Genomic DNA, 72,089 nt, shown 5'->3' on the forward strand with positions numbered 1-72,089 from the left:
GGGGTGGGGGTGGCAAACCAGGAATAGTGAAGTAACCCTTATTGCAGCTGGAGAGTGTATGAGTAAAATAAATCTTGGCATTTTCATATGGGTTATTTCAGAGAAAGTCCAATTTTTAAGGCAACATGTATTGCAACATGGGCAACACCCTACACCAACAAAACACCAACAAAAACACAATCAGTGGTACTTGCTATACATAATTGGTGCATGGTGCAGAAAAATACTATTACCACCAGTTATCTCAGTGCTCCAGTCTGTTTTCCAAAAGTTTCTTTTCTCTATATTCAGACACGATAGTTAAAGGAGGCTGTAGTTGGCACTCCAATGGGACACTTTCCCAGACAGTAGTGTCACTGTTCATCAGATTGAAAAATGAACTATGGTTCTTGATGAATTCATTAGTCCCCTCTAAATTTTTCCATACTTGAGCACCTCAGACTTAATGAAGACACTAAAACGTTTTTCTGGAAGATGGATGGAACCTTGATAGTCCATGTACTGACTGCTGGAGTGGGCAAAAAGGGCAGGGCTCCTTGATGTAAATAGTTTCTGTGAACCTACTGTTCACAGTTTCTGTGAACCTACTGTTAATGCTGGCAACAACTGATGGCAAAAGAAGAAGGGGGCGGCAGAGGATGAGGTGGCTACATGGAGTCACTGAAGCAGTTGGTGTGAGCTTAGGTGGACTCTGGGGGATGGTGCAGGACAGGAGGGCCTGGAGGAGTGTTGTCCATGGGGTCGTGATGGGTTGGACACGACTTCCCGACTAACAACAACATCAACATGGTTTTCCCAGTTGCAATGTATGGCTGTGAAAGCTGGACCATAAGGAAGGCTGAGCGTAAATGGATTGAGACCTTTGAATTGTGGTGCTGGAGGAGACTCCTGCGAGTCCCTTGGACTGCAAGGCGATCAAACCAGTCAGTCCTAGAGGAGATCAACCCTGACTGCTCTTTGGAAGGCCAGATCCTGAAGATGAAACTCAAATACTTTGGCCACCTAATGAGAAGGAAGGACTCCCTGGAGAAGAGCCTAATGCTGGGAACAATAGATGGCAAAAGAAGAAGGGGACAGCAGAGGATGAGGTGGCTAGATGGAGTCACTGAAGCAGTTGGTGTGAGCTTGAGTGGACTCCAGGGGATGGTGGAGGACAGGAGGGAATGTTGTCCATGGGGTCACGATGGGTTGAACATGACTTCGCGACTAACAACAGCAACTTTTAAGACTGCAGGTCTAGCAATCTGACCCAGCATGATGCTTCTGATGTTCTTAAGTAAGAGTACATGGATCAGGTATGCCCCAAATTATAGTCTGAAGATAAATTTAAGTTTACATGAACTTCTTCAATATTATTTTAATTTAATTATTTGTGCTTGTTAAATTGAAATCATGATTCTCTGAAAAGCCTAGTTATTCCTCCAAATCTACTGTCACCGATTCTTCCATCTCAACATGTTGCATAGTATAAACAAATGAATATGGTATAAATATATGAATCACATAAGAATACTTCAGCTTTTGTTATAATATAAACAGTTCTGACGAGTGAAACCAATGCTCTTGTTTTCATATATTCTTATATGATATAGTATCACTGTAGTAACTTTTTAAGATTTGTATTTCCCCTTTCCTCCAAGAAACTCAAGGTGCAGTTCATCCTCCCCCTATTATCCACTTCATGATTGCATCAGCAAGACAGGCTAGGCCCAAAGTCATATGGGTACTAGAACCCTAGTCTCCTGAGACCCAGTCCAACATGGTAATTACTACGGTGCACTGTGATGACAATCACCAATAGATGACAATGTAATTCTATTACATAGAAGCCATATCCCAGGTGGAAATCTTCCTGTAGATTGTGACATCTCTACTACACCAGGAGCTCCTGATGTTTATTAACACAGTCTTTATTGCACTCTATTCAGGCTACTTATTTGTTGGTACAACTACCACAAATTTCAGGGCTTGTTAACAGTATATTTAGAATGTATATGTTGCTTTATTAAGTCTTTGTTATAAAATGTTCCATAAAATTGCAAGATAACAGTGACTTGTGTAGCTTGTTTTTCTTTTCCCTTTTATATTACACACTTACGCAAAATATTTTATTTGTCCTGATAAATTCTTACAGCTTTGCTTCTGCTCTTTTTCTTGAAAGTTAAAAGTGAACATTTAATGCTTCTATTAACACTTGCCTCTGAGTAACTGCCGGTGCCAACACTTGAGATAAGAAAAACTTTTTTTAAACCCACTTTCCTGGGAACTTAGGGAATTGTAGCATTATGTAGCAGAAGGCAAGCTATTTTTTATGTATACATGTTCTTGAATTAAGGTACAAAGAGAATAATATGTATCAATACTTCTGAACTACTTTAAAGCATGAACATATTTAAAGCTGATCTTGGTTTGTTTTTTTTAAGTTAATGTATCAGTCATAGTACTTATGCAAGGTATTCTGAAACAAATTTGTTGTTTATTGTATGCTTTCACTCTTTCAAACATGCACACACATACAAAATTAAGAGCCATATTTTCCCTTAATGGGTAGTCCCATACACCCATATGTCCTACAACTTCCAGCCTTCACCAGACAGCTAAGCTGGGATTTGCGAGGCTTCTTTCTAAACATGCAAAGGAGTATATCCCAAATTTCATTTCATTGAAGGAACTTGTTCTGTGATACCATGTGGGGTTGCTCCAAAGGACTGGTTTTCTCTGCTTTCTAGAATGAAAAAAGTAAAAAGAAAAGTGTGTATGGCAGTCCTATAAAATATATATATCTTGCTTTCTAAATCAAAGTCAGATACAAGATAGTGTATAGAATATAAAACATAATAAGAAAATTGGGTTTACCAAAACTTTACCAAAAATTGTAGCAAGACATCTACACCAGCAATAACAAATACAGTGAAACCTGTCTTTCATGAGGGGTTCTCATGTAATAAATGCCTGTCAAATAAAACAAATGTAAGATCCTACTAAAAAGATGGACCAGAACTTAGTTGTCAAAGCCAAAAAGGCCCTGCCTCCCTGAGCCACACCTCAGCTAGCAGCGATAACAGCCTTGGTCATTGAAAGATCTCAAGCAGGTCCTTAAATGAAGAGGGGATTCCACAGATAAGCTGGTTATGGGCCATTTTAGTCTTAACGTCCAAGGCCAAAGCCTGTACCTTCAGCTGAGCACATAGCTAGTGGAGTAAACACCTTTCCCAGGATGGCTGTGCAGGGAACTCTGTGGGGCTTATTCCCCACTGTATTTGCATAGAATTGCAGGACAAATGTGCATCCTTTTTTTTTTTTTTTGCATGTATTTATTTATGCATGCCCTCAGGTTCTCTTCACTGCTATAGCATGGCAAGTGTATGAAGAAGGGCATGGGTTATTAGGACCTGACTGTGGTGAGCAGAAGCACATGGAGGGCCATGGCCTTTGTTTGACTGAATGCCTGCATGGAAACAAAAGGTGCCCAACTGTGTACACACAGGGCTCCCTTGAATGTGACCGATGACCCCAGAACACATGACCATAAGGCACTGACTGCCAATGGCTCAGAGGCTCAGGCAGCGCTCTTTCGTAATACTGGCTCTACCAAGAGTACATGCTGAATTTATTTTATTTTATTTTTTATTTTTCGATTTATATCCTGCCTTTTCCTACAAAGGGCTCAAGGCAGCTTACCTCATTCTCCTCCTCCATCTTATCCCCACAGCAACAACCCTGTGAGGTAGGTTGGGCTGAGAGTCTGTGACTGGCCCAAAGTCACCCAGTTGGCTCCATGGCTGAGCGGGGACTAGAACCCAGATCGTCTGAGTCCCAGTCCCATGCTCTTAACCACACCACCACACTGGCTCTGAGTGTGTGAGACTGACTGAATGAGACTGAGTCTTGCACATGTGCAGAGTGGAAGCTGTTCCGCTGAGCCTTGCCATGGGTATACATGCAGGCATGTACATTTGCAGGCTAGGATGGGGCCCTCCCACCTCCTGCTCAGGCTATTAGAAGAGCACCAACTTGCTGTTAAAATTATCACTGAGTATCTTGCACACCAGGCAAGATCTGCAGCTTTAGCGGCGAAAATGGATGGGAGTTGCAGTCCAAAACATCTGGAGAGACACAAATTTTACCCCCGCCTTTCCCCAACCTGGTGCCTCCCAGATGTTTTCAATAGCAACTGCCAGCATGCCAGAGCAACGGGCCATGGTGCCAAGGTGCATCGGAGCTTTGCACAGGACTGCCAGGCTGCGTGTTGCGCAATTCACGGCCTGGTGGCCCTTCTGTGCCCTTCCCAACTCCTTCGCCCCCGCATGTGCTTCCGTGCCCGCCTAGGAGAGCAGCGCATCATGTCTGCACCCGACGAGGCGGCCTCTTCTCCATGACTTCTTGCGCGCAGTCCATCTCAAGGCGGTGCCACAGGAGGCGCGGCGGCGCTGGCTGCGGGCGCCGGCTACACGGCTCGGCCCCCCGCGGGAAGTGCTTGGGCTTCGTCCGTCCCTCCGCTCCGGAGCCAGGCTTCCCAGCTCGCGCCGGGGCTCGCCGTCTCTCTTCCCTCCCTTCCTCCTTCCCTCCCTCCCTGTGTTGTTATCACATGGCAGGGGGCGGGCTCGGCTGGTCCAGGCAGGCGCTGGAAGGCGGCAGAAAGTTTGGCGAAGCGTCTGGAGTTGGCTGTGCAGCCGGCGAGGAGCGCTCGCCCGCGGATTTCGCGGCGGAGGGGGCATGAAGGGGAGCCGACAGGCGCCTTGAGAGTGGCGGAGGCTCGGCGCAGCCTTCAGCTCGCCCCTCGCTGGCCCGAAGGCTCCGGGCGCCGAGCGCACGGTCAGCTCTGGCGATGGGCACCTTCGCGCACTCGCTGCTGCTGCTGCTGCCGCTGCCGCTGCTCCTTCGCTGCAGCCTGTGCGTGGCGCGGCCGGCCGAGGAGTGCCCCGCTGCGTGCCGCTGCCCGGACGAGCAACTCTTGGACTGCAGTCGCCTCAAGCTGAGCCGGCTGCCCGAGCCGCTCCCGAGCTGGATCGTGCAGCTGTGAGTATACGCGCTGGTCTACCGTCGCCGGCGGGGAACGAGGAGACGGGTCCTGCCCGAGGTGGCAAGCTCGGGACGCTGTTGCGTGTCTTCGGCGCTAGGGGTGCCCCGCACCTCAACGCCTGGCCGCCTCTCTTGCAGTGCTTAGGAGGAAGGATCGTGCTGCTGTCGGTGCGTGTGTGCTTTAGTGCTTGAGCCAGAAGGTGGGGAACCTCCTCAGCTCAAATTCGAGGGCATCTCGGCGGCATTCCTTGGTGGGACCCTCATCTTCCATCTCCCCTCCCTCTCATAGCGCCACTTCCAGCATCCTAGACCAACCTCTGGATGGCCTGGATGGAGAGCACAGCTCAGCTTTTGGAAGTTCCAATCGGTGCAGTGAGGCCTCCACACTAGTTTCTACACCACCACCAGGTGTTCCTGACCACAAGCTCCAGAATTCCTTGCCATTCATCCTGCCAGCTGTGGCTGATGAAAGTTGAGGTCCAAAACATCAAGAGAACACAGCTTTGGGAAATATGCTCTATGTGGTCTCCTGTTCCCTCTGGTCACAGTCTCTGCCTTCTGCTGGGCCACCAAGAGGGTGTGGACTAGTGGAGGTGGACCCAGTTCTCACTGCTGCACCACCCAGAAGGAGAAAAGATGCCCCCCCCCCCTTTTGCCACTGCTGCTTATTTGCTTGCATCCCCTCTTTCTGGCTCAAGGGAGAGGTGGAGATGAGGAAGTGTTTGCTAAAGGAGAAAGAACTTCCAAGGAACTTTTGCTTTTCTGAGATGGTGTGTGAGTGTCAGCAACCAGCTACAGGTCTTGAAATACATGAGAAATGAAATGGGAAAACGTTTTCTGAAGTGGGAAAAACATGCAAATATGTCTGGCCAGTTATACTTGGGGGAGGGCAAGTGGCTTTCTCACCTCTCTCTAGGCACCATGTTGGGATTGGCTCCCGGGGATCCCAGGCCTCCTGTACACACAGTATCTGCCCCTAACCTTGCAAAGATGAGCCTGTTCTCTCTCCATTCCATTTCCCCCCTGGGCACACCATTATAAAGCCACTTAATACATTACAAATTACACAAAAATGGAAGGCATTTCCACATTATATCATGCACTTGTGTTTACATGGTTGTTAATTATTCTGTATATTTACTTTGAGAAGCCAGCTGCACTTGCCAGCCTGGGTACAAGAACTGTTTTGCACATGCAGACTTACCATACATCCTGAACTTCAGGTGTAATGTGTGCTTGCTGTGTAGGAATTTTAGTAATGTGAAGTGACTTATGATTTGGCTTGGAAGCTGTAGGAGGACAGGCATTCTTAACAAACTTTTGGACAGGGATTACCATCATTTGAAAAGTGAGATGAAAATGAGAGTTAGAAAATGTATGTGTACCCAGAGAGTGATTAACAGCAGTAAAAATACTTATATTGAAATGCCATTCTGCTAATAGGCAAGAGAATAAACATATATGGTCACCAACTTTCTGTCAGTTCAATGGATGTGGAGTGTATTGTTTTTGACGAGTGGAGAGACACCTATGGACTACAGCTCCCCTAATCCCTGGCCACTGGTCATGCTGTCTGGGACTAATCCAGTTGAAGTCCAGCAACATCTGGGAATCTCATGTTTCTCACCTTTGTCTCACTGCATGTGTATAACTTTGAGTCCTGCATTGAGCAGAGGGTTGAACTTGGCTTTATTGGCCAGTTCTATTCTAGAATTCTATAAATTGTTATCTGTGTTGCTGCTATCTTACACTTAAACTTCACTTACTTTTTCTTTAAAAGCTGGCATTTTGCAAGTTGTACTTTGACAAGAGTAGTGGCTGATAGTTGCTTAAGCAGACATGCCTAAGCAACTATCTAGACTAGTATAGAATATATACTAGTTCTAGACTAGTACAGAAGTTTTGGAAAAGTGAATGACTCTTGTTTTTTGTATAGATGGTAGTACTTATTCATAATAAAGTAGTTACTGTAATGTGGCAGGCATTCATTCCTTGTGATTTGAGTTTCACTCTCCTAACTTCATTTGGGGCACAATCCTATGCATGTTTAGAGATTTTAAACCATCATACCATTCCCAGCATTCCTCAGCAAACATATCTGAGGAATGCTGGGAATTATAGGACCCTTTTTTGTGTAAGCATGCATAGGATTGTACACTTAATGGACAGTGGAACAAATCGGTATTTCTTTACCTGCAAAAGAGATGGTATTGAGCTGGCTTTTTAATTTCTTCCATCTTTCTAGAGCAAAGTTGTAAGGGATTGGAAGTTTTCTTAAATCAGAAAGTTGTTTAATATACTCTAGAACAATATGTTTGTTCTTTCTATTTTGCCATTTTAATAATCTCTAGATAGGTTTATTAATTTTATGTTGCACATCAAATTGAGATAAGAACTTTAAAATAAACAGGAAGTATTTCAATTAGTTGTGACTAATTCTCTTCAATTGCCTCTCTGGAGGTCATGAGGAGAACTGTCTGGTGTATTCATAACATATGGGTTGGATTCTCTGGTTAATTTAGGGAACTGAATAATTTCAAGCCTCTGAAAAATGTAAAATTGGGCCACATTTTTATTTGGGTAGAAACAGTTGGCAAAAATATACATTGGAATTGCTTATTTTACTCTATTATACATGAGCTTCTTTGTTAAAGTAGGTTTTTAAAAAATCCTTGGCATTGTTATATCCGATGTTTAAACAAGAGTTTCTTAAATTTGCAATCTTATATCTGCACTTACAACCCTGAGCATACTGAAACTTGCTTCTGAGTAGACATGTCTAGAATTGTGCTGCAAATATGCTCTGCAGTTTTCATGGTCGTCCTTATGGGTGCAAAAGGGCAAATTTAACCATGCAGAAAATCTGGAGAAATGTGGGAGATCCTGGCTTGAAACTCACAGAAATGCTAATTGGGAATTCCAACTGATTCTTAAAAGTTTTCCTTTAAGATGGATGTTGGCTCAACAGAAGTAATAACAAGATATCTCAGTGACATTTAATTTAGTGGCCACTAAAACAAACAGATCGTTTGTTGTTGTTGCTAGCACAGTGGAAGCTTTCTAATTGGATTTCCCCTAGAGACGTAAATTGTCCATATGTACATTTACATTCCTTGAAAAGAAGTGTGAAAAATGGGCTCCACTTGTATAAATAAGCACTTGGCCTTTTGTAAGGAACCCCACTGTGATCACTCATTTGGGCAGCTGTGTCACTTGCTCTTAAACTCACAGGGTTACATCTTTGTAGGTGTCACCAAACCATGTGGTCCAGTGAATTTTGTCACATGTTGCTTTTGTTTGAGTTAAATGACTTCAGAAGTTCCTGTTCATTACTTGCTTTTCATCCCTTTAAACAAGCATGCAGGCAGACATGTGGCTTTTTCTTGTTGTAGTTCTAATACTGTTTGGAACCCTGGCTTGCTAAGATACAATAACGAAACAAAATACTTTATTGTTTTTTTGTGTAATTCATTGTTGCTGCAGATAATTTGTCTTAGCATAATGTCAGCTATGCACATATTTGCTGGAAGAGACACTGGAAGCCCATATGATATGAAAATAAAAGGCATTTACCTTGTTTTAAAAATCCTAACCCTCTGACTCTTCAACCCTGAATACATTTCCTTGGAAAAAGGTCTTACTAATTTTTGTGGAACTTAGAGTGCTTAGGGAGTCAACCAAAGACTGCATTCCTTTGAACATTTGGGAGTAAACCCCATTGACCTCTGTGGAATTTACTTTTGAGTAAACATATTTAGGATTAGGCTACATGGAAAATAATAGCATAGAATATTAAATTTATTTATTTATTTATTTTTCGATTTATATCCTCCCTTTTTCCTACAAAGGGCTCAACGCAGCTTACAACATTCTCCTCCTGCGTCTTATCCCCACAACAACAACCCTGTGAGGTAGGTTGGGCTGAGAGTCAGTGACTGGCCCAAAGTCACCCAGTTGGCTCCATGGCTGAGCAGGGACTCAAACCCGGATCGTCTGAGTCCCAGTCCCATGCTCTTAACCACACCACCACACTGGCTCTCAACCCCTATTAAATCTAATAGGAGTTTCCATAGGCTGCTGTTTTAAACAGTGCAACTTGGTTCAGAGTAATTGACTTCAGCCAGTGCTTTATATACATTTTAGTTGACCAAAGGCTTACCCTGTCAGATTTATTCTTTCTGGCCATCCAACCCAGACAACCAACCCAAATTTTCCATAAGTAGACATCTTGGTGGAATCCGCTTCTGTAGGAATCCTTTCTTCTTTTCATGGTCACACTTTTCAATATAATAATTGGAACTGTAGATGCTTATTTGGAGCACTTGCTGTAACCACAAATACTGACATTATTTTTGAGCTGGCTATTGGAAGGCTAGAGTTAACCTGATTTGCATGACATGAGAACCTAACATGTGCAGCTAGCCATAATGGGTTGCTGTCTTGGGCAAACCAAGATCACTTTCTGTAGGGCACTTTAATTTTTTGTGAACAAGCTAGCCTTTTCTAAGGGCTGTTTGTATTCTGATGGTTGTTGGGTCATCTCAGTAGAGAAGAGCAGCTTCATAATGGGTTGCCAGAATCAGCTACGGGGCCAATCAGCAACAGCGATGAAAACTGCTGCTGTTCTTTACAATCTTCTCTGTGCTGCCACCAGTGACTGGACACTAGAGGAGGGGCAATGACACTTGGGAATTATCGTCACTTCTTCTTTTGAACCATGAGGATCGTGCAAATGTGCTCACAGTTTTTTTACATTATAATTTTTGCCAGTCTTTCACAGTCTTTCATTTAAAATTGCAGCTGTCTGATGGGTGTAGCTGTCTTTCATGTTGTTTCAACTGTCAAAGAGAGCATCTAAGTAGGATAGGGAAGGTCAAGAAAATGGGCATGACAAGACTGCAAATAGGGTAATTTGTGCACAATTAACAAGAACAGGGCAGGGGATAATGCTGTGGGAGATGAAGGTAGCCTTTTACACCATGGAAAAACACCAAAAATCGGGGAGGAAAACAACAACTAGGTGCACCAGCAGCTGAAGGACAATATCTCCCATTTTAAGTGTCTAACTGACAGTGCTCAGAGTTCTGCAGAACACATGCTTTCCACATCTCCTTTTGAGATCATTTGTTGCTGCATTTAGTGCAGTTCCTGCAGTTTATTAAGATAAATAAATAAATGATCCCAAAGAAGTAGCTGGAAAGATCTGCTGGTGCTGGCTCCCCATTCTCACCATGCCATTCTGCTACCTCTAAGGATCTTGTTAGAACACTTTTGCACAATCTTTCTGTCTGGGAAATGTACACAAATTTAATGGCTGGTAAGTAAAGGGGGAATGTGGGAAAATGAAAGGCCTGGGAAGTAAACCCAAGGGAAAGGTGCAAACTTCCATTAGATTCTTTGTCTGTCAGCTAACAACCCGTGCTATGCAGCTTGTTTGCAGGGGTGGTTTAGTGTTGTGTGTAAACTCATCCATTATCTTTGCGCTTCAGAGTTGTTTTTACTCAGGTAATCACAATTGACATAGCACATGTTTCGAGCAGTGGAAAGTTGTTAATTGCAGCTTTTAGTAAAGAAGTATCCATATGCTTAAATGAAACCAAAACTGATTAGAAATAGTAAATGTTTATAGTAGTTAAATCAACAAATATTTTTACAGTTTGGCTTACCTGCAGGATAAGATACTCAGACCTCAGATAATCTCCATTTTATGAATTTAGTCTTTGATAATTTAAAAGTTTAACAGACAGAATAGGAGAAGAAGAAAAAATATGAGCAGTTGCCAGACATCTTTGCTGTTTTTCAATTCTCTTTGGAATTCTAGATTATTTTACCAGGGTTTGTCTAGGAATGCTAAAGCTGTCACTGAGACAGAGGGGAAAATCTAAAGGATAGTTTCTGCTAATGTTTGTATTACATCTCAGTATTTACATTTTCTAAACCCTTCAGTTCTTACCAGAGCTGCCAGAGAAAAAAAAAGTTTGGATAGTTTTCACAGCTGTTCTTCAATATTTTCCAGACTAAAATCTGAACATAGCATGCTGATTTATGAGTCACTTTGGATCTGTGTCTTAAAACAGCTACAGCCTGACTCTTTGTTTTTTAGCTTTCCCTCTTTTTGCTGAATTAGCAGCTCTGAAGGGCCCAATGAGGATTGATTAAGAAGCTGTTGTTAGATTTGCATATTAAAATTTGACTTGTGTTTTGGGCATTTCCAAGAACAATGACACTGACTGTACCTAAATGATGAACACTGAGCTAGATTTAGTCCTTCACACTTCCGTAGAACTTAGGTTTATTGATGCCGGTGATTGTGAGTGACCCTGCTGCTTCGTCCAGCCTGATGATTCCCACTGATCTGGTTAGCACAATTGTGGTGTGGTTAGATGACCCCCCTGAATTACATCAGCAAAGGCAATTAGGTAAATCCCATTGGGCCACTTGGCAGAGGAAATAACCCAACCCACCGTAATCAGGAATGACTAAACAATTCAGTAAGTTCACTCTTCATGTGAACCAGGGTTCCAGTTCTGGCTTATTTGAGAAAGACTAATTAGAATTCCTAGTTCTCATGGCGCAGCAAACAAGCCAGGGCTGAAGCATACCTGCCAGTCGTTTGCTAGTTCCCAACAACAAAAACCCTGGGATGTTGGTATGTGCAAACCAGGTCTATAGCTATGCCTGGAATTGGACTGTTAGTACCTAAATCTTAGCCTTTCCAACCTGCCACCTTACAGATGGTTTGGACCCCAATATCCCACTTTCCTTCCCATTTGCCATGCTGGCTGTGATTGATGGAATCTGAAGATTGCACCATCTGGAGGTCACCATGTTGTGGGAGGTTGACCTGAATACGTAGGTATACAGTGTGTAAAGTTAGGTTTCTTTACCCTTTTGCTGTGCTCAGGTTTGAGTTAGTTGTGCACCATATTAACACCTCCCTTTGGCGAGAAAAGCTTTAGGCAAGTACAGTGCTTATGCAAGTAAAACAACTGCTCCTGGAACTCTTTGTTATCAAAATCTAAGGCCTGTAAAAGATAGAACTTGGTAAAGGCAGATCTTCTCCGTTCCTTCGGCATCTACAGATTACTTCTATCAATTCATGGTTACTGCTGAAAGGCCTTCTTGCTGTAAGCTGAGAATGATGTCTGTTAGGGGGTATATTCCATTTTTGAAAGGGAGCAGTTAAAATGTTTGGTTTTCAGACTCAGCATCTGACACACTGAACTGGAATTCAGATTCATGTTTGTGTGCCTCAGGCTTTTGAACTCCATATCACCTCTTCTTCCCAGTGCAGTTGTGAGAAGATTGGAAACTTTTACTTCCATTTTTAATTAACCATTGTTTGTTGTTATGTCTGAACATACATAAACTGTAGTTACTTTATGTGTTAGCACTCTTATATCCTATTTTCTGTCAAAGAACTGCAGGTGGTTTTCATGATCCTTTGTCCTCCCAACAACCCTGTGAGCTACGAGTAGCTTAGGCTGAGAGTTCATGACTAGCTCAAAGTCACCCTGTGAGATTCAGGGCCAAGAACCCAGATCTCCTGTGCCCTAATTCCACACTCTAGCCACTACAATGTAGTTAGTGTCAAGCTGGTCATAAGTATGATTTAGGTCTAAGTAAGCAAACGCCTGGGTGCTCTCTAACTGATTCGGACTATAATTTATATTAGTCCCATCCACCATAGCCCAGTGGTCAGGCATGGGAGCTGTCGTCTAAAACATCTACTTGGTACAGGGTTGACTTTCTCTGATTTAGGGGGTTCAAGATAGTCTTGAACCCTTGATTTCTTTGCTGTTTAACCATGGTTAAGACTAACCACAATTCCAGATTTACATGTGATAGCAAACCATGTTTTGTTGATATGGAAGCTGACACTTTGAATCTCCTCTTTGCTACCGCACTGATGGGAAGATGGGGAAGAAACTGCAAGCTTGATGATTTTAAAAGTAACATAGGGCGACTTCTTTCTGTCCATTGTGGTAGTTTCCAAACAATCTTGATACCTCCTGCATGAGTCTCACGTGTCTTTAGATACATAGTCATGTGATGCCATTCAGATCACAAATGAATACACACACACACACACACACACACACATTTATGAAGTTAAATTCTGCATTTAAGCTAAAGCATGGAGTGATTAAAATGTGAAGCAACATACACCTCCTTTTTATAGAACATACAGAACAATTCCAAATGGTGTAGAAGACGAAATACACTGTAGAGCCAATGTAGCATCCCAGATCTTGCGAGCAGACAAGGCATTGCGGGAGACTATCTTCCTGCCAGTTTTTGTTCTAGTGGTTCTCCCTTTTTAAAAAATGGGAAAACACCTACATCACTTTGTATCTCATGTGGATAAAAGGCCTGCTCTTGGCTCCTGACAGGGGAACGTAGAATCTCCACCCACTAGGAGACCATGCAAGCTTCCTTCACCCAGTATGAGGCCTTTTTTGGTGCGTGCTGTTTCCTTACCACCAGTGGACACACTGGTGGTGGGAGATGTTATAGAGATTTGTGCCTCCCTTTCTGCAGGCATAGCTGGGATCTCCGAAGTGCCCGGGGGATCACTGCAGTTAAAGCACAGCCACATCAGAAGTTTCTTGAAGCTTATACCTCAAAGAGGCCACTGCATAGCATCTAAGGTGGTTTAGTGTAAAGCTAGTGGCATCTCAGCATCTTGGTGTGTGGCATCTCAGAAGCTGCAAATAGGCACCAACAGCCAGGTATTTCCAGATGTGTTGCAATTTGAAAGTCAAGCTTATTCTTCAAATGTCCAAGTCCAGCCCTCCTTAGCAGTTTAATGTTTCATAACTTGAAAAGTGCTACTAGTGAGCCTAAACCACTGCAGAGATTTTTCTTTCCATGTGCTGTGGTTTAAGGGAAGGAAAAAGAGGGAGGAGGCAATTGGGAGTGGAAAATGTGTCTCTGCCACTTCAGCAATGCCAGCTCTTACTTCTAAATAATAAGGAAAGATTTGTTCATATTATTTGCTACTAGTATAAGAAATTCGAATGGCTTCTTTTGTCCTTGTAAAGACATTTACATGTGCATTTTAAAACATATTTGAAAAACTGTTTCAAAGTGGTTGTCAGAAGGATTACATGTATTTTAGCTGTCAGCCTATTCCTTGAAGTTTTGCAGGAACGTCCATCCCCCTGGAAAGAGTAATTTTTTCCCTCCTTTCTGCTTCTAGAAACTGTAAAATTAGATGTAAATGGCAGACCTATTAAAGAACTGGTAATAGTTGTTTGATTTGGGCTGCTGAGCAATAAAGACACATTATAAAAATTCTGGATAGGACATTGGAGTCATAATTTTCTGAATCTGAGTTAAGAAAACCAGTGTGGGCTTTTCAGGGATATTTGTGTCTTAAAAAGAAAAAAAAGCACAGTACATGGAAAATCTGTGGATATCGGCGGTGTCAGAAAACGCAAATTTAGTCTGAAACATAATGCAAGCTACGCTTACGCTCGCCTTGATAGACTCCAGATGGATGGTGAGCTGGAGCTCTGAGTGAAAGTGTCTGGCTCCAGTTTGGTGATCATGCACAGCAGTGGTTGCAATTGCAGGATTTTTATAGTTTAAAGGCTCTGCCAGATCGTTTCCCCCCCCCCCCCCCGCAATTGCTGTAACTCCAGCAGAACAAATCCACTCACGTTTTTTACCGTCTGGTAGGTCCTAAGGCAAGTGTGTTTTAAATAAATCTTTGTACGGTGTTTCCAAACCCCCACTCCCCTTAAACTTTTACTTTTAGGTGAAATTAAGAAAGGCGGGAGGGGAGTTGCAATAGAATTTTGAGAGCTCTTTGTTGAAATAATTGCTGATCCCTGATTCTTGTCTAATGTAGGATGAAGGGTAAGGCATTAGACTTTAACAGGCATGACTTCATAGCATTTTGGCTATGTGTTTGCATAGTTCTTCTAATCCCTATGAGTTAAAACCAAATATTGGGTTGGGTTCAAGGCAGGAAAAAGATCTTTTTTGTTGTTGTTGTTTAAAGTGAGCTTAATGCGGATCACCATCTCAGTCTTTTAAATTTCATGGACCACATTTCTTCAGTCATATCCGTGACTTAAGATAATAACCTATGGGCTGAATCCAGACTTAGTTATAGTTTGAACAGATCCATTGAAATCAATGCAACCTAAGTTAGTTATAGCTGAGTATAAGTAAATATGGATTGCAACCTATTCCTCAGTCCATCAAGAGAGATCAATACATATGTGGAAACAGACTTATGCTCTTTCAGTTTCATTCAACTGAATAGAAAATGTTGATGCCTTAAGGCTGGAGTATTTATTCAGGCCTGGTTTTTGCTACTGGCATATGGTTCATGTTAAAATTTTTATGTGTGAGAATTAATGGTGCAGAGACACATGAATGCAAAAGAAGAGAGGTTTCTGTACCACCCAGCCATCAATACACCTAGACTTTGCAAATTTAAGATTACCAGGTGAAAACTATAAATTGAGCAACAGCTTTCTGTTGGATTTGCCAGATGTGTTTAGACTGTAACAACAATTCCTCCACCCCCCGTCTGACTTGAAGGTGGGAAAAATGGCTTGACTCCTAGATGGGACACAACTGATGCGCTGTTAGACTTAGAAAATGGGTTGTTTTATTAATCCAGGCTAAGCTGTTGTATAAATAGCTTTTAAGTTGCATATATCTGATGCAGCTTTCATATACCATGTGTTAGATAATTTATATAAAGTTTATCATATGACCTGCTGAACACACAGGTGGGGAATGGACATGATGGAATCAAAGTATATTTGATGCATTACATTATAATAGTTAATACGGTTTTCTACTACAAACTTCATTTTTATATATATCCTGTTTTCACAATTCTTTTTTTTTTTTTGGTAACATTTTAGAGATCTAAACCACAATAGATTGTCTTCAATCAAGCCTAATGCTTTGAGTCACCTTTGTAAGCTGCGAGAAATGTAAGTGCTTGTGTTGGTTGCTAGTTCTTCTTTTTGTCCATCTATATTATATCTTCTTTTTTAGTTTGAATAGTGGTATTCATAGCTATGCATGGGTATAAAAGTGTGCAGGGGTTGTGAATGCACAGAATGATGAAGTTGTTTGTTTGTTTTGGAGTGTGCCAAGTTATTACGTTGGAGTTCAATGGCCAAGAAGCAATCAGAAGATAATCAGTTTCTACTTGTTTCTGTATCACCTGATCTATCTTTATGTTTTTGACAGAAAACTGAACAATAACGAATTTGAAGCCATTCCAAATCTGGGTCCTGTCTCAACAAACATTACTTTCCTTTCTTTGTAAGTTGATTTTTTACATGCTTTTAGTTGTATGTATAAAAACTATATCTGCATATTCTGTGAGTGGAGGTATCTTTGTAAATGAACCAAAACTGAGATTTAGAATAATGAGAGCAAAATGTGGCCCGTGTGATGCCAACATGGAACTTTCTGGCTTGTGCTGCTATAGTTTTTGATCACTAATATACAGGCATTTGTATAGAATTTGCAGCTGTCTCGGAGTTTTTCAGCTCAGAGCCTTAGTAACATATGGTTTATTTTCTGTTTCACCCCTCTCTCTCTTTGAATAAATAAGCACATTTTTGGCTGCTGTAGTTCTGGAAGTCTGGCCTGGTTTGCATGTAACACTAACCCATGGTTTATTTATACCATGGATAACCCATAGCCTTTTCCCTGTTCATGTTTGTTTGGCACATGATCAAGCAAACTTATTTTTTTCTCAACCCCAATGTTGTTTGTTTTCATCCTCTTCTCTCACTACCTCCATTTATTCTCAATTGCTTTTGGCTGCTGTAGAGTTTAAAACAAACATTTTTTTTGTTTTAAACTCTCTTGTCTATCACCTTTGTAGCCTGGTGAAACAACCCATAAATAACCCATGGTTCTGAGTTGACACAGCAGCACATGGTTTAAACTCAAAGCTCACAACCTAATGACAAACTGTTTTATTTCCTGGGTTGTTCATGGTTAACAAACAATAGTTTCTTAGCACACCTTAATTTGCATCACAACCCAGAATTCAACAACTCATAGTTTGTTTATAATATGGGTTAGCATTATGTACAGATCAGGTCTATGTTTAAGAATGTGTGCATGCATGGTTACACTACAACACTGAGTTGTGGATATGATGGGCTATAGCTCAGTGGCAAGCACATGTTTTGCCTGCAAAACCTCTTGGCTTTAATCCATGGCATCTCTAAGTTGGACTGGGAAAACACCTATCTAAAACTTGAGAATGCTGTTATCAGCCGCTGTGATCAGTACTGAACTGGATCGGCTGATAGTCTAAGGCTGCTTTCTAGTTTTTTGCATGGAGTTGATTACTGGACTTGACTGAGTGGCTGTTTGCAAAAATATGTCACAGATACTATAGAAAACCTGGTGTACTCTAATCCACATAGCCTATGTGTACTCTAATCCACAATGGACCTATGAAGGGATTTTTAAGAGGCTAAAATCCCGCCGAGTGACAGAAGGGACTGAATACATACTACCTTTCAGGATTTTAACTTTTGAAAACTCATAAGTTCGCAGCACTGGCTGAACAGAATTACTGTATGTGTGCAACATGTCCCTGTTCACGAACATTTCAAGCCAACTAGGAACAAGCCCACTGAAGCTTGCTTCCATGTATATACAGACCCATGTGGGATCAGGGTGAGGCTTTATGTCAGGGGTGGTCAGACTTGCTCAGTGGAAGAGCCACATACGGTAAATGTTAGATGTTTGAGAGCTACAATACATGAACAAATATTTACTTAATTTGCTATTATTATTTATTTATTCTGACCAAATAGCCATTGCAACAATTATCATAGAGGTCTGGTAAGTCTCCATCTTGGCTGTGAGTTGTTGACAATCCGGCTGATACATTGTCAAGCCGTACAAATTAGCTCTGCTGGCATTCGATGGCTCAGCTGCTGGTTGTGCCTTGATTGGTCAAGGTTCAACATTGAAGTCACATGATTGAAGCACCGCAATTGGAGATTTTTGCCTCATTCTCTGCTTTTGTTTGCACCAGCTCAGCTGTTTTGTGTGGGCTTTTTTGGCCCCTCTGCAAGCCGCAAAATAAACTCTAAGAGCCACATGCGGCCCACAAGCCTCAGTTTGGCTACTGTATATGAACTGCACATTGTTGTGCAGTTATGCTTCTCAACAGGCTGTAGGTATGAAGAATTGTGTATAGATAATACTGTTCATCCAAGAGTAATATTAAATCTTGTGCTAGCCTTGTGCTGTCCATACTTACGTAGGAATAAGTCCCATTTAACACAGTGAGATTTATTTCTGTAGAAACATACGCTGCACAGGTACATATAATACCTGTGAGATGCACATTTGTGTAGTGTACTTTTCTGTACATTAAAGAAGTTTTTTGGTATATGGTAGGCTTCTAATCTGGTTCTGTGTATGTGTTTACTCCAACTATATTCCGCTGAACTTAATTAGATTTTCTCTCAAGTAAGTTTATATGGTGTATAAGATTCGAGCAAGCATGACTAAATGCAGGGTAGAAATTTGAAAAGGAAACTGGCATTCATTATTTAGAGCAAGCTGACACAGATATCTGTTCATAAATATTCCCTTTTTATTTTTCATCTAGTATTCAGACATAATACTTTGTGGTATAGGTGTGCTTTCCTGATGTTATATACTGTTATTCAGTAGGCATGAAGAATTATCTATGATTCTCTGTTTCTTCCTCTGTGTGTGTGTTGGGGGGGAGAGGGTATGTGTACTAATCCATCTTTCATTAATAAAAATGAAAAAAGCAGAAGGGAATGTCCATCATTAAATCATACAATTCTTTTTCTTAACAAATCAGTAAAATATACCAGCTCATAACTATGGGTCTCCTGGTATGAAAAATCTCTAAGTTCTTTTCAGCTTAGTAAAAATATGCCAGTCCTTACCTAGATAAACATGCTGTTTCTACATGATATGGCAATGCAATTCAAAACATTTACCAATCACTTCGTAAGGTTGTCTTTTCCACCACTGAAAATCTGCAGTAAATACAAGATGTATGGCGTCTGTTAACAAAGAAGCCTAAAAGGTTAAGATAATTCAGTAAATTTTGGGAAGCTGTTCAGTTAATGGATGCAATCAGTATTCACTTGCTTACTGCTTGTGACTTATTATCCTGCTGTTTTTACTCTGGGCCCAGGTCAGCTGGTGCAGCCGCCCTGTCTGCTTTGCTCTACTTGAGTAAGGACTAAATGACATTTGATACTGGTATAGTTTTCCTATAGAACGAGCTGGTTGTGTGGGAAGAATGGAGATGGAAATGCAGATGGTATAGGGCCAAAATACTCATTAAAAAGTTGGGAGAAGGGTCTCATTGTCTACTGTAGAATTCTGCAAAATAATAATCCAGTGTAGGTATGGATGTTCGGTTTCTAAAGGCAAGCTACCATTATACAGCCACTGCTCCAGTCGCATGCATGGATCAGTTTCCCCTGTGTGGTTCCCCCACTAACATGCAGCATTGGAGTTGAATTTAAATATTATCCTCTGTCTGATCAATGAAGCATAACTTTTCATACAAAGCCTGCAGCTGCATCTGTTGAGTTTTCTTACTCAAAAGTAAGCATGGGGACCTTTAACCGTTTATCTCCTGCTGTGATGCTCATCAGGGTCAGAACCTACATGCCTGTAGTTTTGTAGGGAAAAATCTTCAGTTTGCTTCAACACAGGCCTTTTACCTGTGGAAATTGAGGCATGGACAACTTTATCTAGATCAGGGCTATACTGGGGACCAGAAGGTTCTACTCCTGTGCTTGCATGCCAGTTGGTCCCCTGTGCTTGGTTTTGATTAAGAAGAACAGATGTTGCTGCATATTACACATTAAAAGCGACATGTAGTTGGGCACTGATTCATGCAGGGAACAGCACTAAAGCTAATAGAAGAAGCAATTCCTAGACTTTATGCCTAAATTGTTTCCTGAGACCTCAGGAATGATATGTAAGCTCTACCAGATTCACTGTAAAAGTGTTGTAGAACAAGGAGATCATGAAATAATGTGCTTTTCTGGAAGATTTTGAACTAGAACATCTGCTGGAATGTTTTTCTATTCATTGGTTAATCCAGATAGAGTCATTTGCATAGGAAGGTTTTCAGTTTGAATCAGAATTTGATTCCCTAGAGCAAGGTTGGGCAATCTGAAGCCCTTCAGATGTTTTTGGCCTAAAGATCCTGTGATCACTCATCCTTGGCAATGATAGCTAGCAAAGAACCAAGATTTTAAAAAGTACCTCACTTTCATTTTTCTCTCAATATACCACCTGGAGTATTTGAGGAGGGAAATGAAAGGCCAATTATTGTTGCGTTATGTATCTTATTTATCGCAATACTTGTAAAATGGAAGGGCATTGGGTGTTATCCAGCACTGCTGTTCTGCTTATGCCAAGATGTAGCTCTGCTTATGCCAAGACGTAGCTCTAACATAAGCAACCTCTAGCACAATGCCAGTAGTGTATGCTGGCATAATGAATTTTCCATGGAAGCTTATTGTGCAAGCATACATTATTTGCGCTGTGCTAGAGGCTGATTACTCTAGCACAACATTAATGGCATAAGCATTGGATGCTGCCTAAGGGTGTGTGCTTTTCTTCCATTTTTTTCATTTAAGAAAAAAAGTTGCTTAAAGCAGTTGACAAACTAAGTCATTTTAGCAATCTAAAGAGCATGGCATGCCGACAATGCTCATATATGTTACAGAGTTCAAGTCTTCCAGCAGGGAATTTGGTCCACTTTCAGTTTTGGTAACTCATTTTTTTTTTTTTTTTTAGTTCCAATGCTCTCTGAGACAGATAAGAATTTCAGATTTTCTCTTGTAGACTTGCTGGAGATAATCCCCTGAAAAGTATCAATCACAGCTTTGAAATTGCAGAGCTCGCCTATTATTGTATTTGTAATTGGCATACATTCATTTTTATGAATATATTTATGACATGGAACATTTTCAGTGGAAAAACAAAATGCTAGAAAATGTTCCATTTCTCCTGGCAAAGATGAACCCCCACATCTCACGGCAGACTCCTCCAAAAATCAATTCACTACAGATAAAACCACATAAATCAACACATAGTGTGCCATGTGAAAAAAAAGAGTTACTAGGAAAGAAACTTTACTTTCTGATCTCCCGTCTCTCACTTACAGAAGCACTCTCTGCACCTTTCCTCAATGACCTCTGTCATCTCTTTTGACAAGGAACTGTAGCAGCAGCTCAGAAAAAAGCATAAAGTTATTTGCTTGCAGCTGTAAAAAGATATTTTAAAAAGCCATACTAGCTTACACTTCTGGGCTTGTTTAATTTTTTCAGCTGACCAAATATATTTTTATTAGATTTGTGTTCTATGCATTTTTTTTCTTTTAAGAAGAACAAAAACCTCTTTAACATACCCCCTGAAAAGATTGAATTGTTATATAGCCCAGTTGGGCTCCTTGTGAGGTGTCTGGTTACCATTGTACTTTGAAACTCATGCAGTGCCTCTGAATGGCCTCAGAAGGCTTTCTGATTATGCTCTGCAGAACTCAAGCGAGGTTACAAGTGTATACCGTGCACCTCCTGACCTCTGCAGAGAATGACTGGAATTAGAAATAGGAGCAATTTATTATGGCTGCTTTGACATGAAAGCTACCTCTAGGTCAGCACAGCATGAGCCCAACTTTGGGATGAGCAAAAGAGGTGGGAGGAGTGCAGGACAGGGATCAGGTGGTAATTAAGTGTGTAATTGGTGATGTACTTCTGCATTCTTCAAGCTAATTATTCCCCACCACAAAAACATTAAAATCAGCCCTTCAGTCTGCTCTGAGCAGCTGGTTCTTCTTGAGTTCATAGTTAGGAAATGTGTGAAGGTAAGACCGGCTAAATCTGCTGCCACCAAATAACTTAATTTTGTACTAAAGGATACCATTTTGATTCTAGTGAAGCAAATTAATTTTAGAGGGATTCTCTTTGGAAGAGATCTATCATGAATCAATACAATGGTATTATAGCAGTATTTACTTTGATGACCTGTACTGAAAACATCTCTTGCCTGACCACCTGTGTTTTCAAAAAATCATGGAAGAAGTGTGTACGCCCCCGCCCCCACCCCGCCAGCTTCCTCCAACAGTAAACTGCAACTGTGGCCACATTTCTGTGTCCAGTTTTGGATTTCAGATGATGAATGAAGAGAAGAATTGTTCCAGAGGAGTGTGAGCAATAACCTATTTAATTTGTTTTGTCCCAGAAGGTTGACATGAACCACCATTGAATTCATGGAGTTTGTGGGGGTTGTGTTGGCTAGTTCTGACCACCACTGGTCCATGTGTTTCCTCTTCCCTTCTGCATTCCTCCTTGAGTGCTGCAACTCTCTGTACATATGAGTGTGTCGCAGAGGAATCATTCCCAAAAATTTCTAGCCGATATCCATCAGATGAGAAGGGAAGTGGTACATGATTCTCCTGGTGGACAAAGCGAGTCTGTTGCTGCCCGCACCTGTCCATTCAACACATGGATAAAAGCTGCCATTGCCTGTGAATCTTCTGACAATGATGCCTAGAATTACAGACTTGTTTTCCATAATTTGTTTGGAATGCTTTTAAAGCACAGTATTTTTCCTACCTCAGTTGGTTATATCAGAAATTGCCTTCATTTTTTCTGTGAACTATCAACGTTCTTCTAACCCGCTTTTTCCTTATGGTGTTTTCCTCCTCTTTTCTGGGGCTATGCTCTTTTGAGCACAATATGCCAGAGTGGGCTACACTGCTTTCATGAGTGCATTGCACTGGTAGATTGGCATTGTGGTCATTTTTACATGCAGACACTTTCCATTTGGATTAGCTACTTACTCAGATGTCTTAACTCTTCAGCAAGTAGTAGAAGCTTAACCCTAACCAAAAGGTGACAATTATCATATTTAAGCCAGACTAAAATATACCAGTAGGATTAATTCTGCTGAGTGACCTTTCTTGTCAGTTGCTATGGAAGTATATTTGTCTCTGGGCTCAAAAGTTTCACCATACAGCCTGTGTGGCCTGTACCAACCCTCATCTGAGTTGTGAATCAGGAGGCTGGGAGTTAAACTGAGTAGGTTTTATGACTGCTGCTTGAAATGGGTGTAGCATTGGGCTGTTTGCCATCTTTGTGTCAGAATTTCCTTTCCCCATTGCACATTTGGCTTCTTTTAGAAGGCAAGCTGCCTTCTTTCTCTCTCCATATCTGGCAGTCTCTCTTTCATCCTTTCTCTGCTATTAATCCCTATATGAATTGGAGCAAGTCAGGTACTTAGCTACAGTTCTTGAAACTGTGCAAAGGTAACATAACCAGGTCTGAGTATACTATGGGCTTTAAGAAGAAGAATCTGTGTTCTGCATCAAAATAGGTCAAGAAATGCCACCTCAAAGCTGTGATCTATAGTTTGCATATATTATGCAAACCAGGCCAATTTGCATATACTGTATATCTGTTGTCTGCTTCTACTGGGCACCGAAGCCTGTACCTCCACTTACTTTCATTCCATTGCTGCAGCTGTAAGAGATACATACTTCTTAAATGGACAAGAACTTAAAAGTTGAGTTGATTTATATATCAATCCAGGAGTCTAGAAACAGGGACGAATGTGCACCACAGACATGCCTTCCTTTGGTCCTGCAGTAGGTGTGTTTGGAAAAGGATAAAATAAGATGGGAGTGGGGTGAAATTGCCACTGTGTATGGTCCTCGTAGGTCAAATATGAATTGGACACATTTCTGCTTTTTCTTTAGAAATGCTACAGCAGCCTTTCCTAACATGGTGTTGGACTACTTACAGACTTCCTCAGCCAGCTGTGCTGTTCAGACCCACTTGCAAGGAAAAATAGCATGAATTAGGCATTTTTCCTTTTCTTGTTGAGCATGAATTGTCATTTGTCCTCTTCTCTTTCCCCACCCTTGGCCTTTCCTTCCTTCTTTGGTACATCAAGATCTTCTATTAGAGCTTGACCAACAGCTGGTACCATGAGAAGAACCCTGGTCTCCTCTGAACAATTATTCAGCTCCTTAAAATTATGAACTAGGAAGTTAGGATTACAAATTCTGTGTGTTTTCAAAGGTAAACACATTATATGTAGCCTTCCTTTTTAACCAACTATTTAAGCATATATTTGCAACTGTGAAGGCTCACAATTTCTCCTCTTTTTTGGCGTATGAAAATTATACTTGTCAGAAATGTTGACTCTTATATGGACAGTACCAGAAGTAGTGTGATGGAATATTTTCTGCAAGGAGCAGATGCCTCACTGCCAGCATCAGTTGTACACTTCTACATTGAGTTTGGTCAGTTTGCTACTCAAACTTTACTTAGAGGGCAGAAGCAAATAACTTTCAGATTTGTTCCCTTTCAGCTTTGACACAGACCAGCAAGATATCAAGAGTGATGAAATGTCTTGCAATATAACTGTTTTCCAATAGGCATTGAGCTGTCAGTTTTCAAAAGCATTTGACTTTTGGATTGTATTGACTTTCCTTCAGAACTCCACTGTATTTAAATGTATAACCTGAAAGGACAGGGTAGGTGCCTGCTGTCTAGCAGTGGTAGGTGTGATTGTCAGTGTTCAGAGGTAAAGCAAACTCTGTATTCCTCAGAGAGATACTAGTTCTATTGTTAAAAGTCAGCACATTAGGCTACTTTTTCTGAACTACTTGTCTCTGACCTAGAGCCCCTTTTTACTTCTGTGCGTGTTGGTCCACACAGCACTTAAAGCCCATGGTGGTTGTGTAGTCAGCCTGGGCTTAAAATGGCTTGGGACACCTGCTCTGTCCAACAGTCAGGCTCAACAGAAGCTCTGAAGTACCTCCTTCCACTTCTTCCTTCCCCCAGTCCACCTGCTGGTAATGGTAAACCCAGCACACCCACCAGTAACAAATAGAATCACCCCCTGCTAATCTTCCTACCCTAGCCTGATTGTGTTCAGCTAGGCCTCCTCCTAGGGAGACTCAGCCAAAAAGCACTTAGCCCCTGCCTGCAGTGATTGTGGGTGCAGGTGGGGAGCAAGGGATGAGTTTGGCTGACTCTCTCTAGCATGAGCTCTCTTGGAGCGCCTTGGCCAGAATGGCAAGTATTTCTGCCACTCTGCCCAAGCAGCTCTATGGTTTTTTGCCTTGGCTGTGGCGTAGAATGCCATGTGGGTTCAAATGACATGCCAAACCACAGGGGGTTTAATAAACCCTGGAAGAAGCCATGGCATATTGGGGTGGCTTCAGCATGTAATTTAGTTTAAAACTGCACTTCATCTAACTTGTTCCTGTGTCTTGTCAGTGGAAGCCAGATGGAAGTCTATGCAGTAATTTGATGCTGTTGCTTAGAGTCTTACAAAATGTACCAGCCACATAATAGTGGAGAACAAAGCATATGAACAAATGGAGTTCTGAAATATAAGACTTGATGAGTGAAAAACACACCTGTGAGACCATCTGATGTGTTTTTTACACACACACTCCTATAAGTAGCTGGAATTTTTCCCCATGTCTATTTGTTGTTTTCTCACAAGAATAACATATATGGGTTCTGTGAATCTGACCATTTCCTAGCCATCATAAATGGGTGAAAGGTATGTGTTTATAATGTCCAAAAAAGGTATGGAAAGACATGTAATAATGACTTCCTCCAATATTTAGGCGTGATTTAGAATTTTGTAGTTGCAATGCCGCCAACGATGCATAAGAGGATGATATCAGCAAGCCTGAGTAAATCCCAGGCTTCACAGACACATGAAAAATGTTTTAGGGAGGAAAGATCTGATTTGCAGGCAACCCAAAATAGCCCAGTGGGAACTCAGCATGGATAGGAAACTGGGGATAGAGAATGGAATACTAGCTGAGAAGGAAAGTGGAATGGAGTATTCTGAAAAAGGACACAACTCATCCCCAGGAACAGTGACTGTTACAGATCACATTACAGGTGCTACTTGTGAGAAGTGCTGCTAGTGCCTGTGCTAAAAATAAGCTCGTAATACATATTAACGTTATGGCTACTTAAATAAACTTGCTGCAACTTAGTTCTACCTGCATGATGAGTCAGTCATCGGTAGTGTGGTGAGAATCTGAATTTTGCCATGCCTCTTGCTTACCACTTGCCTGGAAATGAGAATGTCATTTCAGCATATTGCAGAAACTCAATATGATCAAATCTTCACACCATTAAGACCACTCTATGATATGCCTTTGAGTAGCTTTCTTGGTCCTCAAAGTAGATGTGCATGATGGGAATGAGCTACTAGCTTTCTTGAGCTGGATTTATTCTAGACTAAGGTTGGGGGCTGCTGGGCCACAGTTCAGCTCAAGTCTGTGGCACTATCTCTGAGGACACATTTGGTCCTCTCACCTCTCCTCCAAAACCTCATCCCTTTAGCCATACTGTCTCATTGTGCATGTGGCAAGTTCTGATCCTCCCCTTTCCATACCTCCATTCTCCAGGGGCTGTCATCCTGTGAGTATTCCCTTCCCCATGTGGCAATTGTTTTTAAGCTCAAACTGCAGATCATTGTTGCCTGAAAGAATCTGGAAGACCTTCAAGAACCACTTGACATTTGCAAAAGAAAGTACCAGTGATTTTGTTTGTTGAATTGATTGTCTCAGTTGATCAACATTCTTTGGCTTTTTGACTCTTTATTTCAGCTGGGTAGAGAAAATCCTTCATTCCAATATGTTATTGTTTCCCTGGTTCTCTTCCTGTGGGGTCTCAGGAATTGTCACAGCTGGAGACAGGATATTGTTTGAGGTGGAGTGGTGTTAACAAGGGCCAAGGAAATTTGAAGAGTTTGCTGAATGCATAGGATATGAGATTTAACAGGCAGTTAGATATGCAACTTAACAGGATTTTTCCTCTCCAGGTAACTTCGAACAGCTTTTGCATTATTATTTGTCTCCTTTCTATAACATGCAACTAGACTGAGTTGGCCAGATTGTTCAAATTATTCCTTGGATAATTTTACTAAGTTTCTATGATAGGATACTTTGTTTGCATCTGGCCTTTGAGGATGATGCAGATTATAGTACAAAACTTCTGCAGTGTTGCTTTGTGAGGGCCATATTCACATATCAACTTACCCTTCATTTTTTCAGAATGTGTGGGCTTTGTCCATATGGAAACCTGGCATTTCATCAGTTATTCAACCCTTGGGGTGTGTGTGAGGAAAGAGAGAGAGAATGTACTCACTGACAAGCACTTTGCTTTAAGAAAATACCAATTTTTGTGATGGTCTTTCCATATATGTGAGCTATCATTTCCCATAAACTTGAAAGTTATCAATATGAACACGTGAATCAGTTCCATGCTTTGGTTTTTGGTGTAATTGAAAAATAGGTGTACTCTTGAATCCAGAGCAGAAATGTGAAAGTCCAGCATCCAAAACTAGCAAAGCATTGTTTTAAATCGCCATCTACTAGCAACTGTTTTAAATCATCATCTACTAGCAACTGTTTGTGGCAAGCTTAAGGCATGTGAACCTTGAAAAAGAAACTGGGAACTTGAGACAAAGGTGGGGGCATGACATATTGAATTACAGGCAAGGTTTCCTTCGTGGAATCCACTTGGAAGAGGGCCCAGGCATGAAAATGGTGGTAAAATGTCACCTGGGGAGAGGCAGTGAACAAAAGGCTTGAGCAGAGAGGGAGGGAAGGAAGAGCAGGTTCTGCAAGTTCTTAAATGTGGTTCAAGGTAAAGTTAGAAAGAGAGAGAGAAAGCAAAGGATAATCTAAGAGCACCAGCACACATAATAGATGCCAGATAAATGAAAGCATGCAAGAACTGAAGATGTAAAGGAAGTAGATATTCAACAGTGAAGGAAGCCATATGGAAATAGGATCAAACAGTCAAAAGAGTTCTGAAGTGAAGTGTGAAGAAGCAAGATAGTCAGTCAGGGGTCCTGAAATACTGGCTTGGCTTACCAGCAAGTCTCCCTTGATTCTAGTTTATCAGTTCCATCCTGAATCCTGGTAAGAGGCACGTGCAGAGGACTTCAGAAGATCTGGGACAAATAAAAGGACGGGCTTCTTCACATGGTGCCCAGTTATTAGATTCTGTGAGTCCCTTGGATGCTTTGAAAGGGGATTTGACAAATTAATGGAAGATAAAGCTATCTGTAGTTGCTAGTCTTGTTGACTATACAGTATCTCCAATATCCATAGCAGCATGCCTCTGTAGGCTAGGTGTGGGGATTAAGTTGCAGTTAACACCCTTCTTGTGGGCTTCCAAGAGATGCCTGAAAACTGGATAATGGAACAGTTAGGCATTTGGTGTGATCTAGCAGGACTCCTCTTATCTTCTTATTCCTGAGAATTTGGACTGAATTTTTTGTGGGGGGGGGCAGCAGCCTACCCCATTATTTCTGCTTTTCCCCAGATTTAGGCACAAATGAGAGGCACCTCCGTTCTAAATCCTTCAATAAGCATACAAAGCTTGAAGAAAAGGCAGCCTTCTTTCCCTTGCACTGGTTTGAAAGAAAAGCCTTTCATCCTACACACCTCCCTGCACATGAAAGAAGACCTCAGAAGACGTTTTCTCTTTGTGCAACAGAGCTGAAGAAACTCCTGCAGCAGAAGCTCAGTCATGCTCAGAGTCATCCTTGGCAAAGGCTGCAGCCACTTCCATTGAAAGTGGAACTGGAAATAGAACTGGGAAAGCAAATTAAAGACAAGTGCAAGTTAGTTATTAGCACTGTGGTGGCACTTAAAAGGCAATAGCTGAACTAACAGAAGGTGATCAATGACCCAAATCAAATAAAATAGAAGATAGTTCAGGTTCTTTTCTCTAGACTATACAATGGTGCCTCCCTGATAAAGTACATAGGTAATGCCTGTAAGGCTCTTACATCCAATCTGAGTGCTTGCCAAGCAAAATAACATAAAGTAAGCAAGAAAAAGCAGACTGATTTGGCTTGCTGAGTATTAGGAATCCAGTAGAACCAACCATGAAACCTGCAGGTTTTGCTGGTAAGACTTGAAATGAGTGAATTTGCTTTTCACTGTCTAAGTTTAGTTTCATGGCCTGAGATATCCACTGAGGATCCTTATTGGTTGCAGAGAAAATTAATGAAATGCTGTTACAAGTCACAGTCTGAAATCACATTTGATTTCCCATTTACATTTATGCCTGTTGAAGCTGAAGTTTCCGTAATACTATGTTAAATTGCAAGATAAACGCCTTGCATTTTATTACTGGTAATTTTATTCCAAGCACAGACACCATTTTAGTGTTGCTTAATTCTACTGTTGCTTAATATTGCCATGAAAGAAAGTCCGAGAGTGTATTTACAGACATTAGATTCTTGCCAGAAGACTTATGATGCTTTTCCTAGCACCTTCCATTTACCACTCTTCATCTCTGTACTGACCGTATAGTATACATATAATTCCTTGCCTTCTTCAAATCTTGCAAAGTAGCAAACCTTCATATTTAAACCCCGGTTGGAATAGCTGTGTGTCTACATCCAGGAAGACATTGGACAGTTCAAAGTGGGGACTTTATCTTCCTCTGGAAAAAGTAAAGTTGTATGCCTTTTCAAGGTGTCTTGGACCAGGCTACACAGCCAGGTAGATGGGTTATCTTCTCAGTTTTAGTTGGGGGGCATGACTAAATCATGCAATGGCACAAGTTTAAGTGGAGGTTTTGAACATCAGAAGAGCATGCCTGTGTGCACATGTGTGTGATTTACCTCTAATATACTGAAAATAAAACCAAAGATAACAAATGCGATTAGGTAGGAGGCACTCAGAATGCTGGAATATTCTGTTGGTTCAGTTAATCCCTTTTTGAACTTGTACATATGTAGTTGTTCTAACTAGGGATTAGAGGCATTTTTTGTTCCTAAAGGACACCTTCCTAAAGTCCTTAGAAGGTGGGGAATTCTATTAATGTGATAATACTGCTAAAACAATTGCTCCATAGTTCATACATTGTCTCTTTTTTTCTTGTTATATGTTTTTCACTTTTAACTTACGTTAACTGCCCAGAGAGCCTTTGACTATTAGGCGGTATAAAAATGAAATAGAAATAAATAAAATGGAGATGATGAGAGAAAAAATACACATGTTTTAGTTCATCTGTGTGCAGTGTGAGCAGGGCTTATTCACAGTGGTGGGAAACTTCTCCACCCATCTCTACTAGAAATGGTTTTTGTACTCTTGGACTAAGAGTAACAAGTTACTGGGTGTCTCTGCTGTATAAATTCCTGAATTCTGAGGATGTTCTCTCACTACATCACTGAGTTTGTCAAGTTTTCCAGATGTGTGACTTAAGTCCAAGAGTCCCCATTTCACTTGCTTGTTTTTGCACTATAAACCTCTGAAATGACCCTGATATTTTTAATACAGTAGTACCTCAGCTCACGAATACCTCAGTTCACGACCAAATTGGGTCGTGAACAGAAATTTCATTAAAAAATTGCCGCAGGCTGCAAACTCCACATTGGGTGACGATCACGATTGTGCCCTCCTTCCCTGAATGGGCGTGATCATGATCATGCTGAGGGGGTGGGAAGATGGCCGTGATTGCACCCATATTCCCCCGAGTGTGCCTGCAATCGTGCCTGTCTCCCCACCCAGCATGCCCACAATTGCACCAGTCTCCCCCCTGCAGCACGCCTGCGATCGCGCCCATCTCCCCTCCCCCCCAGCATGATCCCTCGCGGGGGCGGGGAGATGGCCGTGATCTTTGTTGTTCTTTGTCACTTTGCTTCAAATGTTTGTGAGTTAAAAAAAAAAGTTACAGAATGGATTAACCTTATTTACATTGACCTTTATGGGGAAATTTGATTTGGCTCATGACCAATTTGGGTTGCAACTGGAGTCGTGGAATGGAATAAGTTTGTGAGCCCAAGATACCACTAGATATATCTCTATGTTAGGTGGCACATAAGTAGTAATGATTTCAAGTTTGAGGCAGTAGAAAAGTGAGAAGAAAAGCACTCTTTCCTAAAGCATTATAACTGGAAGGAATGGGACATCATCTCTTGAAATGCACTATTGCTTTCCTGAGGGTGCTTTTCTATGCAAGTTTAGATAGGGAAAAGGATTACAACTCCCAGTATTTCTCAACAGCTTGGCTGGCTAAGGAATGACCTTTCTCTATCTAAGCATGTATAGGATTGCACCTTAAGAAAACTTAAATGATTGAGTGCAAACCGTGCAGGTTGCCTGACCGGGCATTTTGAACATTTTGGACCAGACAAAACAGTGAGTTTCTGGGATTAGTGTTTAGCACACAGTTTTAGCCCAGACTCTTCCCTTCCCACACACCTCTTGTTTCCCAGCAAGTTTATTCTGTAGACATTGGAACTGAAAGGCTGAGAAAGTTGTAATGTTTTCTTATTAATATAAAAGATGTTGGAATCTAATTTCATCCAGGATTAGTCATGTGAGAATGTGAATTGTGAATTTGCTATTCCCAAAAGTATTCTCCTCCTTTGAAAGTTTATAAAATGGGTGTTTGAAGGTCTTTTGTATTCTTCATAAAACATCACTGCCTTGCAGACAAAATGAAGTTGGAGTTTTTCAACCCCTTTGTTGTGTTTAGAGGAAGAAAATGTTGCTCTTCTGCCAGATTAGATGGAGTACGTCGTCATGTTTTTTGGTGGAAGTTACCATAATTGTTTAATTGGAGCTACAACTGAAGAAAATTTAATTAACAATAATTATTTTTCTATAATTAGTTAAAAGGATTTTAAGCTACTAACACTCAGTTATGGTACTAGATTTGAAGTAGGGAAAAATCAGAGAACTTCTTCAGGTTTGATTTCTGTTTAAGAGCACACAACAACTTTCCATGCAGAGCTGAGATGGATGAAATATCTTCAAGTGTAATTTTGGGATAACAGGCAACAAAATGCACTGTGGTTTAATTACTTAGAGTGCCTTTGAACTATATTGAGATGTAATTAAAACACAAATGTCTCGCCTGCTGTTAGTTAACAAAATGAATGTACTTTCTCTTCCCACAATCCCATAATGAAGGCCCAACAAGCTTTTATCTGTGAAACAGGCTGTCTCAAGAAATTTGCCAGTCAGTTAAAATCTAATCTGAGGTTGGGATTATTCAGGTCCATTAGGAACAGCTAAACTTTGCAATACAGGGTCTATTATACAGCTAGTTGTAAGACATTTCTGTTTTATGAAGGCATGGTGACACAAAGACAGCAGTGTGTAAGCTCTCTCCCTGACTGAACACTTTCACACTGCAATTTAGGAGGCGTGCAGTTCAGGAAATTGCTGGCTTAGACTGAAACACAGTTTTACTGCAAGGAAAATTTTATTTGTCACTCAAGTAATTGGCAGTTTTAGTACCTTGTTAGTAATTACTTTATGAACAAACTAATGTCTCAACTAAAGCCTCTTATACTTGTTATCTATGGTCACTAGTAAATCTGACACATGGATTGCCCATTGTTGTTGCTTAAAGATCTTTTTTTTTCTTTTACAAAGATCTTTTAAATGGAAAGGACCAGCACCAGACAGGCGAGGACTGAAACTTGATGCTGAGTGAGAACAATGTTTGAGGTGTAAAAAAAAAAATCATTTTTTTACACATCTGGTGTGAGGGCCAGTTAATCTACAGCTTCTGGCTTCTTTTTTTAGCCAAATTTTTGGTTTTAATGAGCAGTAATTAATCTCAGCCTTCCAGCTTCCCATAAGTGCTTACACGGGTACTACAGTTGCCAGACATCCTGTTTTAAATAGAAATAACCTATTCTGAAAGAACAGTAGGTACATGTATTGAGAATGTCTTCCAATGGTATAATTTTAGCAGAGCCGAGGGAGGGAAGGGCAGCTTCTCTCTCTATTCAGAAGAGAACATGAAAAGCATACTCTGCTTCTATTCTTTCTTGAGGTCTATCCAACCTGGAAATTAAACTGGCAGGCGGGTCCGGCCATCAGCTGCTGCCAGTATAAGACAATCACCAGTGCCCTGTTGTCCCAAGCAAGATACCTTGCTGTATGCCATTGAGTTGACTTTTGGTTTGTACAGACTTCTGGTCTTCTCGACAAAGAGTCAGTTTTGCCCCTTGGACAGTTTTGGAATACTCAAGCCTGGACACTATTTCCAAATTGCACTTTGTGATCAGTATTGGCAGCATGCCCCTTGCAGTTGCAGTAGTAAGAGAACTGTGCCATACAACAGCCACATCGACCCATTTCCCCATGCTGAATTAATCTTACGGGGAAATGCAGATCTAAAAACAGGCATGAAAACATTCATATGGCAGACCTGAATGCTGAAGCAGAATTTGCATTGGCTCATTAGTGAGAGCAGATGATAACTGCCTGTGGTTTTTTACTCTTGTTTTAACTATGACTTGTCTACAACAGCCAAATGGCAATATGTTTTGTTGAAACATTTGTTAGAATCCCAATTCAGCCCTGTAGCGTTTGCTACTTAAGAATCTTCTCTGCTTTAGGAATACTTGTTATACACCAACTAAACTTGTTCTTCAGTCACAGTCGTGCCTGACTCTCTGCAACCCCATGGACAACATTTCCCCAAGTTTTCCTGCCCTCCATCATTCCCTGGAGTCCACCCAACCCCACACCCACCTCTTCAGTGACCCCATCCAGCCACCTCAACCTCTGCCATCCCCTTCTCTTTTTACCTTCAATCATTCCCAGCATCAGGATCTTTTCCAATGAGTCCTTCCTTCTCATTAGGTGGCCATAGTATTTGAACTTCAGTTTTAGTACCTGACCTTCTTTAAAGAACAGTCAGGGTTGATTTCCTTTCGGATTGACAGATTGGATCTCTTTGCAGTCCAAGGGACTCTCAAGATACTTATAAATGGTTATATAAATATGTATTGTTTATGAATAAGTATGACACACAAAGCCATGCAGGGAATCCAGTTTCTCATGGGAATCTATCAGATTCATTCAGCCTGGATCCCCAGACTTCAGCCTACTTTGTTGCTGCCTTAAGCCTGACTTACTGTTTCCTTGCTGAGCCATGCTTGGGTGTCCAGAAGCAACTGAGTTCATTGTTATGTATTACAGATGTGCAGAAGCAGGTATTACTCAGGAGCCCAACTTGTGCACATGTTGTCTGTGTGCCTGCTGTAAAAGCATAGTTCCACTTGTGTGTGCATCACTTGTTGTGTCTGCAGCCAGTACTGGGGATTCCAGTAGTGCACCTTGTATATAGAAGGAGCCCACTAGCATTCCTGAGCATTTGCACACTTGATCTCTTTTACAAAGCCGAGGCCCAGTGCAGGAAAGACATTTCTGAGTGTAAAAAAAGCCTGTCTTGAGCAAGAATGCAAAAATCAACTCTAGTCTTGAGCAAGAATGAAATAGTGAATTCCAAGGGAATGCTGCATTAGCATCTGTTTTGGAAGGACCAATGGATCTTAGTCCATGTTTTACCCAGCATTGGAGAAGCATCTGTTGCGTGCATATCAAACACAGCAATGTCTGGATCACTAATGGCTTCACTAAATTGGTGGATGAATTGGCTAACATCCAATTCATCCTTGACCCTATGATTTGGAGATGTCCAATAGCTGCTTCCTTTTTGGATGAGATAAAATATGGATAAATTTGATATTGGAAAATTCTTTCATGCTATTTGGGCATGAATGTTTACTTAATTATCTAAATGCTTCTTGTTATCTAACATAGGGTCAACATAAATGGATTTTCTTATGACAGCTAAATGTCTGATAATACTAGAAACATGAACAGCCACTGTCAATAGTGTACTTGATTGAGGATCTATTGACTCTTTCCACCTTTGAATGGGTGTTATTTAGATGCCACCTACTCATGGATATACAGGAAGATATTTGGCTTGCCTTTGCTGACACTTGTAATTACTACTTGTAACAGTATTGTATTTCTTTATACAAATGCAATATATACAAATGCACCTATATATATAGGTGTTTCATATGCATTGATTTCAACTGAGATACTTAACCTTTATGCAATCTATTTTTATATATATTACAATTGTTTGGGTTTGTTATTTTAAAAAATCATATACAGAAAAAGAGGAAAACAGGGCCCATGTGCAATTTCCTTAGGTTAATGCATTGTCTGCTTTTCTGTCTAAAAGAGACATTTGGGGTATATTAGGCTTTTAAGACAATCTCGTACACATTTCAAGTTCCAGAAACAGTCCCATGATGGATTTTGCCTTGTGCCAGGGTTTGTGCATTTGGCAACTGTCCTTTTGAATTTACCGCAATACTTTGAAATATTGCTATGACTATGAAATATTGCTTATAGATGTGAGACAAAGTAGAAGAGCTGCAAAAGTCCAGTTAGCTGAGGACCTCCTAAAACCTGATCCTGGCTCTGGGCCTGCAGGGAGCTACCTCAGCAAGGTTTGTTAGTTGTCCAAGTTCTGGCAGGAATTTCCAGAAAGCCATTGCCCCTTGAATGGAAAACAATAACCTGAAAATATATGGAAGGCTTGAAAGATAGTCTTGAAGGCTTTAAAACTTTCTTTGTTCCCTTGAGCATAGATGCTATACATGTATTCCAGCCTACCCTATGTACTAATGTGGGATCAATTTTCTATTGTTTTTTGCTCAGAAAGGACCTCAAGAGAATTGCATACATTTCATTAGACTGATAGCAGAAGAAAGTGAAGTGATGTTTCTCAATTTGTTTTAACTGAGCTGAATAAGGGCAGAGTTTTTGACACTGTTGATCTGGTATCTGATTATCTCCTGACTCCATTCTGCATTCCAGTCCTGAACTGAATCATCTCAAAGATAGCAAATAATTGATTTTTAAATTTTTTTGCTGGACTTGTTATTAGGTACCTGTCAATTGCTTGTTTCTCTGAAATAACTAAATTTTAATTTTGTAGATGACTCCAACAAGTTGTATCGCAAAAGGCTACTATTCTAATGACCATATACCCTATTATGAACTTCTCCCCCCTTCTGTTGCATTTTTGGTTATTTCTCAAGCTAATCCTAACCAGTAATCAAGGTTTTCTTCTTTCCTGTCAATTTATTCTATGTTTTTGATTTTAGGCTGTGACTGTGTGCGAGAACTACTGTTTTGCTATTACTGTATCTTCCAGTCAACCTGTTCTGCTGGCCCACAGCTCCCATCATCAGCCAGCATGGACAATACTGGCTGTGTGAGAAAGATGGGAGTTGTAGTCCAACATAATCAGGGAACACTAAGTTTGGAAAAGATGACCTAGTGCATGTTCCGTGTTTTTATAAACAATACATAATCATTAAATTGTTTAAAGTCTATTTACTCTTCATTGCATTTTCTTTTGACAGACTCTCCCAAATCCAATTTTATATATCTCCATTCATTTGATTTCCCCCCTTTTAATTTCCATTCTCTTGCCCTTCCTATAATATAGGCTTATTTGAGATTATGAACTTGTTGAGAGAACATAATCCTTTGGGAAAAAAGTGTTGTACGATGCCCAGTAATTTGAAGCTATTCGTAAATGCCATACATTGATATGGTTATCATGTAGTTGTCTGCTTCCCAGCTAAATGTTGTCTTGACTGAAGTTTTTGGCATCACAGCTATTTTATCACTTGTCTGGAAATACTTCTGAATTTGACTGTTATTCTTTTTCATTAATTTAGGACAAGTAACAAGATTTCAGATATCTTGCCTGGACACCTGAAACCATTTCATTCTCTAGAAACTTTAGACCTGAGCAACAACAATATTTCTGTGCTTAACATGGAATCATTTCCTCCTCTGGTACTCAAGCACTTGTAAGTCAAACTTCATTTAAGATAAGACTTTCTTTCATCCAAACCTTAAAAACAAAAGACAACAAAAATATATTAAATTACTGACTAATATCTTTCTATCTATTCCTGAATATCACACAGAGAATTTTATTTTATGAAAGGAGCATAGTTAACAGTTTTAATTATAAAATGATAGATGCTATGGAACATTCTAGAAAAATGTATTTTCCCCAGTGCAGTATTTTGACAATGATACTAAATTGATTAGACTGCCTTTCAGTGTATAATATATTAACTGAAGATTTATTTAAGCTGTATAATAGCACATTATTTAAATATAAGAAGGAAAAAAAGGTACTGAAAATTGGTAATACATTTATTCAGCCTTTCTCAACCCAATGCTTTCCAGATATGTTGGAGTACAACTTCCAGCATGCCTCAGTTTAGCATGGCTAGTAAGGGATGCTGGGAGATGTAGTTGAACACACCTGGAGGTTAGGGAAATCTGCACTGATTAGATTAGCAACCCACAGAACTACATGGTACATTAACAATCACTCAGCCATTCCAACAGAATTCAACTTCCTTCCACTGTGGTTGTTGGGGGCACCTTCATTTTCACTGTTAGTAGTTTATTTCACACCAAGCCATGTATGTATTTCCATTACATGTATATATTCCATCACACACTTTCTAGGAATATCATCTGAAATACACTAATTACATTTGTCTAATGTTGTATTTGCAGTTGGCATCCATGCATTTTTACCAATGAACATAAGAAATGAACATGGTAGGCACATTATGAGTGGAGCCTGCTGGACCTGGGGGTCAGACTAGATGGCCCAGGAGGCCCCTTCTGATTTTCTTTGTTTCTATGAAATGAAACATTTCTAACCTAAAAATTAAGCACCCCCCATCACTGATTCTCTGTGAATGTTTCCAACTATATTCTATCTGGCTTTGTCCCCACAGGCACATTAACAATAATCGAATAATCTCCCTAGAACCAGGTACTTTTGACAACCTGTCTAACACACTTCAAGTATTGAGGCTGAACAGGAACCGCATTTCAGCCATCCCACAAAAGATGTTTAAACTTCCTCATCTCCAACACCTGTAAGTGCAAGCTACAACTGTCTAATTGTAGGCCTCTGGCAGTGACTGAGGATCAACCTCACATAAAAAAGGAAAGCTTTAGATAGAGTGGAGGCACACTCCCTGTGAGGCATGCTTGTGCTAAGTATGTACGTCAGATTTGCTTTCTTGGCCTGCAGTCATATCCCTGCAATGCCAGTTGTGGTCCTGGTGTTGTTCTGGTGGTTTGGAAGGATGTAGTGCTTTCCTGTGATTCTTCTCTAGTGATACTAGTAAAGGATTCAACAATTGCATGAGTGAGAGAGTTGGCTGATATGGTGAGAAAAAGCTTCTTTCTTTCTTTAGGCTTGCCCAGCCTGAACTCTTTGCAATTAGCTTTATCGCCACCCCAGCACATCCCACGTCACTCCCAGAGTGCACTGGTGTCCCAGTAGGCAAGCACTCGTGGGGTGAGGAGGCAAGCTGAAAGAGTGGTTCAAGTCCAGAGAAATCTGGCAGAGGAGAGGCAATTGGTGATGAAGCAGGAAATAAACTGATATTCGGGAAATGGTTGGGGAAAGCCTTTGGTAACTGTGTGAATGTAAGGAAGAAGGCTTGATTAATAGGGATGAGAAGGAAACAGAGAAGGAGTCAGATGGGGCAAGCAGGAGTTGAGCTTATGCAAAAAGAAGGAGAGGAAAACCAAGAGAAATCAAGGACAGAACAGCAATGGAGTGCGGAAAAGAGCCAGTGTATGGGCTTGAGAATGAAGAAGATGAAATCATGGCAAGATTAGCATAGGATTCTGAATTGGCTAAAGACTGGAGGTGGGGACACAAGGCTGACAAATCAACCAGGAGTTAATACAAGCAGAGAACGGGAGCGACAAAGTGGTCTCTTGGTTTTGTTTGGTTTTATAGTTTTCTTAGCAGTAGTCAGCTAAAGAAAAAGGAAGTTGCTAGGAAGCTTGGGTAGGTGGCAGCTTGGATGCTGGAGTAGAAGAAATGCTGGAATAGAGTGTTCAAAAACAGTCCTGAAAATAAATATCATTCTTGTGTATTTCATACATAAACATGTACAGACACAGGAAAGTGTGATTTTACTTTAACTAACTTGGAATATGTATTTTGTATTTTTTTTCCCAGAGAGATGAACCGCAACAAAATTAGAAAAATCGATGGGCTAACTTTTCAAGGACTTCCTTCTTTGAAATCCTTACGAATACAGAGAAATGGGCTAGCCAGGCTAATGGATGGAGCTTTCTGGGGATTAAGTAACATGGAAATACTGTAAGTATGAGTATGTGCTTCCCTCATCATCAAGAAAGAACTACTTTGAATTCCATAGTTAACTTTTTGTGGTGAAGGTTGTGATGCTAGCAAGATATATATGTGTCAACTGCATGCATGAAAAACTTTACTGGCTTCTGTTTCCTAGAGAAAGGGATCTGAGGCCTAACTACAAGAAGGATCAGTATCTTTAAAAGTGGATAAAGCTGGTCTGTGGATCAAAACTTGGATTTTGATTTTTTCCCCTTTGTGTCTGTGCAGGCAGCTGGATCATAACAACCTAACAGAGATCACCAAAGGCTGGCTTTATGGCTTGCTCATGTTGCAGCAACTTCATCTTAGCCAAAACTCTATCAGCAGGATCAGCCCTGATGCCTGGGAGTTTTGCCAAAAACTCAGTGAGCTGTGAGTAGTGGTTTTGTGTTTTTGAGGCTCTCGTCCATTTTTAAGAGTAGGTAGAAGCCAAAGCATGAACTGCTACCAGTGAGCTGTGTGGAATAAAGGATGACAACTGCTTGCTCTCTGTGTGTATACTGTTGAATAGGGTGGCATTTGGTTTTGAAAAACTGAAGCTGATGTTTCAATCCCTCCTTTGTAAAAGCTATACTTGACCCTTATTAAGTGCAATTTTTGAAGAAAAGAAACCTATTCCACAATAATATTATGTCTGCTTGAAAACAGTGCACAGATTTAACATTGACAATTAATTGATGGAGAAGCAAGTATTAGTTTTCAATTTCTTTTTAGAAAGATTTAAAACAAAGATTTTTCCCCCTCTCAAACTTTCAGGGACTTAACTTATAATAATTTAGCAAGACTAGAGGATTCAAGCTTTGTTGGGCTAAGCTTGCTGGTGAGACTGAGCATTGGAAACAACAAAGTGAGCTACATTGCTGATTGTGCCTTCCGGGGACTATCCAGTTTACAAACGCTGTAAGTTTCAAGATTTGTTTCTTGTCATTTTGTTTTGCATTTGAAGGTCAGAGAAACAATCCTGTTCTTAAAGATGGGTCTAAAAAGGTCTGAAGGAAGAATCATAGACTTATAGAAGTGGAAGGTACCATTTATACCAATGAGTTCAACCCCCTACTTTAGTGCAGGGATCCAGTTTGCTATAGGATGAAACATTAAGATTAGGTTTTAATTTTCTGTTAGATTCCTAAAAATTTTTATTCCTATGAATTGCATTGTTTTTGTGATTTCAAATGCACACTTTTCAAGACTTGGGTCTCTCTCTCTCTCTCTCTCTCTCTCTCTCTCTCTCAGGGATCTTAAAAATAATGAAATCTCATGGACAATTGAAGATATGAATGGTGCTTTTTCTGGACTTGACAAGCTTAGATGGCTGTAAGTAGTCCAATGGAGCATATCTGGATTTTTATTTTTCTGTCTACCTAGAAAGTGCAATAATTTGCTGTTCTTTGATCTGTGTTTTACTGGATGAGTCTGGATTTTAATGCATTTTAAATTGCTCATCACCTTGTGGAGAGGAAGAGACCATATCTCTTCCAGGACACATGCTCTGAACAGTTTCCCCTAGTAGATCAAGGAAAAATCTTCTTAAAATCCTGGACGGTCTTATAACCTTATAGAAGACAGTTTCCAGTGCTCATAATCTTTTGTTATAGGTGGCTAAGGGTACAATCTGGCATGGCTATCCTCAGATCTCCCAGGAATTATAGGCATCTTATTGAGGGTGCGAGGAACATAGAGACAAAGATTGCCTCCATGCTTCTCCCAGCCTTCAAAAGCATCGAAGTGTTTGCACCTGCTTGTGAGGATGACAGGCTGAGATGCTGCTTGAATGTGTATCTTGACAGAACCAAAGTCCCCTTCCCTCCTGTCCAGAATGCATTCTCTGCACCAGCTCTGAGCTCAGTTTTGATGCTGGAGTGTGCTTCCAGATTGTAATCCATAATTTCCTACAGCTTTACAGACAGCATCTCTCGACCATAGGATTGTACCCTAATTTGTGCAGTAAATAAAATTGCAGGATTTTTTTTTATTTTGATTGCACTGTATCAAGCAATCATCCCTTATAATCCTTCCTTATAGGACCAAGATTCTCCATTGTATAAATTAAAAGGAGTCACATTATCAAAAGGCTGCATAAGAGGAGTGTCCAAGAGCAGCATTTGAAAAGGAAGTTCACCACCCACTGGAAATGGCTACTTTAGAATACAAAGATGTTCCTCAAAATCCCCAAAAAGTAGAAATAACAGATTGTTTACATTTATTTCTAAAATAAGTATTTGGCCAAATGATATATGTCAGACACCTTTGAAATGCCTCCATCCCTGTAGTTATTGAAGCAGAATAAATGTACATCTTTAGAGAGGAGCCTCAGCATCAAAATGTAGTTGGATGTGCTTGAAGGCAATTACGGAGAGAGCTCTCTACAGGTTCCAGTGATGCCACACCTATTTCATCGCGTCTGTTATACATTATGCATTTGTACTTCCAGGTTACTTCAAGGGAACAGAATTAGGTCAATTACTAAGAAAGCATTTTCTGGTCTGGATGCACTTGAACACCTGTAAGTAGTTGATAATCATATTATCTAAACAGTTGCTAGAATGTACAACCATTCATACCTAGTTTGGCATGCCTTAATCTATAGTGGCATTTCCCTTGCAAATAGGATTGTATCTAAGAAATATGGTCCAGTTTGTATATTTTAAATGCATTTCATTGTGGTGGTGTTTATTGGATGTAAGCCTTTTGTCTTTTTGGAACAGAATTTGAGAATTTGCTCTAACTTGGTTTGTTTCAATTTTGTATTTTCCCCTAGAGATTTAAGTAACAATGCAATCATGTCCGTGCAAGGGAACACATTTTCACAAATGAAGAAACTAAAAGAATTGTAAGTGTCTTTCTGTACTTGGTTATTAATATGACCTCAATATGTTGAAAGTATCAAATTACGAAATAAACAATGCATTTGTTTTTGTATAATTTTCCTCAAATGCCAATTTAACCACATAGAGATAGTTAAGAAAAAGGTGTTGCTGATTTGAACCAAAACAAAAACAGACATTTAGAGAAAATAAAGTAGTGATACTTCTAAGAACAAGTAAAAATCTTCCATCTAAGTCTTTAACAACAACAAGCTGTTCAAAGCAAGTCTTCTCAGGAAAAAAAAAGAGCTGTGCATATTTATTAAACGTGTGTGCTTGTTTGCCTTGAAAGTATCAAGGTGGACTGGAAAGTGTAACTTTTTATTCTTAAAACTGTCTATGAGAGAAGAAAGTGAAAACAACCCTTTTACTTGGCTGCATTTTGCTGCTTGAATTCACCACCCCCTTTTTTAATACCAGAAATGAAACCGCATATCTTAAACTTCTTAAACCAGTAAGTTAAGGGGGACAGAATTGTGCTCTTTGGTCTCCTCCCTGCAATGCTTCCTTTAATATAAAATGGTATTCCTCCTACTTTTGTTTTATAGCCCAATGGGCAAGTGTGTCTAATGAGACTTACAGGGAGACAGGTGGATTGCATCCACCACCATGCTTAACTCATCTCTCTGCACTGGTCCAGATGAGAAACATTCCAGCACATTCCACCTATGATTCCCTTCTTTCCACCAAGGATTATGAGATAGTAATTGCAAAGCAACGGGACCTACTTCATTGGTTCTCATTTTTTATGCCACTGAAAGGATTCCATCAGAAGCAAGAATGTTGATTCAAGTATTTGTAATCTAGGTGTAGTTCTGGATGGTTTCACCTTCTGAATGAATGAATGAATGATGTAGTAAGCCTATTTTGGGGACAATCCTTCTATACTTTGAAACACTCTATGGGCTAATATAAACAAATAGCAAGAAAGAAGCAAATTAGCAATAAATAAATAAAGGTGTGCATGTAATGTGACGATTTATTGAGCCAATTTGCTGGCCACGGTGGCAAATGGTAATTATTTAATCAGTGATTTGTAGTGCCACTTGTGCCACTTGTGACTGAACAGTATCGGTCTGCCTGATTGGAGGTTGTGAGCATGATGTTCAGCACTAGCTCTCCAATCTGAACCAAGCGACCCAGTGTTTAACCAACCCGTGGTTTGTTGCTCCGGCCCATTGGGAGTATGGCAATCATACGTAACAATGTGGGTTGGTTGGCTGGTTGGTTTTAGTGTGAAATTGGCTCCAAAGAGTTACTCTACTGGAGCTTGTATATCCCAAGAACTACGCTGGCATATTGAGCTGGAGTTTAAGTGCCAAATCAACTAACTATGAAGAAAAGAGGTGGTCGTGTGCTTCTTTAGAAAACATAGGAACCACTGGGAACATGGCATTAGTTGCCTCTCTCTTTGGAGCCTGCCCACCAATAGTGCAGTATGAGCCTTGGCGTTTGTATTTGTAAGAATTGCATGCCTCTGACATCTTATTACCTTTGTTGACAGTTTGAGATCGGGCAGGTTGAAAATCAACTAAATAAATAAGTAACTTGTGCTATTTTGTAGGTGTTGGCATCAGTCTGGGTGCTTACTTATGTTAAGGCTTGATTTAGTATTGCTCACTCCATTGATGTCTGTGGGTGTCTTTCTTGTGAATTGAATTTCTCCCATTTGTGTTCTAGGTATCTAAACACATCAAGCCTTTTGTGTGATTGCCAGCTGAAATGGCTACCTGAGTGGCTGGTAGACAATAACTTTGAGACTTTTGTAAATGCTACATGTGCTCACCCTCAGATACTAAAAGGAAGAAGTGTTTTTGCTGTTAGCCTTGATGGTTTTGTGTGTGGTAAGTTTGCAATGTTCTTTTTACCGCTGTTAAGACTGGAAAATAGGAGGTGGTTTTACAAAAATTAACAAGCTTTATTGCTATTACCTGCTTCATTTAAATAGTCTTTCCCCTGTTTCCACTCTTCATGAGCTCTGATCTGCAGATATTTAGAGTTTGTGGTTGCAGGTCAGATGGAGAGTGACAGTTCATGACATAATTTCATGTACTGCATATTTACATAGTGCATACAAAGGAAAGATCAGTGGTTTGTGGTGGCAAATGCCTATGCTGTGTTAGGCTCCAAATATAGATGCCACTTAGGCAACTACTGTTCTAAAAATGTTGTCATAGTTTGATATGCCTAGAGGGATGAATGAATTGTTCTTAAATGCATACATACAGAAGTTGTTTATAAATATATATTTATTGTGCAAAGTTCAAGAAGTGTTCAGAAGCAAAAAACAAATATACAAATTTGTCTCTGTGACTTTCATGTTGGAAGATTGAAAGGCCTGACCAAAGTTCTGCCATTCTTCTTGAGCGGACAAATTTTGGTATCTGAACAGGGTTCCAGTGGTGAAAAACTTTATTCAGTACTTTTTGACTGCCATGATAGCATGGGTTGTCCTCTTTTCAGAAAAGTCTTCTCTCTATGTTACAATATTCTTTTTGAATTTGCAATGCACTTCTACTTTGGTTTCCATTTAAGTTTCTGGACTTTGCCCCAGCTTTTGCTTCTTTGGGTTTTTCTTTCATTCTTCCATCCTTGTGAAGCAGTGAGATTCATTTAAAAGTGATCTGTGTTTCTGTGGAAAATGGTTACAATCTTTGGTTTACTCTTTCCCAGTGAAGACCCTCTCATTTTGGCTTACTGGACACAGAATTGTAAGCCACTTTGAGTTCCTTGTAAGAAAAAGGAGGCATATGAATCTAAAAAGCTAATAACTAAATACACTGCTTCCAAAGGCCTAGATCTTGTATTTGAAAGAAAGTGCTGGTAACCACTCTCTTGGAACTGCCTGGGGAGCTTCCAACCATTATAATTGCCATCAATAATGACATGGCTTAGTAGTTTTCATGGTAGTAACCAATACTCCTGATCACCAAATTTGCCACCTCCTACGTACAATAAGAAGCATGCTAATAAGAGCAGTGGGGATATTATCCACTGCAAGTATAGCAAAGGGAATTGTTTGTATTCACAAGATCATCAGAACAGTAGCTTGTGCATGCTGGAATGAATGTGTCATGAATTGGAGCCAGGGTACCCAACTTCAGGTCTGGGAGCTAGTATTTCTGTACCTTGGGTAACTCTGTGTAAAGCAGTTGTATGTTATCACTGATGGAGTGATTTTGAAGACAATTTGTATGTTGTTTAATTAAAAATATCATGGGTAAAGAAATAACCTTTGAATTGGGAAGTTCAGTTTTGACCAAAGATCTATCATTTCTCCATACTCAACAGTTCAAGAAGATAAAGTGAGTAATACTATATTTCCAACAGAATCTAAGAGTTTCCTTTGCTGATTCCTGTGAAATTGCACACACAAACATTTGAGTAATGGATGTTTGTATAACTAACAGTGTTATTAATTTAGGATTATTTTTGCTACAAGAGGAACACACCAGGGCTGAATAACTGGGAGGTTCAGATCTGGCGTTTTGATTATATTTATTGCCCTGTGCATGAATGTCTTCCTTGCGGAACCACCATCAAAAGTGCCCTTTCATAGCCACGGTTAATGACTGTAGTTGGTAGCTCCAAGCAAACTTGGGCAAAAGATTTGTACACAGTTACACACACACGAGAAGCAAATGATTTATGTATTTGTAATGGGAAGAAGCAATGCAGCATTTGTAAGAACTGTGACTTCCTCTGGAGAGCTGTAAAATATGACTAATGAAACAGTAGGTCAAAAAGCATAATTGACACCATTTTTAGAGATGAGAAATAGCACTACAAAAGATCGCTTATACAAAATAGAGTCAACCTTTCAATTGAATCAAAGTTAGGGGCACTCAGCTATTAAGCATCCAATTGTAGCACATCACAGCTAATATATAAGATTCCCACTATAAAATCTGTGCAATCTAGCTTCTTAGTAGTTTTAAAATAAATTCCTAGTGTCTAACTGAAAGAGATACGATTGGAATTAATCTTACTGCAAAGCATATATCAGGAGTAGAACAAAATTCAACTTTTTTAAGTGAACAAATTTACTGAATTGAATAAACATTTTTTGATCTTTATATCCTAGTTATCACTTTAATGTTTCCATGGAAAGTGTCACTTAAAGATATATTTTCAGTCTAGAAATAGTGTGCTACTTAATTTGCATATCTTGCAACTGAATGACCGTAATTCAAGCACCCATCCTTGCATTTATTATAATGATTTCTCAGCAGGAGAAAAATAGCACACGTCTTTCTAAATTTAATGAAACAACTGTGTGGTGAGGAGAGGAGGGGTTTAGATGCTAATTCAAAATGCCAATTTAGAGTTCTGGAAAGAAGGAAGCTGAAAAAACTGAAAAGGAGCATTTTATCAATGAGAGAATGGTGTGGTTCTAGACTTTCTTGTCCTTGTAATTAAAAAATGATGAAATTTTACTTCTAGCGGACCCAAAAGTAATTTCTCAACTAATTCAAAATGAGTGTTGGAATGTGCATTATTATCAGCATATAAATAATCTCGCTGATTTACAAGAGAGGCTACATATAATCACTAAGATGATTATCATATCAGACACAAATAGAAGTTGGCAACTGATATCCCTGGGCCAAATCTGCCATCCAGGCTGTCACTTTCCAAAGGTGAACAAGCAGTATGGAAGTAGTGATAGATGTAGCAGTGTGACTTCTCCGGCAAGCTAGGCAGCTGGGCTTTTGCATGCCACTTTCAAATTCCTTGTTAGAGCGGCCCTCTAAAGCCAGTATCTGACAACTGGTAAATAGCACGACTGGAACCCGGGCATAATCTTATGCTCATGTACTCAGAAGCCAGCCCCACTGAGATCAATAAAACTTACTCCATGGTATGAGTGTATAAGATGACAGCCTAATTGGACTTTTTCAGTAAAATACTTTGTATGGGAAAGATGTTATTGAAATCATACTTACAGAGTCCTGCTGGACTCTTTTGTGGCATATAAAATTATATATAAACCAACCAACAAACACTTTCTTATAACATTTTGCCCTTGTGAATAACATAATATTGTGCAGAAGTCCAAAACAGGATGGGATCCCTTACCCTTGAACACCTAGCTCATGTGCATGGAAGGATTGCTGTCTATGGGATTCATTTGAGCCCTGTTTCTCACTTGCAGCAGACACATGTGTGCGCACTCACACACACGTGCACAAAGACACAATATAGAGGGCTGAAAGGAATGTTTAACTGGGCCTACACCCTGTGCAAAACCAGCTTGCCAGGACATTATAAGAAATGAAAGGTCTTATAAAACATTAGTAAATCCTTTTGTGTCTCAGTGCTCTGTCCTTGCTAGATAACATTTCCAAGCTGAACTCAAAAAGCAAAGTGCTATAAAAAGATTTTGGGACGATGGCGCTGAGAAATGACTCCGATGTCTAATAAAAGGTTTACAAGCTCCATATCTGAGAGAGTATGTATACCAGTTGCTGAGGACATTTGGGCAAAAGGGCATAAACTTTGTCTTGCTCACGCAGCTGGTTGAGCATGGGCTGACCAGAATGCTGACCAGATGGACCTTGGTGTGATCCAGCTATACTTATGCTCTTATGCTATATCCAGCCCCTCTCTTTCTTCTCTTGTCTCTGTCTGATAAGAAATCATCTGATGTTATCCTTGCAATTTACTTACCTGTATTTACTTACATGTTATATTTACAGATGATTTTCCAAAGCCACAGATAACCGTCCAGCCTGAAACGCAATCAGCAATCAAAGGCTCCAATTTAAGTTTTATCTGTTCAGCTGCCAGCAGCAGTGATTCTCCAATGACTTTTGCATGGAAGAAGGACAATGAATTGCTGCATGATGCTGAAATGGAGAATTATGCGCACCTCAGAGCCCAGGGAGGTGAAGTGATGGAATACACCACCATTCTTAGGCTGCGCCATGTGGATTTCAGTAATGAAGGAAAATACCAGTGTGTGATTTCAAATCATTTTGGCTCATCCTACTCCGTCAAAGCCAAACTTACAGTGAACAGTAAGCATCTTCCTATTAAACAAAACTATATGATGTTTTGGAAGATTCACCCAGAATGCTTTAATGATAGGTATGAACTTTCTGTGAACAGCATATGCTGTCACTGTGAATGGATGGGAATCACTTCTGCTGCACAGGAACAAAAACCACATGTTTCAGAAGAGAAAAATATTTATGTACCTCCAATACTGAACATAAAGTTGGTGCTATATTTTAATACCCTCAAGAGTTTAAAAATGGTAGATGTGGGTTGAAATGATAATAAACAGTATTGGTCATGCAGCTTATCAAAGTATATCTGTTCTCAGCTAACTTCCAGCTTAGTTCACTGGGTGGGCATGTGAAGACTGCCTAAAACAGCATTTAATTGAATTTATGGCTGGCTGGCTGGCTGGCTGGCTTGCTTGCTTGCTCGCTCTGCAACCAGACACTGCAAGCATGTTTTGACAGTCCTTAAACAGATCAACTGCCTTCTGTTCTGTTCTATTCTGTGGTCTCTATGCACATATGGGTGCTATGTACATGCATGGAACCAATTTGGGAATCTTCCAAAACCGATGAACTAGTACTTGGCTGCTTGTGTATTTCAGAATGCTGTACTGAGGCTTTAGAAATCCATGCCTAAAACATGGTTTATCTCTGTATTAGGCTGCCTGCTCCTGAAGCTCATTATCAAAGGCTCTTATGTAGGTGCTCCATCAGATGAGGAGCTGCATGTGGCAGTGAAGCTCAGAACCTTCTCAGTGTTGGCACCCAGTTAGTGGAATGCTTTTCCTAAGAAGGTCCACCTGCCACCTCCTAAATACATGTTTAATTTTGCAGCTTTTAAAGAACTTGAATTTATTTTATTTTAACAGATTTGTATGATTTATAAGCAGGGCTTTCAGATCAAGCTTTCCAGAAGCAGTGGGTAATAAATGTATATATAATTTATTTTATATAAATATAAAATTACTAAAAACAAATGCAAAATATAAAAGCCAGGAATCCAAATGTTTACAAACAAAAAAAGTCTTTTTGAGTGGGGAACTTATTTTACTTGGAATCATTAACATTTGTTTATCATATCATATGGTATTGTATTTTATGTTATTGTTTTGTAAGCCATCCCACACTCAATATTTTTGAAGTTTGGGATAAAAAGCAATGACTAGAAACAGAATATATGAGCTCAAATGTTTAAGCAAAGGAAGATTAAAATCCCAGAATTATCAGTGGAGTCTGATAAAATAACACTTAGTGTGTGTATGTTTCCAGTATTAGGAGAAGCCCATAACCTTGTCCAAACTCAGAGGTTTGGGACATCCCATGGAGGGTGGCAGAGTACGGAGGCAATATTGCTTCTGTACTCCTCCTACTTTGCAAAGGACTTCCAATTTCAGCCAAGTGAGATGCATGGCTGAAAGGGGAGGAGCTGAAGTGCCAGCAGGGTTCAGCATATCTTGCTGGCATTATTTTTCTCCCTTTGCTGGCCTGTGGAATGCCTCCATAAACTATTATCCAAGGTTTCTCCTACAGCCTTGGAGAAGGACCCAGTACAGTTGTTTTCACACTGGCTGTGAGGAGGAACCAACTGCTGATTCCCAGCTATGGGGTGGGACAATTTTCTGATCTTGTGATTGTGAATCCAAAAGATTTACTGGCTGTCTAGATGCTGGCTAGCTATCATGGAATTGCTTTGCCTGTACATCAGAACTTTTCAAACTTGAATGGACTTACTTGGTTCATTAAACTGGTTTTCGTAAATTAAAAGCAACCTTTGCTCTGTTGAAAGCTCAAAGAACTGTTAAGACCATAAAAAACAGTGAAATAATAATTGAGATGAAATGCAGTATAATAAATTGGTAAAACATAATAGAATTGGATGCCATGACTAGCAACTACACTTTGGTTTTATTTTATTAATGCATTTAAAGTATTTGTATACTGCCCTTCATCCGATAGATTCCAAAGCAGTGAACAGAGATTATATAACAAAGCACTAAATAGACAATATAAATTAATGATCAAATATGGTTGTAACTAAAACCCTACAGCAACTTATAACAAATTTAAATTTAGAATAACTTAATTAAATCAAATGTAATGAGTACATCTTTGGAAAAGAAATATATGACTGAAGTATCACCACCAAAAGAGCACTAGACTTTATAATGTTGATAAAGTATTCAAGAAAAGCTTTCTCAAAGACCTAAGAGATGGACATCTTAATAAAGGGAGAGTTGTTAAAGGTATGTGGGTCCTAGGGAAATGAGGGCTTTGAAGGTACTATTCAGAATTAGGCCTGGAAGCAAATAAGCAGCCGCTGTGGTTCTTTACTGGTGTGTTAAATTACAATTCTGGCGGCTGCATTCTGTGCTAGATGAAGATTCCAGATAGCCTTCAACAGTAGCGCTACATGTCATGCCTTATCATAATCTAGCCAGACCATGGATCACCATGCTTAGACTGCCCTTGTCCTAGAACAGGGGTCTCAAGCTCAACTTCCCTGGGGGCTGCTGGAAGTAGAGTCTGGGTGAGGCTGGGCCGCATCAAGTATTCCACCACTGCGGTGGTGGTGGGCCACTCATCCCGCAGCCGGCCCGGACGCCACTGGCGCTTTGAAGGCCGCAGGGCCCCCCCCCCGCACCCCGCCCGTCCTGGCAATTGGCCCGTGGGCCACGAGTTTGAGACCCCTGTCCTAGAACAACCGCAACTGTTGAACCAACCAAAGCTGAGAGAAGACACTCCATAACACTGCAACTACTTGCACCTCTAGTGATAAAGAGGGATCTAGAAGTATCCACGGGCTCTGTAACTACCCTTTAAAGCATGTGTCCTCAAACTACGGCCCGGGGGCCGGATCCGGCCTCCCATGGCCATTTATCCGGCCTGTCGCAGAGGTTTTCAACACCTTGCGCCCGTGCCGGCATGCCATGTGGGCACCATGCATGCCTGCCGCCGCCCACCTCGCTCCCCATGTAGGGAGGTGATGGCTTGCTCTCAAAGAGATCATGTTGGACTCTCTTGGAGAAAACAATCTCCAAGTGAGCAAGCCGCTGCATCGCGCACCCAGCACTGCATCGCGGCTCATGCCCACCCCCGCCTTACCTTGTCCCCCCTCGCCACGTGCACCCGCACCCCGCCTGCATGCCCTGCCCCTGCATCAGCATGCGCACCCACGCATCCTGCTCCCGTGCTGGCCCAGCACCGGCACCTTTCTACTGGCCCCCTAGTTAAAAAGTTTGAGGACCCCTGGTTTAAAGGGAGGGCACTCCATCCAGAATAACTTGACTGCCCAGTTTCCCCAGTCTGGGAACTATCTACCCCCAGTGCCTGCACCCTTTCAGGATAGAGAACCATAATGATGAACTGCATGAGATAGATTAGGAAGTAATCTGAGTGATGTCTGTTAGGATTATTTTACTGTTGATTACCAATATTTATATTCCACTTCTCATTTGAATAAATCTTGGGCTGTTTACAGCAGGAGCAGGAAAAAGTATATCATCTGAATTGAATGAAATGTGTTGGAGCAGAATGGAGAAGTTTGTACTAGTTTTGCATGAAGAGCCTGTGCAGTGTCGTTGCTGAGATTGTGGAGCTGGGACTTGGGTGATCTGGGCTCTAGTCCCCACTCAGCCATGGAGCTCACTGGGTGATGTTGGCCCAGTCATGGACTCTCAGCGCAACTCACCTCACAGGGCTGTTGTTGCATGGTTAAGAGTAAGAGGAGGAGGAGAATGATGTAATCCTCCTCTTATAAATAGAATTAAAAAGAGAATGAGTTCTTAGACTGTAAGGAGTTAAGCGTTTTCATAGAGTGCACCTTTTCTCAAAAGGTCTTTGCAGGTGCTTGCTTCCGAATTTGATATTAAAAGATGAGATCTAACCGGAAAGAATTGCTGAGGAGTGATGGTGATACAGACTCTGCTTGGGCTGTGTGAATGCACTGAACGCAGTTCCCTTGTTGTTCAGGATAGTTCATGCAATCTCACTTCGTGTGAGTGTTTGTTCGGGGCTTTGTTAATGCCTTGTGTTTCCTGCAGTGCTTCCTTCATTTACCAAGATGCCCATGGACCTCACCATTCGCGCGGGGGCAATGGCGCGACTGGAATGTGCTGCGGTGGGTCACCCCGTGCCGCAGATCGCTTGGCAGAAAGACGGCGGCACTGACTTCCCTGCAGCACGCAAGCGGCGCATGCATGTCATGCCAGAGGATGATGTGTTCTTCATTGTGGATGTCAAAATTGAGGATACTGGTGTCTACAGCTGCACAGCCCAAAATACTGCTGGGAGCATTTCTGCTAATGCAACATTAACAGTATTAGGTGAGATGAGATGCGAGCACTGAAATCCTGGGGGTCTTGTGTAGCTTGCTTTATTGTCTTGCTTATGGGCAGCGCTGGATGATCAAGAACTTTCTGCTGTCAGTGAGAGAACAGTCATATTTTTGTTTTCTTTCCCAGAAACACCCTCCTTCTTGCGGCCCTTGCTGGACCGAACTGTGACGAAAGGTGAAACAGCTGTCTTGCAGTGCATTGCCGGGGGCAGTCCTCCCCCTCGGCTTAATTGGACCAAGGATGACAACACTTTGGTAGTGACGGAGAGGCATTTCTTTGCCGCAGGAAATCAGCTGCTTATCATTGTTGACACAGACTTTGAGGATGCGGGGAAGTACACGTGTGAAATGTCCAATACTCTTGGGACAGAAAGGGGAAATATTCGCCTCCATGTAATTCCCACACCCACCTGCGATTCTCCGCAGAATGCCGCACCAGCCCTGGATGATGACGGATGGGCCACGGTGGGCGTTGTGATCATAGCTGTGGTGTGCTGCGTGGTGGGCACTTCCCTTGTGTGGGTGGTCATCATCTACCACACAAGGAGAAGAAATGAAGATTGCAGCATCACAAACACAGGTGTGTAAACTGAAACTTGGCACTGGAAAAATACACTCCAGTATGTTTGTGGTTACCCTGCAGAAGTTTATTCCAGAAATATTTGTGGAAGTTCGGAAGAGTGAATAACCTCTCACTAGCTTTAAAATAACAGCAGTGGATCTTGGTACTGAAAGCATTTGTGTGTGTGTGTGTTTGCTTAATCACAGATGAGACCAATCTGCCTGCTGATATTCCAAGCTATCTGTCATCCCAAGGAACTCTTGCTGAAAGACAAGATGGATACGGGTCATCAGAAAATGGAAGCCAGCATCACTTCGTATCATCTCCAGCTATGGGAGGATATTTTTTACAACAAAGAGAAAGCAGCGGTAAATCTATCTCAGTGCAATCCTACATGCATTGGTTCAGTGGGTCCCATTGTCAGTGGACCTATTGAACATAGCTAGACAACTTAATTTTTCTAAGTATATCAATGCTTGAAATGGAACTGCTGTTTATACTTAATGTAAGTAGCTTTGCTGAATGCAGCCTGTTGACCTGCTAAACTGAAGAATAAGCATGTGATTATTTTATCAGCTGCATAGTTGAGAAATGGTTTCCCAAGTAGTTCCATAAGAGTATTGTACAATGTAAACGGTTTTCCTTTGATAAGAACCCTGTCCAGTAGATGCGCCTTCCTCATCTTGCTGCTCTCCTGACCACAACTTGGAGAGAACATGTGATTTAATGTGTGGTGGGTATGATGTAGGCAAAACAAGGTTGAGCCAAAATCCTCCAAATCCCCCCCGCCATTTTAGTTTAAAGCTTCTTGTGCCAGTGACTTTGGAGAGGCGTTTAGAAGAAGGGAACGTGTGCAAAATCCAGGAAACCAGCAGACCAGCAGAAGTGTGAGTAAAGTGGGACGGGTGAAGGGAAGGGCATATGGCCAAATGGGGAAGCCTGGAAGGCTGCATTTGGCCCATGTGCCTGAGGCTCTACACCATGACCTACTGAATCTAGATCTGCAGATTCTATATACAGAAAGCTGTATTTAAGAACATTGCACTTCAAACTGGTTCAATTCTGCTTCCTTCTACAGAGGTTTTCCAGTTTGTGACCACTATGTAACTGAATAGGAAGTATGTACAACTAAAAGACTGAAGAATCAATAGATGTCTACCAATAGTTAGCTAAATATGGTCATGCAAAATAATTGCTTTGATAGGTAGTGGTGATTAACATGAAGACTGAAGTTTGAGTAAAATAGAAACTCATGTGTACTATTTTTGTCTTAAAAGGGATTTGCCATATGGATAATTGCAGTGAAAATGACCTGGAAGCTGTAACAGATCCATTTTTATGTCATTATCTGGGACCTTCAGGAAGTATGTATTTGAAAGGAAACATTTGTAGCCCAGATATGTTTGAAGTATACCACACAGGTAATCTGCATTATATATTTAAATGGCTTACTCCTTTTGTCTTCTTTTAAGCCTCTTTAAGGGTCTTTGTACTGTGAAGCTAATTGTTTCATTTTGTTCTGGTTTTGTTTAAGGATGCAACACAGAGCAAACAGCAATCTGCACAGACTTTTATGATTCAAGCTGCCTAAAGAAAAAGGAATGTTACTCTCCTTCCCATTCACCTGAAGATCCTTTTGACCAATATATAAACATTTCTGGAATACATACTCCAAGTACTAAATTGCTTCCATCTGTTTACATGCAAAGTGAAGAAAATGGAATAAGAAGCTCACATCTAAATGTGGATGCATGTGATCTTAAGAGAAACCCAGAGCTGTCTTCCAGTACCGCAAGCAGTACTTTCATGGGTACGTGTTAAAGGTGAATTGTGGTGCGAATCCCAAACACTTGTGAGCTTTGAGTGTACGAATTTCTGAGGGATACTTTGTACAGTAAGATGTTATGGGTTAATTTGTAGTCATCTGTGCTAACATCAGAATTCTTTTATCCCTGCTTGAAAAGAAACAAAGTAAGCATAACTGATATTACCACCCTGAGACATTCTGCAGGTCAGGATATGAAAGCTTTAAATGAATTAACAAACAAATAAATAATAAAAGAGCTGACCTCTTCTGAATGCTATGGTACAGCACTGCTTTACTAACTCCAGTTTGTACCTTCATAAGGTTGAATTTGCCTGCTATGTTATAAGGGAAAAGGGAGCAAAGCTGAAAAATAGGAAATGGCATCTTTATCTATGGCTGTGAAACTACATCATGTGATTATTGGTTTTCGGTCTCCTTTTTCAGTTTGGCAGTTACGTCTAATCCAACAAAGGGATGCATGTAGCTGTTGGTCCTGCACAAACCTGATCAAAAACTTAGCATCCCACTGATCAGCTGTTTATATAGCATCTGTTCAATTCTGCCATTCATTTAAAGCAGTTTTTCCATCTTGCAACACCTCTTTGAGGTCAGATAAATTGAGGGAGAATGACTAAATTTCATCCAGTGAACTTTACAACCAGATAGGAATTTGATTTGAACCGTATTAACCATTACACTACATTGGCTCTCAGGGGCAAAAAGTGAATCCTGTTTTCCACAGAGCAGTAGATTTCCAGTGTTTCCATTCAGCTGGGGACATGCAGCCCCTCTTTCCAGATTAGGTTGGAAAATGGCATATTGCTCACCTATTTCACACACAGTTCTCCAGCCAGCTAAAGATAATATACCTATTGAGCGAATTCTATGTTCTGGAGTAGGGCAGTTGACTATATTTTGAAAAGTGCATCTGTTACTGAGCTCGTGGTACTCCAACATGAGTCAAGAAGGGAAGGCACAAAGTCAAATCTGATCTAAGGCTATTTTGGTCCATTTATGTGAGTCTGTTTATGTGTGCCATTTTTAATAGGGAGAACTTAGTAAACTTTCTGTTTTTTTCTCTCTCAGGAACATTTGGAAAATCTATCTGGAGACATCAGCTGGATTCCTTCCCAAGCTGTACGAAGCCACCAGTTTGGCAACCAAAAACCTCCCAAAATCATCCTCACGAATCATTGAACTTTGACTCAGAGTCTGAGGATGACAATAGTAAGGACAGGACGTTTCCTGATGTGGACAATGGTCATTGTATTTACAGACAGGCGGCTGAAAATTTTAGGACTCCTACTTTTCATTCATTTGAGTTGGATACATAGCTTTGTGCTGCCAGAGCTACCCAGAACTGATTTGCTGAACCAAAGGAATATACTACCTCAAAGTTGCCTTTATTTAAAAAAAGGAAAAGGGACAAAGACACTCCTTTCTCATTGTATTTTTTAAGAGCTATGATTCAGAAAAAAGGAATACATTTTTATACGGAAGCAGTTTTATCGCCTGAACTTTATACACTTTCATGCAGATTATACATTCCTTATAAGAATATATTTCTAATAATTTTATAGCTTTGTTTTAACCAAATGGTACTTTTTGTAAATTAATGATGTGAATAATAACTATACATTTGTTATTAAGATAGACTCATTTTATTCAAATGGGTGCTACAGTATTTTAATGCTAATCTGTGTGTGCATATGTATGTTAATGGACATTCCAACATTTTAAGCAAGTACCATGGTTGTACTTGCAGACCACTGTTAATAGGTTGGGCTGCCTTGTGCTTGAAGCACTGAAATAATTAAAAAAGAAATGCAGCCAGGTTCATGATCAGGGAAATTAAAAAAAAGCTGATCCTCTTCCCTCTGCCCTTGGCTGATTTGGCTGCCATCTGCTGCGTAAAGGCCCATAACATGGTTTTATATATGCACAAAGCAACTTGTCAATTTTTCACTGATTTCATTATTCCTACCCCATGTGCTGCACTTGATTGTCCAGCCCAATCAGTATGCACCATGGTTGTCCCAGACCAAAGTAAGCAACAAGGCTCCATAATCCCATGTATTTGCAATCACACCAGCATATAGCAGCTTCGACCATTCCTTCCATGGAGGGACATCCCTACAAAATGGAAGTCCACTTCCTTCTGGTATTTCCTTTTGTGGTTGACTGCAGGAAGTGTGATATGGAAGAACCATGCTGGTCAGACCATGGCTCCATCTAATTCAGCATTATGTTCACACAGTGGCCAGCCAGCTGCCCACAGGAAAGCATCAGCAAGACATGAATGCCACAGCACCATCTGCCCATGTTCCCAAGCAACAAGGATGTGCAAAGACATACTACATCTGATTCTGGAGGCAGCAAAGCCTTAATCTCCATGCATGTGTCCAGTCTCATTTTAAAGCCACCCAGAGTGTTTAGTCAAACAAAATATTTAGCAACTGCATCATGTGCAGAAACAACTCCTCAGTTACAAGGTTGTCTTACCATAGGCATGGTGCAGCATCTCATTTATGCTTTGTATGATATGCTGTAATGGGGCTGGCTGCATGGTACAGCATATGATTTGCATGCAAAGGATCCCAAATTCACTTGCTGTGATCTCCAGTTAAGATGGTCAAGTAACAGGTGATAAGAAAGTCCTTCACTTTTGGCCAGTCAAAGTGGACAATACGAGCTTAGGGCGCAATCCTATGAGATTTCTGGGAATCTATAGGATTGTTCAGAGGCTTGGCTCCAGGGTCCTGCAACATCACATCACATGGAGTTCCCTTCATAGTCCATTTGGGAAGAACTGCACCAGCTGCCTCTCCAAGGTTGGAAATCAACCACAGGGCAGTTACGAGAGGAGGTCAGGCTGGTAGTCTATACCAAACTCAAATGGCAACCCCACTTCCTTCCCTCTTCTTCCAGACAGCTTTATCTTCATGGAATGCAGGGCACAAGGCAAGTGGTGGCAGAGATTGCTTTCTGGTCTGCAGTTGATGCATGCAAGCCTCCGTGTTCAGAGCTACACCTGCTTCAGGGATTGAAGATACTGGGTTGCATCCTCCAGCTTGAATCCTCTACATAAGCCTTGCACAACGTAATGTCCTCTAAGGCAGAAAATGCTTGCATTTAAAAATAAAAATGCTACCATGAACCAACACTGAGTAATTAAACATGTCAAATGATCCTCAATGTATGGTTGCATCTTCTTCCTGAAACCACTGCCGAAGCGACATGATAGTCTATGATTCAAACACTGCCACATTACTGCATTGTCCTGCTAAACTTTAACTGGTATTGGAGAAGACATATTTCTACCATACCTTTTCTTTCCAAGCCCACTCTATGATCCCTTTTACAGTGGGCCTCTATATCTTTCCTGCTTAAACCATTCTAGAACTATTTCTAGGGCTTTCTACTACACAATCCAGTCTGTTGGTGGAAAGCAAATAGCATGGCTGTATGTATATTTTTTCTTCTTCTTTGTAGTAAGTTGTTTATCCACTTCCTGTGTGGTAAAATGCAAGGCATATAACCACACCTGACATTCAATAGTAAGATTACATTAAGTTATCTGGCATTACAGGTCAAGAAGGTGGCTATTAGGATTAATGGTAAAAGAGGAGTTTGCCATTTCTTCTGCCATTTCAGTGGAATATCCCCCCCACACACACACATCATAATTCTGTGCCAAGAAAAATGGGATTTTGAGTCCTGTATCAATTTTGGAATTAAACACAGTTGTTTATATAACTAGATGGGGTCAGACTAGATGGTCCAGGAGGTCCCTTCTGTTTCTACGTTTCTATAAATTCCTCTTTTGCAGCATAGAGCAGAATGGAGATACATCTGGCATACGGCATTCCTGCACGTAGTCTTCTTCACCTACTTTTTGAGATTCCATCCAGGCGTGGGCTACACAGAATCACGGGTTTGGAGTAGGTATTGTTACCCATCTAGTCTAACCATGCAGGGAATCCAGAGTTGGGGCATCCCCACCTAATGGCTGCCCAATATTTGCTGAAGACCTCTGGCTTGAGAAAGCTCATGCTCCCTAGCTAAATAGTGCAAATCTCGGACTATACCATTAAGAAGCTTCTTGTATACCACTGAAATCTGACTTTCTGAAATGTTAGGTCTACTCAGCCTTTCCCATCCTGTGGTGCCATCTACACCAACTTGTAGATGGTTCAATCTACAATTCCCAGGATTCCTAACTATGGGAACTAATGGGAACTGAAGTTCCAAATATGACAGATCACCAGTCTGGGCTATTAGATTAGTTGTGCCTTCTGGGACAGCAGAGAACAAGTCTTTGACTTCACCTATGTGATAACTCTCCAGGTATTCTGAAAACTTAAAATTCCCCACTCAGTCTAATTGTCTTAAGGCTAAATATGCCCAATTCTGTTGAGTTCTCCTCCTCCTCGTTCCTCATGTCCCTGACCATCTTGTGCCTTCCTTTTATCCCAGTCCAATTTGCTTTGTTAAAGTGCCCAGAAGTGAATGTTGTGTTCTCTGCTGGTCAGACCTCAGCTGGATTAAACTGGAACTATTTTTTCTCTTGACTTGGAAACTGTGGTTCTGCGAAGATAGTCTAAAATCAGACTCACCTTTTTTGCAGCTGTATCCGATACTAATGCTTATTCAGCTTGTGATCAACCACAGTACTTTTCAGGAACTGTAGCCAAGATAGTGATCCTAGGCCTGTACATTTGATTCCCCCATGCGTCCAAATGAGAACTTTGCATTTTTCATTTGCACAGCCCTCCAACCAACTGTGAATCCACCAGATTATTTTTAGATTATTTTAATTACTTTGCTAGGGAAAATAGCAAATGCTTTGCTGAAATAAAACATTGGATGGCCTTCTTGGCCCCTTCCAACTCTACTATTCTATGATTCTATATCTACATCCACAGATTTTCCATAATCGACTAAGTCAGCATCTGTACTCACCAGTGGGCATGCAGTTCCCTTCCTGTTTGTTTGTTTGTTTGTTGCTTTTTTCAACATCATCTCAGTATTTTCCAAGCATTAACTTTCTTGATACTGACCGTTCAAGTCTCGGTGACTCAGCTGTGCTGATTTTAGTAATTGGCCTTCCTACTATTTCTTATTACTTAGACTTTGAGCTATGTGGCTGTACAAGAAGCTATCTGCACTATGTTGAGGGCTAGAAATGTGTTTGTCTTGTTTAATAACAGAAGTAAGCTGAGATTCTTTCTCAGATGATTGTTGTAGTTTGTGTCGGTTTCACACTGCATGTGTTACTGTTGCTTTACAAGGTGATTTTGCATAACACTTAATGCTGTCTCAAATGTCCTTCAGGATACGCCATTCAGCACTTGTGGATACAGAGCTGGGAAACAGCTTACATGAAAAATTTTCTCGACTTTCCTATATGTGCATAGCTAATAATTAGGAAGATGTCCATGGTAGAACAGAACTGACCTGCTTGCATTGCATGTATAGGGCAAGTTTAATGTGGTAGGATTGCCAGCAAATGCTGTCTCTTCAATCGGAAATGGATCAGTTCTTAGACCAGGGATGGAATGCCTTCAGCAGCATTCCAAATCATAGTCTAGGGATTCTCTCGCTTTGGTCACAAACTCAAAGCTTAGTTTCCCCAGCTAATTAATGCTAGTTTAAAGCATCCCAATTTGTTTTCGTTGGTACAGTAATCCGGGGCTCCAAAAAGCTGTGAATCCTGGTGTCAGCAATGTACTTAAGACCATGTGTCTCCCTATGGGCTAATATTACAATTTTCTTTCTTTCTTTCTTTCTTTCTTTCTTTCTTTCTTTCTTTCTTTCTTTCTTCAAAATCCATCCACTTTGAAGGTGCAAATTTATATAGTTGTCAGGCTTTTTAAAGCTAAATTGAAAGCAGCTGTTTGAACAACATTTTATAGGCCCCATCTTTCAGAGGCTACGTCTGGAGCAAAAGGTCCCCAAGCACCCACCCCCATCTAATGAAGTCAAAGCCAGGTCTTACCCCCTCCCTTGCCTCCATCCAGGAACCTGGTAACCAGATTGCAATGTAATTTCCCTCTTTAATTTAGACACTCGTATTGGAGACAGGAAGTTAATCCATCTTCAGTCATTGGTGGTCTAACTGTACCGAAAGGATTTTTCATGCTTTTGTTTATCAAATTGCCAGGTTTTCTGACTCTTATTGTTAATTTGTCTTCATTGTTGCCAGATGTGGTTATGTGGTGGCAGACATTGATATCGGCCTTTGGGGATAATTAACGGTGTTTTGAAAGAAATTAATTTTTCCTGGGTTAGACATGAAACTCTGAGTCAATAATGCAAGAAATCTGAAATTAGATTTGCTCACTAAATCATGAAAGCCCATGGTTCTTTGAAAATAAGCTAACACATGTTATCTCATCATACATGACTTTGCAGGTACCAGTTAGAAATGCTAAGGAAAATGATGAGGAATCCACTTGAGAAGGAACTTGTTCGCTCCATAAAACTTCCATGTTTAAATATAAAACCCTAAGAAGCACTATTTAATACAAATCCCTGTTTCCCATGCCTTCCCATGGCAGATGTTGCCTCAGACCATCAACATCTTCAATTTGAGGTGCAATCCTGCGCAAGTTTAGCATAGGGTCACAAACCATCAGCTGGAGCTTCATTTCTCATAGTGGACTTTTGGGCAAAGACTGATCATTCTTTACAGCAGTGTTTGCAGAGGTCTTTTGAAACTTGGCCAAGGGTTATGGATCGCTCACCTGTGCTTTACAGGCCCAATTCTGCTGAGGTTAAGCACTTTAAATCCCATTAATTTCAATAGTAGAAAAAAGGCTATGCATTAAATACGCCACTGTTCTCAGTAGGAATTTAAAGATGCTTAACTGTAGAGTTACCATAAGTGACACTTTGGACTGAAGGTCTTCCAGTTTCAGGTATTCAGTCCTAGTTGCTAAGAACTGAATTTCCTGATTACAGAATGATTGCACCTTGGGTTAGCTTTGAAGCCTGCCTGTCTATACAGATGTACTTTCTGTGTGCATTTTGTACACCAGGAGCCATTCAGTCTCAGTACATGTCTACGTTGTGTGTAGGGTTGGTTCCAAAGTACAACGTGCCCTGCAAAATAACAGGGAGGTATTAATTTTCTGAGGTACAAACATGGTTCGAGTTTGCTGACATCTGAATGTTCTTAGTAAGGATGGGTACAAGCTTAACCTGGATCCTGCTATGCAATGGTATACTAGTTTTCCTTCTGAGACAGACATTCAAGAGAGTTTGTAGCTTGATAGTCGCACAGATGTAGCACCTGGGATAGGAAATGAGTTTGCCACTCCTATAATGTTGTGTCTGGAATGGCTCCTGGCTGAGCAAGACAAACATAATTGAATGATTCAAGATGCATTGTACTATCTTATTTTCAATGGTGCTTGTAATTCTGAACTTGTTCATTATTCTTTATGGGCTACATTCTCTTAATACGTTGAACAGCTTGGTGTTCTGCCAATTAATTATTAGGTGCTGGTAAAGGGAATATAGATGGTATAAGCCTGAATTATAATGATGTTCTGAAGAAATACCAATTTACCAGAACATTGTCTTCACCAGGTACTTATTATCCAAGCTGATGTCTGAGTGAGCATGTGAAGAGGCTTCATGTGCTTCTGAAGAAAAGAATGTATTGATTTATTTTAAGGCTGTCACCTATTTGAGCTATTTGGAAGAAGGGCAGTGGTAGAGCTCTCTGCCATGCAGAATGCCTGTAGTCCAGTCCCTAGAATCTCCATTGGCAGTAGCCTGTAATTGGAAACCACACAGGGAACCTCTGCTAGTGGGAAAAGGCAATCCCAGACCATCTAGAGGGACCAATATTTTGACTTGGAATAAAGCACATTTGTATGTTCTCGGATGATTAAAAAAAGAAAAGGCAGGTCGTCCATACATCTAGTTTGGTGTGCTGCATCTAAAGCTGCAATCCTACTTGGGAGTAAGTCCAAACAAACTTGGTGGCAAGACAGGCATAGGACTTTATCTTAAAATGGGATGAGCTTGCTTTTAGAGAGCTCCAACACCATTTTCCATACATGAGTCTGTAAATATGGTGTGCAGGCCATTTTTTAAAAAAATCCTAAATATTATGTGCCATGATCTTCTGAAACAGTGGAGCCCAAATCAAAGACGGGTTCCTATCTCTTTCCCCATGATTTTTACAGATGTTGCAGTAAATCAGTTACAGAACTGACACAGCTTTTGGCTGCCTGACAAATGTTCCATAATAATGCAGCTGGGTAAAAATGTGGAATTTCTGAAGTTACTACTTGTAATGCTTTTGGTGCAGTTGTAAATTCCAAGTCATGTCAGCGTAGGTGGAAAGTAAGCCATAAATAAAATGCTTTTAGAAAGATATCTTGCTGTGAGCCAAGTTCCATGACTTCATCCAACCATGTAGAAAAAATGGTGGGGTGCCTGATAAAGTCATTAACATTATCTTTCTTTCTTTCTTTCTTTCTTTCTTTCTTTCTTTCTTTCTTTCTTTTTACTAGCGGTGGTCTACAGCAGCTTGCCCTGCCAAAGTAGCAGCAATGGTGGTTACAGGGTTATGGAAACTGTAGTCCAAAATATTTGGTGAATGCCAGTTTGAGTCTAAAGGGTATTTTGGCTTTCAGATGAGCAACCACAATGAATACTGCTTTAACATATACATTGATGGGAACTGGTCGGTGCTATTTGAGCGAAGTGTTCCAGAAGGCAACTTGTGGCTACAGAGATCACAGTAGTTATGATGGGTTCAAATAGGAGCTCTGTGCATTGTAATAAGAGAGACCAGTGAGGTCCTCAAAAGTAAGGTAAAGAGCAGACTATGTAATTATCTGTGATGGTTATATGGCCAGTGACATTGTTTCCATTAAAATAATAAAAGCATGATGAAATTTACCAAAAATTTGCAGATATTACTTTGATCCTGCTGGTTTGGGAGACTCATTTGGATGGTTCATCCCAGGAAAGTAATGGACTTCAATGGATTTCTAAATATTCTCGGTCATTTTCCAATGGAAAGAATCCAGCCACGGTTTTCTAGTTGTATTTACATTATTGTGGTTTCCAAACTGTCCACTCAGTCCTGGCTCGTGTCCCATCAGCCACTGTGCCTGAAATTCAATCCCAAGATGCATTGCCCCCTGCCTATGTTGCTTGCCTCTTTCTCACGTAGTGGCTTTAAGGCTGAAGCAACCCTTTTCTAATCAGAAGGTCTTCTTTTCATGGGTTATTTAACCCATGGTGAGACTGCAGTGTGCACAGGGTGTATGCGGCTGCCAGGTTGCATAGGCAGCTCTTGCTCAGGGATTGTCAGGTCGTGTGAACCCAGCAAGCATGACTTCTGTGAAACTTACGGTTATGTGAAACTATCTTCACATAACCCATGACTTGTTTTAAGTTTGTTTAACCCTCATGTAAGGCTCCAGGTTCACATGACTTCATAAGCCTTGACCAGCAAGTTGCATATACAACTTGGTACCCATGACAGCTGCTACATGTCACAGTTTAAATACCACTCAATGAACCACACTATTTCATCCAGTCTGTTGCTATGGGATGAGGATATTTGTTCTACCAACTCTATGGGTATTGTTGCAAGTTTTATCACTGTTTTCTGGTTCCTCATTTACAGAAATATTTACTGATTTATTCTGTTCCTGCTTGTTTGTTCCTTCCTACTAGCAAAATGACCCAACTTCACATGAATGGGAATACGACTTAAATAGTACCTGTGGAAACAAACACAGCTTAGTCTGCCCCATCACAGGTCAGAAGGTGTGGCTTATGCAAAGTTCAGCAAGCAGACTGCTAACAGGGACAAGGACTGAAGATATAACACCAAATCTGATCCTCCTGCTGTGCCTACTTGTTTGCTTCCAAACCCAATTTAAGGTGATGGTTTGTCCTATAAAGCCTTACACAATCCTGGATGGAGTGTTTGTAACAGCATGAATTGCCCATATACTACATTCATCATCTAAGCTTGTCCTCCAGGTGGAAGGAGGTAAGCTTATCCTCCAGGTGGAAGGAGGTCCTCCATCTAAGCTTGTCCTCCAAGGGAAACTGCCTTCTTGGTGGTGTGCCCCTGGTTATAGAACAATCCCTCTAGTGAAGTCCTCTGGAAGCCAACATACTTACTAGATCCAGATCAAGACTTTCTGCTACCCCCAGGCATTTAACAGCGTATCATTTTCACCCCCTCCTGAAATTTTTGTTATTGATTCTCAAATTGTTTCTAAGTTGTGTGTATGTGTGTTCTCTGTCTTTTTATGTTTCCATGCAAAGCGCTTTATTTCTATGTACAATATTGTGTTTCTAAGCTTGCTTTTAATCTTTCTAAACCAACCCAAGAGCCAAAGTTTGTAAAGTGTATTCAGGGGGATTAAATCATGGGTCCTCAAACTACGGCCCAGAGGCCAGATCCAGCCCACCATGGCCATTATCTGGCCCACCTCAAAGGTTTTCAGTGCGTCACACAGGCGCCTGCATGCCCGCTGCAGCCTGCCTCATCCCCCCATGCAGGGGGGCAGCAGCTCGCTCGCGAGGAGATTGCTTTGGACTTGCTTGGAGAAAAAGATCTCCAAGGGAGCAAGCCGCTCCATCGCACACCCACCACTGCATCACAGCGTGTGCCCGCCCCCCTTTGCCTTGCCTCCCCTTGCCATGCCTGCCCACCCACGCCTCGCACCTGCCCTGGCCCACCCCCGCTCCTGCACCAGCCTGCACGCCCCGCCGGCACCGCCTTCCTGGCCCGCGCCCAGCACCAGCACCTTTCAGCTGGCCCCCTAGTGAAAAGGTTTGAGGACCCCTGGATTAAATGATGGAGTGAGGCCAAGCCTGCCAGCACCTTCAGCACTGCCCCATCAGTTATGCCCAGCAAGGAGGAGGAGACTGCATCCTTCTGCTCACTGTTTTTTCCAGTCTACCAATCTCTGTGGCTTCAAGCTGCATGTACTGCAAAGCTGTGTGCCAGTTAGGGAAGTCCGCCCTTTGGGGATGAAGACATCACTGCAAACTTCAGCCACACTGGCACAATGAAATGAATGGATACCTTAAAATAAATAAAATAAAGAAAAATAAAATAAAGTAAAGTAAAGTAAAGTAAAATAAAATAAAAATATCCATGAGGTTCATACCCTACAAGGTGCAAAGTCCTAAATATGCATGGCAGGTTTCAAGGTGCTACTCTCACAGCCTTGGAACTATGGAAGCATCATAAACAAAGACACACATGCTTGTTTATTATAGATTAATTGTCATGGCCCATCTTTTTTGTTAATACCTCCCTTTCTCTATGAGTCTTTTTGGAAAGACATGTTCAGCTAAATCTATTGTGTTTCAGCTTTAACTTTATGTGCCAGCCTTTGTTTCCTTTGTTCATACAGTGTGTTTTGTTCTTGAAACTGTATGTAATCTCTTTGTTAACTTATAAGTGTGATATATAGAATTTGCAGCTCTCCTAAGTACACTGTGCTTGTTTAATTTTTATGCCTAGCCATTCCTTTAGAGGTATGACTGCTTTTCAAAAAGGCAATGTCCTATTTTCCAGGAAATTGTCAGACACCAATTAAAATGTGTCAGTCATTGACTTGATTAGAGAGCTGCAAATGCCAAGTATCAAATTTATGTCTCAACATCTCATGTTTTGATTCCTAGGTTGCTTCCAGATGAGGGCTTATTGTGCTAACAATCAAGCGACATTGTGCAGGTGTTCTACTTTAGTTCCATGGTAGATTTTTTTCCTAGCTACAAATGGAGAATGATGGCACCCCACACACACCCCCAGTAAAATTTCATGAATGAGGCAAGATGATTGCACAATAAACTTTTGTCCAGAAGTATCCCTTGGGAGTTTCGTGTTATTTATTTACCTGCTTCCCTGTTCATGCCTCAAAGCATCCAAGGAGTATTTTGTCTCATTCTAATTATGTGAACTAGCATGTTCCCAAGGTATTAGGAAATTCATCTGTCACTTGTCTTTAAGACACCACACTATTAATTTGCAAAGTATATTTATTGTGTCACAGCATTCCTAGGAAGTGGAATTATTATCATTGTTAATTGAAATTTTCATGTGGGGTACAATGATTCAGGATGCTATGCAATCTCTATGCATAGAATCCTCTGAACTGGAAGGATTAAAGGCATCATATGCAGGCCAGAAGGAGTACAGAAGCTTCTGCATTTCTCGTATCTGAAAAACACTTACTTGCTTTCAGTTGTTTAAATGTCACACCTTGGAGTGAGAGGCCAAGAAGCTGAGGTGCCACCAGCAGGGAACTGAACTATGCCAGCTCTAGGATATACTTCCAGAGTGTCTCATTAATGGTAGTAGTAATTTTTTTCTATGTTGCCCAATAACTGAAGCCCTTCAACAGCAAGTGAAATAAAACACAATATAAAACATAGATAATAAGGAAAGTATCATAAACATTACAGTACAAAATGGAAAAGTCAAATTTAAAATCAAATATCAAAAGCTACAGTAGTTTACACAATTAAATGATAAGCATCTGGCATATAGCCTCAGTATTAAATAATTAAATGCCTTGTCCTGGAAGACAGACTTAACCTGGTACTGCAAAGGTGTTAGAGTCGGCACCTGGTGGATCTCAGTGCCATTGTGCCGTGGGGGGGGGGCACCAATGAGAAGGTCCTTCTTCTTGTTGCCACTAACTGAGTCTTCCTTAGAGGTGGCAATCAAAGACAGGCCACAGATTTTGATCAAAATGTCCAGGTAGATTGTGATTGGGAGAGGCATGCTCTCAGAAGCAAAGGGTTTTCTAGGTTAAAACCAGCATCATAAATCAGACTCAGAAGCATATAGGCAGCCGGTGTAAGTGGGCTAGGATTGGTGTTATGTCCCTGGAAGTTCTGGTCCCTGACATTAATCTGTCTGCTGCAGTTTGCTCATTCTGAATAGTCTTCAGATAGTGTAGTGTATTTCTATAATCTAGGATTACCAGAAGTAGATTAATGCATCCAGGCTAGCCCTGTCCAGATAGCGGTGAAGGTGGACCACCAGCCAAGGCTGATTCAAAGGGCTTTGTGGCCCTGAAGTCACTTGGGACTCAAATGACAAAGATGGCTTGAGCAGCACCTCCAAGTGATGAACTTGTTCTTTCAGTGAGAGTGCAACCCCATCTAGAACACAGTGAATTCCTTCTGTCAAGAAACAGTGAACGCAGGTTTTCTGGGGGTGTACAATCAAAACGACATTTATGGATTATTCAGACATACAGGGAATACATGTGGCTTGTAGGTAGACTCTGAAGGAACTATGAAGAAATGAGTCTGAACGAGACACTTTGATAACCTATCGGTTACATACACAGTTTGGAGGAAGCTAGAGGATTGGGTGGAGGATCAGATAGGAAGTTCGCTAGAGGCACGTGAAAGTAAAGCAAGGGGGTTCATAACTTGAGACAAACACAAAAGGAACAAAGTTAAAGGAGAGGCATAACTCATATCTAAAGTGAGCCAGGCAAATATTAGCACCTCTAAGGTGTCTGTGGGGAGCAAGCCTTGCAACATGGTTTCCTGAGCATATCAGGATCCCATCTTAAGTCTAATGCTGTTCTTACAGTGTCAGGCTTTTGGCTGCCATATTATGGTGGAGCTTTCACTCATGTTGCCCTGACTCTTCCATCTGGCCTGAGGAACCACTCACCAGCCATATCTAAGTCTTGTCTGTTTGAATTCAGTTTGTTATCTCTTATCCAGTCTGTCGTCACAACCAGGCACCAGTTTAGCCTGTCCACAGCCTCACTTGCTGATGATGAAAAGGAGAAATACCCACAGTTACATCATGGAAGATGGAAATCTTTTTGTGCACCAGTCTGGCATTTAAAAGCTGCATCCAGAAACCTGAGGGAAGGTTGACAGGTAACTTGCAGTTCAAGGAAGGCTAGAATATAGCGCAGTTGTTAGTTCTCTGGGCTGTGTTCCTCTTGCTTGGCTTGACCCAATTCTAGACTCCCTCTACTCTCCACATCATCCACTGAACCCCCCTCAGGACCTTCCACTCCCTCCCATAAGCTCCTCCACTCTGCATATGCAGGACCTGTGAAGGAGAAGCAAGGCCCCACTGCCTCCCCAGGATGCTAAACGCAGGCAAACAAACACAAAATTGCTGCAGTGTTGGAGAGCAACTCTTGCCCTTGTGTTCCCCCCAAGGGTCAATTCTTTTTGGTATCACCCCCTTCAGGATTGTCACCCCTCTACTTTGGGTTAGCAGATATAGGCCTGTCTATTCCAGATTTCAAATGTTTCCAATCAAGTAGGCTATGCTTGGGAGAATTTTACCAGAGGTGGCATTATCTCTGTCATACGGACAAACAAAAGAAGCAATGAAATAAATAGTAAAACACACAAGCAGTCAGGTAACCAACTGTACAATTTGCATAGCACAGTCAGTGAACCAGAATTGCCAGCACCAGATAGACAGGAAAACAAAAACAAACAAACTCGTAATTTGAAAAAAAGGCTTTTAAAAAATAGCAGAGGTCAAATGATGCATTGACTTTAATAAGGATATTATAAATACTATCCAGCATAAGAAAAACAACATTTATTGGATGACAGAAATAATGCTGTTGGTTTCATAAATGGCCTTGTTAATTTGAAAGAGAAGCAAAAGGGCTCATCTTCCCTTCGCTTCCTTTTATTCTTTTAAAAGACATACAAATAATTTTTTATTGGTAGCAATTTGGTTTTAGTGGATAATCCCCAATTCAGGTCTTATTGCTTTTTCCAGCATGTGGAAACCTATATCCTTCATGCATAACACTTTTTAATATATCACCTCCTGAGAACACCTAAGCAACTGTGATTCAATTAAACCCGTGTTCAGCGGATATGCCTGTGTTACACACTTGGCCGATAAAAGAAAAAGATGTGATACGTTAGAATTATTGATTGACTTCTGAGTATTTATGACTCCAGCCAAAGTCTTTAATGATCATTTTAAACTGTGGTGCATGTGATGTAGTAATTTTGCAGCAGAATTCTCTTGGATGCAATACATATTGAACCAGAACCTGGTGACACACCTTCCTTTAACATTTGTTAGAATGCAGACATATTGGAAAAAGTGAGAAAATACTGCTTGTGCACAAATGTTTACAATATGAACATTAAATACTGCAATAAAATTGCAGGTATCGAATGCACCATGAATATTGAATGTTTATGAAATACAGAGAATATGTCAGCATCCAAATTTGAAAATGGGGATTTTGTGAGATCTGGAAAAGTAAACTATTTGAATATGAAAATAATATTGTCCAAATGAGCAAGGAGATAATAACAGGGCAATATTGATTTCCAGGAAATTGAGTATCAAACGATCACCAAGGTGTTAAACTCAAATGCCTTCATTTGAATAGAGACTCAGAATCTCGATTCAAAATAATCTCAAGGGTCATTTTAAGCAGTACTAAAAAGTGCTTCAACAGAATGCCATGCTTTACCCAGGAAGATGATTTTTCTCCTTCATGATGGCAACAGAGCAAGGGGTGGTGGGAACGATGAAGAAGCCATCACTGTGTTATGCCGAAATATCTCTTTGTATAACTTCACATTACTTATGAACAGACTTGAATGCTGAAATATAAATCCTCTCTTTTAGCTTATGTAGCACTTTCTCTTTGACTATAAAATATTTCATATTGACACTTCCATATTCCATAAGTTAGCATTTTATTTAAATTTTTATACCTTCTGTTGTTAGAGGTAGTTTGATTTTTTCAGAGCATGCAGTTTTATCTCATCTTTTGCATTCTCTTTATATTTCTGGCAGTGGCTTATGTTTTTAATTTTGAACATAATTAACAAAACTTGAGTGCAGAGAGATGAGATGAGCCTATCGCAATGTCAAAATATGCTATTATCTTTCACATCTATTCCGATGTTTTCGGTTGATCATATACACATAATTGGCTTTCCTGCCAAGTACTGTCAAAGCTACAGCAAAAGTCTACTGGGAATATAATTTCTTTATGTTCTTCTTCTTTTTCGTCATCTTTCTTCTTCTTCATTTCCTTTATCTGAATAGCTGGGTATGATAAATTGGGCAGGATACAGGAATAGGTACATACACTAAACTTGTGACCAATTAAGCGTAAACCCGAAGCGTACCATTGGGCATCCGGATTATACATTCTGGGCTGGCAAGTGTCTCTTTGTGGCCATAAATCTCATCCATTTTTTCAACTATGCTAAAGGCCAGGTAATTGCGGGGAAGGTTCCCCCCCCCCGCACCCTATTTTTAACAATTTCTTGAAATATGCAGTTGCCTGCAGGGAAAGAGCTAAAGTTATGCAACAATTTCATGGCATCTATTCCATTTTTAATGCTTGTGGTTACAGCAAAAAATAGCAGAGTGGAAAAGAACAATTGAGACTGGCACAATTATGTTCATCCACCTCTTTCTGTTGATGAACGTGAACATTAATTTCTTATTTTCATGCTGCATCTTGGGAAGGGAAGATGGTTTCATACACTACTCAAATTACCTAGGCTGTTATAATTTAGCTACTGTTTCTCAAGAAGATTATGGGGTCTTCATATGGCTAAAATTAGGAGAAGTTTGGGTGGGCATTTTGTGTATTTCCTTAAGAGTTCTGCTAGCTCTCTCCTCCACTTTCCCCCACCCAGCTTAGACTCTGGGTGGGAAGGTGCTGAGGATAGGGTTGATCTTTCAATCTGATATATGGGAGTCAAAAAAGTTGGATTACATAATTGTACACATGAAGCCTGTGAAATACAGAACCTTAGATGATGACATTTGCTGGGCATACATGTCAGAGGATGATGTCTCTCGGAGGGCATCTCTCATTTGTCATAGTTAGCATGTTTACATGCATGCTAGGAAAAGAGAATCCAGTATATAGATGTGCATCAACATTAGTGTCCTAGACATGATGTGGTTTCATGCAATGCTCTAATTAAAGTGCATTGTATGAAAAATATTGGGATAGTTGTAGGAAAAGTTTGGGTGTCATGGCTTCCAGGACAGTATGTCAATCATGTAATTGTGTGTCCATGGGTATCTCTTTTGGCACCTGCCTGTTTCTTTGCCCTTCCAGATTTTTACATTCTTCCTTAGGAATTATTTTAATTATTATATTAACCGGGGTGCTTGCATACTGCAAAGGGGCTGCCATCTTCACTTGTATGCAGAAGACTGGGTTTATGTTTTCCTGTTAGATCCCATCTCTCTCTCTTGTTCTCAGTTTCTTGATCAAATTACTAGTTGTTGAGCCTCATCAGTTTGGCTTCTGTGAAATTGGCATTGAAGTGGAAGACTCTGGGTTCAAAAACATAGTTTTGGAGCTCAGATTTCAGCTCTGCCATGT

General features: G+C 40.7%; 1 protein-coding gene across 1 annotated transcript; it reads left to right on the forward strand.

Moving 5' to 3' along the window:
- The first annotated feature begins 36,630 nt into the window (after positions 1–36,630).
- LRIG3 (leucine rich repeats and immunoglobulin like domains 3) lies at positions 36,631–56,136 on the forward strand. Its single transcript, XM_044423055.1, has 15 exons — positions 36,631–36,756; positions 37,711–37,854; positions 38,958–39,101; positions 39,363–39,506; positions 39,891–40,034; positions 40,368–40,448; positions 41,893–41,964; positions 43,679–43,842; positions 47,698–48,018; positions 52,047–52,328; positions 52,467–52,919; positions 53,108–53,269; positions 54,179–54,322; positions 54,436–54,711; positions 55,795–56,136. Exons 1-15 carry the CDS (start codon positions 36,722–36,724, stop codon positions 56,040–56,042), a joined length of 2,814 nt encoding a protein of 937 aa, XP_044278990.1. The 5' UTR covers positions 36,631–36,721; the 3' UTR covers positions 56,043–56,136.
- Positions 56,137–72,089: the final 15,953 nt, after the last annotated feature.

This window comes from Varanus komodoensis, unplaced genomic scaffold, assembly GCF_004798865.1.
Source record: "Varanus komodoensis strain SLA01 unplaced genomic scaffold, ASM479886v1 scaffold13_1, whole genome shotgun sequence".
Lineage (NCBI taxonomy): Eukaryota > Metazoa > Chordata > Lepidosauria > Squamata > Varanidae > Varanus > Varanus komodoensis.

What these genes read in the sequence shown, in the direction of transcription:
- LRIG3 (XM_044423055.1), top strand. Translation starts at nt 36,722, where the DNA reads ATGGAATCATTTCCTCCTCTGGTACTCAAGCACTT. An exon ending in CCTTGATGGTTTTGTGTGTG is followed by an intron (nt 43,843 to 47,697) that starts GTAAGTTTGCAA and finishes TTATATTTACAG; the next exon opens with ATGATTTTCCAAAGCCACAG. An exon ending in TTGCAGCATCACAAACACAG is followed by an intron (nt 52,920 to 53,107) that starts GTGTGTAAACTG and finishes GCTTAATCACAG; the next exon opens with ATGAGACCAATCTGCCTGCT.